The following is a 56,850-nucleotide window of genomic DNA, read 5'->3' as shown; positions in this document are numbered from 1 at the left end:
AGAAAGGGGGGCTACTAGCTACTTCGCACTTTGCTACGGTGAACCTCGGTTGGGGGGCATGCATTCATAGCTTAGGATTCCCTTCGTGTTGACACAAGGGAGGAGGGGGGCTGCTAGCTACTTCGCACTTTGATAGGTGAGCCTCGGTTGAGGGGGAGGGGGCATGCATTCATAGCTTAGGATTCCCGTCATGCCGACACGAGGGGGTGGGGGCAAGCAATACCGTGCACTTTGTGAGAGAGGTGCCACATCGAAGTTGCATTTGGTATTTGAAATCAAACCACCCTTTTGATACATAAATTTGGTCCACATGCAAGTGTGTTCGTGTTCTGACCCTCTCGCACGTCATTTTTTGCCAAATTTGTGAACATTAGACAAGTCAGATGACGCAACAGACATGGTTCACTCAAACTAACCCTGTGCCATGCCGGTGCACATGTCACGCACACATCCGCACAGTACATTGGGCTCCATGAGGCTCCCCCTCTCAAAAATATCTGCCCGCCTCGAGGGTTTTTCTATTTCATAACACACCGTTGTTATCTCTTGACCGTGTGCGATGTTTCTTGTTCCCAATCCCGCCTGCATCCCTAGAAAATATCTGCCCGCCTCGAGGGTTTTTCTGTTTCATAACACACGGTTGTTATCTCCGGACCGTGCGATGCACTATCATCAAAAATTTCAATAGCCCGGCATTTCACTCCCGCCTTTGACTCCCGCGTAGTAAAATTTTCAGTACCCACGTCATTTCCTCAAACACCCCACCCCCTCCACACACACACACACACACACACACACACCCCAAAACCTCCTCGGGCGTGCGCGCACACACACACACCCTCCCTTGCTCGAAACCCTAGCAAAGTCCCCGCCGCCACCGCCGCAAGGCCTCCATTGTCAACATATGCCGGTTTGCCCGTGCAGCTTACCCACCGATCTCCATACCCAGGCGGCCCTGAGTTTCTTAGATGACGCCTGCCAAACGCCCCTTTTCCCACAGATCCCCGTCCCCATCCCCATCCCCCACTCCAGAGCGTCGCAACCTAGGCCCGGCTATGCTTCCCGTGGAGCTCGAGGAGCGACTGGCCCAAAAGAGGTGTATAGCCGTCTCTTCTCCCGACGTCGCTGAGGAAGCTGGCGACCATTACTGGCGGCAGGCACTCAAGTAGCGGACTAGAGTATGCGGGCATGGCTCGTCCGCTGGCTACGGCGTCAAGGTCATCGACAGCGACGCCCTGAGGTGGGTTGTGTCACGGGTTAAGTGGCCCACCCCCAACCCCTCGGGTTCAACCGCCGTCGATCTCATTGATGGCCCCGCCGCTGATCTCCTCTATATCACGCTCCTCGTCCAATAGGTCCAAAGCGTCTTGCCGTGATGTCTCATTGTCCGCTTCAACATAAGCTACCACACGAGGCGAATCATGCCGGATATCACTAGGGAGAACTGCCTCTGCTCCGTAGACCATGAAAAATGGCGTGTATCCTGTGGATTGGTTTGGCGTAGTATTGATACTCCATAGCACAGATGGTAGCTCTTCAACCCAACATCCTGGTGTTCTTTGCAATGGGACCACAAGCCGGGGTTTGATGCATCGCAAGATCTCTTGATTAGCTCGTTCTGCCTGTCCATTGGACTGGGGGTGCGCTACTGACGATACGTCAAGTCGGATGTGCTCATGTTCACAGAACTCCTTCATAGCGCCCTTGGATAAATTGGTACCATTGTCAGTAATGATACTGTGTGGAAAGCCAAACTGGGAAATCACCTTTTTGATGAACTGCACCGCTGTTGCTGCATCACACTTGCTGACAGGCTCCGCTTCAACCCACTTGGTAAATTTGTCGACTGCCACCAAAAGGTGGGTTGTCTTATCCTTGGATCTTTTAAAAGGTCCGACCATATCCAGCCCCCAAGTTGCAAACGGCCACGTTATTGGGATCATCCTCAATTCTTGAGCTGGCACATGAGCACGCCTTGAAAATTTCTGACATCCATCACACCATTTAACCAAGTCCTCCGCATCAGCATGCGCTGTCAACCAGTAGAACCCGTGACGAAACGCCTTTGCCACCAGAGACTTTGAACCGGCGTGGTGTCCACAATCCCCTTCATGGATTTCTCTTAAGATTTCACAGCCTTCCTCAGGAGAAACACAACGTTGAAACGCCCCTGATACACTGCAATGATGCAATTCCCCATTGATAATCGTCATAGACTTGGATCGCCGGACTATCTGCCTGGCTAGAATCTCATCCTCTGGTAACTCCCCCCGGTTCATGTACGCAAGATAAGGAACTGTCCAATCCGGAATAACATGCAGGGCTGCCACCAATTGAGCCTCCGGATCAGGAATAGCCAAATCCGCTTCACCTGGGAGCTTGACTGACGGGTTGTGCAATACGTCCAGAAAGACATTAGGCGGGACCGGTTTGCGTTGAGAGCCCAACCGGCTTAAAGCGTCCGCCGCTTCATTCTTCCGACGGTCCACATGATCCACTTGATAACCCTTGAAGCAACCCGCAATATTATCCACTTCCCGACGATATGCAGCCATGAGCGGGTCCTTAGAATCCCAAGTGCCAGACACCTGTTGAGCCACGAGGTCTGAGTCACCGAAGCACTTAACCCGGCTTAAATTCATCTCTTTAGCCATCCGGAGACCATGGAGCAAGGCTTCGTACTCAGCTGCATTATTAGTACAAGGGAACATTAAGCGGAGAACATAACAAAACTTATCACCTCGTGGGGAAGTTAATACGACTCCAGCCCCCGAGCCTTCCAATTGCCAATATGTGTGATCCGGCTTCTCCTCTGGTGCTTGTAACTCCATCCAGTCATTGATGAAATCAACAAGTGCTTGAGACTTCACCGCCGTGCGAGGTACATACTTTAGTCCGTGTGGCCCAAGCTCTATAGCCCACTTGGCAATCCGGCCAGTCGCCTCCCGGTTCTGTATGATATCACCCAGGGGAGCTGAACTGACCACTGTGATGGGGTGCCCTTGAAAATACTGCTTCAACTTACGACTGGCCATGAAGACACCATAGACCAGCTTCTGCCAATGCGGATACCTTTGCTTGGATTCAATAAGCACCTCGCTGATATAATAAACCAGCCGCTGAACCGGATATTCCTTGCCTCCCTCCTTGCGTTCCACCACAATAGTCACGCTAACTGCCCGAGCATTGGCTGCTACATATAATAATAGTGGCTCCTTGTCGACCGGAGCTGCAAGAACAGGCGGATTGGCTAATTGCCGCTTCAAGTCCTCAAATGCTTCATCAGCAGCCGGACTCCAGACGAAATGGTCTGTCTTCCTCAGCATTTGGTACAAAGGGATGGCCTTCTCTCCGAGGCGGCTGATAAACCGGCTTAGTGCGGCAATTCGGCCCGCCAAACGCTGAACATCATTGATGCACTTCGGTTTAGCCAGGGAGGTAATAGCCGTAATCTTCTCCGGATTAGCCTCAATTCCTCTATTAGACACCAGGAAACCCAGTAACTTGCCTGCCGGAACACCAAAGACACACTTGGCCGGATTAAGCATCATCTTGTAAACCCGCAAGTTGTCAAAGGTTTCCTTCAAGTCATCCACCAGCGTCTCCTTCTGCCTTGACTTTACTACAATATCATCCACATAGGCATGCACATTGCGGTCGATCTGTTTATGCAGGCAATTCTATACACACCGTTGATAGGTGGCTTGGGCACTCTTGAGCCCGAAGGGCATAGATACATAGCAGAAGACTCCAAAGGGAGTAATAAATGCTGTCTTCTCCTGGTCCTTAACCGCCATTTTGATCTGATGATATCCAGAGTATGCATCCAAAAAACTCAAACGCTCACAACCCGCCGTGGCATCAATGATCTGGTCAATGCGGGGGAGGGCAAAAGGATCCGCTGGACAAGCCCTGTTAAGATCCGTGTAATCCACACACATACGCCAAGTGCCATTTTTCTTAAGAACTAGCACCGAATTAGCAAGCCACTCTGGATGGAACACTTCAATGATAAAGCCAGCTGCTAAAAGCCTGGCCACTTCCTCTCCAATGGCTTTGCGCCTTTCTTCGTTAAACCGGCGAAGGAATTGTTTCACCGGTTTATACTTCGGATCCACATTAAGAGTGTGCTCAGCGAGTTCCCTCGGTACACCTGGCATGTCGGACGGTTTCCATGTAAAAATGTCCCGATTCTCACGGATGAACTCGATGAGCGCGCTTTCCTATTTGGGGTCCAAATTGGCACTGACAGTGAACTGCTTGGACGAATCGCCGGGCACGAAGTCAACAAGCTTGGTCTCAGCTGCCGATTTGAACTTCAGATCCGAATCATGCTTTGTAGTTGGTTTCTTCAAAGGGGTCATATCTGTCGGATCAACATTGTCCTTATAGTACTTCAACTCCTCCATGGCACAGACCGATTCTGCATAAGCCGCATCACCTTCCTCACATTCTAAAGCGACCTTACGGCTCCCATGAACCGTTATTATCCCCTTGTAACCCGGCATCTTGAGCTGCAAGTAGATATAACAAGGCCGCGCCATGAACTTGGCATAAGCCGGCCGCCCAAACAAGGCGTGATACGGGCTCCGGATCTTCACCACCTCAAAGGTTAGTTTTTCCGACCAGGAATCGTGTTCGTCCCCAAAAGCCACATCCAGGGCTATCTTACCAACAGGATATGCAGATTTGCCAGGCACCACACCATGGAACACCGTATTAGACGGTCTGAGATCCTTGTCTGTTAGGCCCATGCGGCGGAATGTCTCATAGTATAGTATGTTAATACTGCTCCCTCCATCCATGAGTACCTTGGTGAATTTATAACCCCCCACCTGAGGGTCTACCACTAATGCTAGCTGGCCCGGATTATCCACCCGGGGCGGGTGATCCTCTCTGCTCCACACGATAGGCTGCTCCGACCAGCGTAAGTAACGTGGTAAGGCCGGTTCAACAGAATTCACCGCTCGCTTGTGGAGTTTTCGGTCGCGTTTATCCAAGCTAGTTGTGAAAACATGATATTGCCCATTGTTCAACTGTTTTGGCTGGCTCTGATAACCCGACTGCTGCTGCTGGCCATTCTGACTATTCTGGTTGTTGTGACCGCCCTGATTGAGACCTGAACCGGAAGCTCCATCATGGCCCGACCCATGGAAACCGGATCCTGAACCGCCACCTGACCCGTGGTCATACCGGAACGCATTAGAGTTTTTAAACTCCTGCATAATATAACAATCCTTCCAAAGGTGGTTAGCCGGCGCCTCTTTCGTCCCGTGCTTTGGGCAAGGCTGATTCAACAAATAATTCAAACGATCTGCGTTAGGATTGGGAGCCCCATTACGATTTGCCGCTTTACCTCTGCGTCGCTGCCCCCTGTCCTGTGCATTAGTGTTGGCCACAAAGTCCATGCTGCCATCCGCCTTGCGCTTGCCTCCGTTTCCATGACCCGCCGGTTTGTACTGTTGCCCCTTGAAGTTGCTATTCTTCTTTCCCTTCCCTGCTTCATCATCATCAGTCTCGGGATCCTTGGTACTGTCCGAATCAGCGTACTTCACTAAAGCGGCCATGAGAGTTCCCATGTCATTACAGAAACGCTTCATGCGTCCCAATTTCAATTTTAAAGGCTTAAACCGGCAGTTGCCTTCCAGGGTTAAGATCGCAGAGTCAGCATTGATCCTGTCAGACGAGTGCAAAACTTCCGAAACGCGGCGCACCCAATGGGTCGTTGATTCTCCGTCCTCCTGGACACAAGCCGCCAGGTCTACTATGGACTTGGGCTGCTTACATGTGTCCTTGAAATTCTGGATAAATCGGGCCCGCAACTGGGCCCATGAGCTGATAGAATTAGGCGGCAGGCTCGTCAACCAGGTATGAGTCGTGCCCTCAAGCATCATGGTGAAGTATTTTGCACACGCGGCCTCATCCACATCTAGCATCTCCATGGCCATCTCATAACTCTCTACCCACGCTTCGGGAGATAAATCAGCGGTGTAATTCAGCCCCTTGCGCGGACCCTTGAAATCTTTGGGCAGGCGCACATTGCGTAAAGTGGGGATTAAACAAGGCACTCCCAAAGCGGATGCGACCCCTGGTCCGGTGGAGGTGGTAGGACGAACCGGTGTAAGTTGACCCGCATCATTCTGTGCTGCTAACTCGGCCTCCCTTCGTGCCCGGGCCCGGTCCACCACATCCTGAGCATCGCGAATACCACCTGCCGGGTTATTGCCACGGGCCGCTTCATGGCCTCGCGCATTGCTCGATATGGCCAGTTCATCCATGCACCTACTATAGCTCCGGCTTGGACGGGGCGTGGAGTGAATCCGATCACGGCTGTACGAATATGCTTCCTGTTGAATCAGCGCGGTCTGGAGAAGCTCCTTAACCCGGCGTGTCTCTATCGCTTGCGAAGAGTCCTCTTCGACTGGGATAGCCTCTAATCGCGCGGCGGCTGCAACAAGGTTGTCCATAGGATTAGAATAATGACCCGGGGGCGTCTGGACCGGCGGAGGAACCACAATGTTCTGTTGAGGAGGTTCCATCAGGCGGGGTTGGACCGTCGCTCCTGGCCCTGGTGCCTCGATCCGGTTTGCCTCCAAGTATTGCGGCGGATTACTGGGTCCAGCTCCTGGAGTGTGAAAGAGATTTCGGGGGTCAAACCCTAACGGCAGGCGTGATCTGTGCTTCCGCTTCAAGACTTCATGTGATGCGTTCTGGTCAAGCATGAGCTTATAGGCCTGGGCGTCCAAAGCGGCCCGCTCTACGGCCATCCTGTCTTTTTCTGCTGCCAGATCCGCTTTGGCTTGCACGATCTGCTCTCTCACCTTTGCAATCTCTGCATTATGGGCCTCCTGATCCGCCGGATTGGCCTCTGCCATAAGCGCGGCTAGTGCATCAAACAGATCAGATAGAACTTGAACCGGCGGGCGCACAAGGCCTCCTGCCCCTGCTGCCGCTGTCGCTGCTGATCCGGAGAGCATCGCTGCGGCGGTCGAAGAGTGATTCGCCGCCTGTGTGCCGGCCATGAATATTTCAACCCGGTTGACCTGGCCTGGGGGGTCCGGAATACTGTCGCCATCGGAACAGCCCCTAACCTGGTCGTCTTGCAACTGGTATAGTGATTCGGTCTCTCCGGTCGAGGACTTGTCGCCGGAATAGACGACGGTCTCTCTACCGTGTTCTGACTCGTCCTCACGCTCTCCTCCGTGGATGACTCCAACGAAGGCACACTTCACGGCCGGTTTAGCCTGGGTAGATCTCGCACGCTGAGCCGTCTCGACGAGGTCGGTGCAGATGTCCGGCTCAGGCCCAGGCTCACCGATCTTGCCGATGAAAACGTGTATGCCACCAAAGGGGACCCGGTACCCGTACTCAATCGAATCGGCCTTGGGACCCCATCCTGCGTCGTCGATGTAGATCTTGCCACGACGACTCTTGGTCATCTGGCCCACAACATAGCCTTCGAGTCCTTTGAGCTTGCCCTCCAAGATCGTCAAACCATCGTGCGATAGCCCCACGGTGGGCGCCAACTGTCGTGGATTTGTCATGGCAGATGTCCTAGTGAAAGGACTTAGTCGTGGAGCCATCGCTACGGGTTTACTTGAAGGGGTTAAAGCGGACACAAAGACACGAGGGTTTATACTAGTTCGGCCCCTTCGATGAAGGTAAAAGCCTACGTCTAGTTGTGATGAAATTGATGTGGTCTCGATGGCTAGGGAGCAAACAAGCTTCGCCTAGGCTCGAGTTGTGGTTGTCTGTCTTGAACCGCCGTCGGGTCGTCCCCTTATATACACGGGTGACACCCGTCGGTCCATAGAGTCCCAACCGGTTCATACTCGTATCCCGGTTGGTATCTCTCTATTCCTAACTTACAATACAAGTTATACATCAGGCCGGTTTACGGCTACAGGTTCTAAACCGACTATAGGCCTTGGGCCTTCATCTGCTTATACCACTAATGAAGTTAACCCGGCCCAAGTAGGCCGGTTCACGCCTAGTGGTAATATCCCCAACGGAAATTGCTTGAACTTTTCAAACGTTTCAGACTTATGCTTCATCAAGTAAATATACTCGTATCTACTCAAGTCATCTGTGAAGATGAGAAAGTAACGATATCCATCGCGCCCGTCAACGCTCACCGGACCGCACACATCAGTATGTATGATTTCCAACAAGTCATTTGCCCGTTCCATTGTTCTGAAAAACGGGGTCTTAGTCATCTTGCCCATGAGGCATGGTTCGCATTTGTCAAGTGATTCAAAATCAAGTGACTCCAAAAGCCATCAGCATGGAGTTTCTTCATGCGCTTTACACCAATATGACCTAAGTGGCAGTGCCACAAGAAAGTGGTACTATCATTATCAACTCTACATCTTTTGGCATCAATGTTATGAACATGTGTATCATCACTATCGAGATTTAATAAGTATAAACCCCTCACAATGGGTGCATGACCATAAAAGATATTACCCATATAAATAGAACAACCATTATTTTCTGATTTAAATGAGTAACCGTCTCGCATTAAACAAGATCCAGATATAATGTTCATGCAGGCACTAAATATCAATTATTCAGGTTCATCACTAATCCCGATGGTAATCGAAGAGCGAGCGTGCTGACGGCGATCATATCAACCTTGGAACCATTTCCCACGTGCATGATCACTTCATCCTTTGCCAACCTCCTTCTATTCCATAGTTCCTGCTTTGAGTTGCAAATGTGAGCAACCGAACCGGTATCAAATACCCAGGCACTACAACGAGAGTTGGTAAGGTACACATCAATAACATGTATATCATATATACCTTTGTTGACGTTGGCCCCCTTCTTGCCGGCCAGATACTTGGGGCAGTTCTGCTTCCAGTGGCCAGTTACCTTGCAATAGAAGCACTCAGTTTCCGGCTTGGGTCCAGCCTTGGGTTTCTTCACGGGAGGAGCAACTGCTTTGCCACCCTTCTTGAAGTTTCCCTTCTTTCCCTTTCCCTTCTTGAAACTAGTGGTTTTATTCACCATCAACACTTGATGCTCCTTCTGGATGTCTGACTCAGCGACTTTCAACATCGTGAATAGCTCGGAGAATGACTTGTTCATCCATTGCATGTTATAGTTCAACACAAAGCTCTTGTAGCTAGGTGGTAGTGATTGAAGAACTCTGTCAGTGACAACCTCTGGTGGGAGCTCAGTTCCCAACTCAGCCAGACGGTTGTAGTACCCAGACATTCTGAGTATGTGCTCACTAACAGACCCGTTGTCCTCAATCTTGCAGGCATAGAACTTATCAGAGGTCTCATACCTCTCGATCCGGGCATTCTTCTCAAATATAAACTTCAACTCCTGGAACATCTCATATGCTTCATGACGTTCAAAAAGCCTTTGAAGTCCTGGCTCTAAGCCATACAGCATGGCGCACTAAACTATTGAGTAGTCATCAATATGTGACTGCCAGGCGTTCACAACGTCCACAATCGCTGGAGGGGGTGGCGCACCAAGCGGTGCATCAAGGACATAAGACTTACGGGAAGCCGTGAGGATAACCCTCAGATTATGAGCCCAGCCCATAAAGTTACTTCCATCATCTTCCAGCTTAGCTTTCTCTAGGAACGCATTAAAATTCAGGGGAGCTACTGCGCGAGCCATTGATCTACAACATAAGTTTGCAAAGATAACCTAGACTATTGTTCATGATAAATGAGTTCAATTAATCATATTACATAATAACTCCCACTCAAATCAACATCCCTCCGGTTGTCCGAGTGTAACACGATCCAAATTCACCAACGCAAGTCCGGTCATCACGTGAGATGAGGTGGTCTATATGACTTGTGTTCGACCATTCGGTCTCTTGTGTTCCGAGGCCATGTCTGCACATGCTAGGCTCGTCAAGTTTAACCCAAGTGTTCCGCATCTGCAAAACTGGCTGGCACCCATTGTATGCGAACGTAGAGTCTATCACACCCGATCATCACGTGGTGCTTCGAAACGACGAACATTCGCAACGGTGCACACTTGGCGAGAACACAATTTTATCTTGAAATTTTAGTGAGGGATCACCTTATAATTCTACCGTCGTCCTAAGCAAAATAAGATGCATAAAAGGATTAAAATCACATGCAATTCATAAGTGAATGATATGTCCATCAACTTGTGCTTTTGATCTCCATCTCCAAGGCACCGATATGATCTCCATCGTCACCGGCATGACACCATGATCTCCATCATCATGCCGCCATCGGGGTTGCCATGCCAACCATGCTTCTACTACTATTGCTACCGCTTAGCGATAAAGTAAAGCATTACATAGCTCTTAATGATTGACACGCAGGCCATACAATAATTAAAGACAACCCTATGGCTCCTGCCAGTTGCCGTATGCATTGACATGCAAGTCAATATAAATTATTACAAACATGATCATCTCATACATCAAATATATCTCATCATGTCTTTGGCCATATCATATCACAACATACCCTGCAAAAACAAGTTAGACGTCCTCTAATTGTTGTTGCATGTTTTACGTGGCTGCTATGGGTATCTAGCAAGAACGATTCTTACCTATGCAAAGCCACAACGGTGATATGCAAGTTGCTATTTAACCTCCTGCAAGGACCGCCTTTGTCGAATCTGATTCAACTAAGGTGGGAGAGACAGAAACCCGCCAGCCATCTTTATGCAACAAAGTCACATGTCTGTCGGTGGAACCGGTGTCATGTACGTGGACATGTAAAGTTGGCCCGGGCCGCTTCATCCCACAATACTGCCGAATCAAGAAAAGACCAAGGAAGGAAGCAATCTTAATATCAACTCCCACAAACTCCTTTGTGTTCTACTCGTGATGTCATCTACGCATAGACCTAGCTCATGATGCCACTGTTGGGAAACGTTGCATGGGAAACAAAAAATTTCCTACACTCACCAAGATCAATCTACAAGATGACCATCTACGAGAGGGGAGATTGCGTCTACATATCCTTATAGATCTCTAAGCGAAAGCATTAAGAAACGCGGTTGATTTAGTCGAACGTCTTCGCGATCCAATCACGATCCGTCCCGCGAACTCCCGATCCAAGTGCCGAACGGACGGCACCTCCGCGTTCAACACACGTATGGCTTGATGATGCCTTCACCTCCTTGATCCAGCAAGCGATGGTGAAGTAGTAGCTCGACTCCTCCGGTAGCACGACGGCATGGAGGCGGTGGTGGTGGCGGAATCTCAGCAGAGCTTCGCTAAGCACTACGGAGAGGAAGAGGGATGCGAGGGAGAGGAGATGTAGCACCGTTGCATGGAGATGTGCTCTTCGGGGGCGGCTGCCCTCTCTCTATACCTCTCTATATATAGGGGAAGGGAGGAGGGGGTGGCGCCCCTAGGGTTTCTTCTAGGGGGCGGGGCGGCCAGGGCAGATGGGATCTCCCCTAGGGTGACTTGCCCCCAAGCCGGGAGGTGGGAAGCCCTAGGGGAACGCCCCAGCCCTCCTGGTTATGTGAGATGGGGTGAGGGGGCGCTCAGCCCCTTAATGGGCTGGTTTGCTCCCTCCCCTTGGCCATGGGGGCTCCCAACACTTGTCGGGGCCCCCGAAACCCCTTTCGGTGATGCTGGTCATCACCCGGTACCCCTAGAACAATTCCGGACTCCAATACCCTTCGTCCAATATATCGATCTTCACCTCTAGACCATTCCGGAGTTCCTCGTCACATCCGGGATATCATCCGAGACTCCGAACAACCTTCAGTAACCACCATAATGACTCAACTATACTTATATTGTCACCAAACGTTAAGTGTGTATACCCCGCGGGTTCGAGAACTATGCAGACATGTCCAAGACACCTCTATGGTCAATAACCAATAGCGGGACCTAGATGCCCATATTGGTTCCCACATATTCTACGAAGATCTTATCGGTCGAACCTTGATGTCAAGGATTCAGCTAATCCCGTATGTAGTTCCCTTTGTCTATCGGTATGTTACTTACCCGAGATTTGATCTTGTTACCAACAAGTCTCTTTACTTGTTCCGTAATACAAGATCTCGTGGCTAACTCATTAGTCACATTGCTTGCAAGATCATTGTCATACTGTATTACCGAGTGGGCCCTGAGATACCTCTCTGTCATACGGAGTGACAAATCCCAGTCTTGATCCATGCCAACTCAACAGACACCCTCAGAGATACCTGTAGAGCACCTTTATAGTCACCCAATTATGTTGTGACGTTTGGTACACACAAGGTACTCCTCTGGTGTCAGTGAGTTGCATGATCTCATGGTCATAGGAAAATATACTTGACATGCGGAAAACGATAGCAATAAACTTGACACGATCATATGCTATGTTCATAGTTTGGATCTTGTCCATCACATCATTCTTCTAGTGATGTGATTTCTGAAGGAAATATGCCCTAGAGGCAATAACAAAGTTATTATTTATTTCCTTATAAACATGATAAATGTTTATTATTCATGCTAGAATTGTATTTACCGGAAACATAATACATGTGTGAATACATAGACAAACAGAGTGTCACTAGTATGCCTCTACTTGACTAGCTCGTTAATCAAAGATGGTTATGTTTCCTAACCATGAACAATGAGTTGTTATTTGATTAACGAGGTCACATCATTAGTAGAATGATCTGATTGACATGACCCATTCCATTAGCTTAGCACCCGATCGTTTAGTATGTTGCTATTGCTTTCTTCATGACTTATACATGTTCCTATGACTATGAGATTATGCAACTCCCGTTTACCAGAGGAACACTTTGGGTACTACCAAACGTCACAACGTAACTGGGTGATTATAAAGGAGTACTACAGGTGTCTCCAATGGTCGATGTTGGGTTGGCGTATTTCGAGATTAGGATTTGTCACTCCGATTGTCGGAGAGGTATCCCTGGGCCCTCTCGGTAATACACATCACATAAGCCTTGCAAGCATTACAACTAATATGTTAGTTGTGAGATGATGTATTACGGAACGAGTAAAGAGACTTGCCGGTAATGAGAGTGAACTAGGTATTGGATACCGACGATCGAATCTCGGGCAAGTAACATACCGATGACAAAGGGAACAACGTATGTTGTTATGCGGTCTGACCGATAAAGATCTTCGTAGAATATGTAGGAGCCAATATGGGCATCCAGGTCCCGCTATTGGTTATTGACCGGAGACGTGTCTCGGTCATGTCTACATTGTTCTCGAACCCGTAGGGTCCGCACGCTTAAGGTTACGATGACAGTTATATTATGAGTTTATGCATTTTGATGTACCGAAGGTTGTTCGGAGTCCCGGATGTGATCACGGACATGACGAGGAGTCTCGAAATGGTCGAGACATAAAGATTGATATATTGGAAGCCTATGTTTGGATATCGGAAGTGTTCCGGGTGAAATCGGGATTTTACCGGGTTACCGGGAGGTTACCGGAACCCCCCGGGAACCATATGGGCCATAATGGGCCTTAGTGGAAAGGAGAAAGGGGCAGCCCAAGGGGGCTGCGCGCCTCCCCCCTTCCCCTAGTCCTATTAGGACTAGGAGAGGTGGCCGGCCACCCCTCTCCCTCTTTCCCCCTTGGGAATCCTAGTTGGAATAGGATTGGGGGGGGGGGAGTCCTACTCCCGGTAGGAGTAGGACTCCTCCTGCGCCCTCCTCCCTGGCCGGCGCCCCTCTCCCCCCTTGGCTCCTTTATATACTGAGGTAGAGGCACCCCAAAACACACAAGTTGACACAAGTTGATCCACGTGATCTATTCCTTAGCCGTGTGCGGTGCCCCCTGCCACCATATTCCTCGATAATACTGTAGCGGAGTTTAGGCGAAGCCCTGCTGCTGTAGTTCATCAAGATCGTCACCACGCCGTCGTGCTGACGAAACTCTTCCCCGACACTTTGCTGGATCGGAGTCCGGGGATCGTCATCGAGCTGAACGTGTGCACGAACTCGGAGGTGCCGTAGTTTCGGTGCTTGATCGGTTGGATCGAGAAGACATACGACTACTTCCTCTACGTCGTGTCATCGCTTCCGCGGTCGGTCTGTGTTGGGTATGTAGACAATACTCTCCCTTCGTTGCTATGCATCACATGATCTTGCATGTGTGTAGGAAATTTTTTGAAATTACTACGAAACCCAACAGTGGCATCCGAGCCAGGTTATTGATGTTGATGTTATATGCACGAGTAGAACACAAGTGAGTTGTGGACGATACAAGTCATACTGCCTACCAGCATGTCATACTTTGGTTCGGCGGTATTGTTGGACGAGACGACCCAGACCAACCTTACGCGTACGCTTACGCGAGACCGGTTCCCTCGACGTGCTTTGCACAGAGATGGCTTGCGGGCGACTGTCTCTCCAACTTTAGTTGAACCAAGTATGGATACGCCCGGTCCTTGCGAAGGTTAAAACGGAGTCTATTTGACAAACTATCGTTGTGGTTTTGATGCGTAGGTGAGATTGGTTCTTACTTAAGCCCGTAGCAGCCACGTAAAACATGCAACAACAAAGTAGAGGACGTCTAACTTGTTTTTGCAGGGCATGTTGTGATGTGATATGGTCAAGGCATGATGCTGAATTTTATTGTATGAGATGATCATGTTTTGTAACCAAGTTATCGGCAACTGGCAGGAGCCATATGGTTGTCGCTTTATTGTATGCAATGCAATCGCGATGTAATGCTTTACTTTATTACTAAACGGTAGTGATAGTCGTGAAAGCATAAGAATGGCAAGACGACAACGATGCTACGATGGAGATCAAGGTGTCGCGCCGGTGACGATGGTGATCATGACGGTGCTTCGGAGATGGAGATCACAAGCACAAGATGATGATGGCCATATCATATCACTTATATTGATTGCATGTGATGTTTATCTTTTTATGCATCTTATCTTGCTTTGATTGACGATAGCATTATAAGATGATCTCTCACTAAATTATCAAGAAGTGTTCTCCCTGAGTATGCACCGTTGCCAAAGTTCGTCGTGCCCAGACACCACGTGATGATCGGGTGTGATAAGCTCTACGTCCATCTACAACGGGTGCAAGCCAGTTTTTGCACACGCAGAATACTCAGGTTAAACTTGACGAGCCTAGCATATGCAGATATGGCCTCGGAACACGGAGACCGAAAGGTCGAGCGTGAATCATATAGTAGATATGATCAACATAAACGATGTTCACCATTGAAAACTACTCCATCTCACGTGATGATCGGTCATGGTTTAGTTGATTTGGATCACGTAATCACTTAGAAGATTAGAGGGATGTCTATCTAAGTGGGAGTTCTTAAGTAATATGATTAATTGAACTTAAATTTATCATGAACTTAGTACCTGATAGTATCTTGCTTGTTTATGCTGATTGTAGATAGATGGCTCGTGCTGTTGTTCCGTTGAATTTTAATGCGTTCCTTGAGAAAGCAAAGTTGAAAGATGATGGTAGCAATTACACGGACTGGGTCCGTAACTTGAGGATTATCCTCATTGCTGCACAGAAGAATTACGTCCTGGAAGCACCGCTGGGTGCCAGGCCTGCTGCTGGAGCAACGCCAGATGTTATGAACGTCTGGCAGAGCAAAGCTGATGACTACTCGATAGTTCAATGTGCCATGCTTTACGGCTTAGAATCGGGACTTCAACGACGTTTTGAACGTCATGGAGCATATGAGATGTTCCAGGAGTTGAAGTTAATATTTCAAGCAAATGCCCGGATTGAGAGATATGAAGTCTCCAATAAGTTCTATAGCTGCAAGATGGAGGAGAACAGTTCTGTCAGTGAGCATATACTCAAAATGTCTGGGTATAATAATCACTTGATTCAATTGGGAGTTAATCTTCCGGATGATTGCGTCATCGACAGAATTCTCCAATCACTGCCACCAAGCTACAAGAGCTTCGTGATGAACTATAATATGCAAGGGATGAACAAGACTATTCCCGAGCTCTTCGCAATGCTGAAAGCTGCGGAGGTAGAAATCAAGAAGGAGCATCAAGTGTTGATGGTTAACAAAACCAGTAGTTTCAAGAAAAAGGGAAAAGGGAAGAAGAAGGGGAACTTCAAGAAGAACGGCAAGCAAGTTGCTGCTCAAGAGAAGAAACCCAAAGTCTGGACCTAAGCCTAAAACTGAGTGCTTCTACTGCAAGCAGACTGGTCACTGGAAGCGGAACTGCCCCAAGTATTTGGCGGATAAGAAGGATGGCAAGGTGAACAAAGGTATATGTGATATACATGTTATTGATGTGTACCTTACTAGAGCTCGTAGTAGCACCTGGGTATTTGATACTGGTTCTGTTGCTAATATTTGCAACTCAAAACAGGGACTACGGAATAAGCGAGCACTGGCAAAGGACGAGGTGACGATGCGCGTGGGAAACGGTTCCAAAGTCGATGTGATCGCGGTCGGCACACTACCTCTACATCTACCTTCGGGGTTAATATTAGACCTAAATAATTGTTATTTGGTGCCAGCGTTGAGCATGAACATTATATCTGGATCTTGTTTAATGCGAGACGGTTATTCATCTAAATCAGAGAATAATGGTTGTTCTATTTATATGAGTAATATCTTTTATGGTCATGCACCCTTAAAGAGTGGTCTATTCTTATTAGATCTCGATAGTAGTTATACACATATTCATAATGTTGAAACCAAAAGATGCAGAGTTGATAATGAAAGTGCAACTTATTTGTGGCACTGTCGTTTAGGTCATATCGGTGTAAAGCGCATGAAGAAACTCCATACTGATGGACTTTTGGAACCACTTGATTATGAATCGCTTGGTACTTGCGAACCGTGCCTCATGGGTAAGATGACCAAAACACCGTTCTCCGGATCTATGGAGAGAGCAACAGATTTGTTGGAAATCATACATACCGATGTGTGCGGTCCAATGAATATTGAGGCTCATGGCGGATATAGTTATTTTCTCACCTTCACAGATGATTTAAGCAGATATGGGTATGTCTACTTAATGAAACATAAGTCTGAAACATTTGAAAAGTTCAAAGAATTTCAGAGTGAAGTTGAAAATCATCGTAACAAGAAAATAAAGTTTCTACGATCTGATCGTGGAGGAGAATATTTGAGTTACGAGTTTGGTGTACATTTGAAAAACTGTGGAATAGTTTCGCAACTCACGCCACCCGGAACACCACAGCGTAATGGTGTGTCCGAACGTCGTAATCGTACTTTACTAGATATGGTGCGATCTATGATGTCTCTTACCGATTTACCGCTATCATTTTGGGGTTATGCTATAGAGACGGCCGCATTCACGTTAAATAGGGCACCATCAAAATCTGTTGAGACGACGCCTTATGAACTGTGGTTTGGCAAGAAACCAAAGTTGTCGTTTCTTAAAGTTTGGGGCTGCGATGCTTATGTGAAAAAACTTCAACCTGATAAGCTCGAACCCAAATCGGAGAAATGTGTCTTCATAGGATACCCAAAGGAAACTGTTGGGTACACCTTCTATCACAGATCCGAAGGCAAGACATTCGTTGCTAAGAATGGCTCATTTCTAGAGAAGGAGTTTCTCTCGAAAGAAGTGAGTGGGAGGAAAGTAGAACTTGACGAGGTAACTGTACCTGCTCCCTTACTGGAAAGTAGTTCATCACAGAAAACTGTTTCAGTGACACCTACACCAGTTAGTGAGGAAGCCAATGATAATGATCATGAAACTTCAGATCAAGATACTACTGAACCTCGTAGATCAACCAGAGTAAGATCCGCGCCAGAGTGGTACGGTAATCCTGTTCTGGAAGTCATGCTACTAGATCATGATGAACCTACGAACTATGAAGAAGCGATGGTGAGCCCAGATTCCGCAAAGTGGCTTGAAGCCATGAAATCTGAGATGGGATCCATGTATGAGAACAAAGTATGGACTTTGGTTGACTTGCCCGATGATCGGCAAGCAATTGAGAATAAATGGATCTTTAAGAAGAAGACTGACGCTGATGGTAATGTTACTGTCTACAAAGCTCGACTTGTCGCAAAAGGTTTTCGGCAAGTTCAAGGGATTGATTACGATGAGACCTTCTCACCCGTAGCGATGCTTAAGTCCGTCCGAATCATGTTAGCGATTGCCGCATTTTATGATTATGAAATTTGGCAGATGGATGTCAAAACTGCATTCCTGAATGGATTTCTGGAAGAAGAGTTGTATATGATGCAACCGGAAGGTTTTGTCGATCCAAAGGGAGCTAACAAAGTGTGCAAGCTCCAGCGATCCATTTATGGACTGGTGCAAGCCTCTCGGAGTTGGAATAAACGTTTTGATAGTGTGATCAAAGCATTTGGTTTTATACAGACTTTCGGAGAAGCCTGTATTTACAAGAAAGTGAGTGGGAGCTCTGTAGCATTTCTGATATTATATGTGGATGACATATTACTGATTGGAAATGATATAGAATTTCTGGATAGCATAAAGGGATACTTGAATAAAAGTTTTTCAATGAAAGACCTCAGTGAAGCTGCTTACATATTAGGCATTAAGATCTATAGAGATAGATCAAAACGCTTAATTGGACTTTCACAAAGCACATACCTTGACAAAATTTTGAAGAAGTTCAAAATGGATCAAGAGAAGAAAGGGTTCTTGCCTGTGTTACAAGGTGTGAAATTGAGTAAGACTCAATGCCCGACCACTGCAGAAGATAGAGAGAATATGAAAGATGTTCCCTATGCATCAGCCATAGGATCTATCATGTATGCAATGCTGTGTACCAGACCTGATGTATGCCTTGCTATAAGTTTAGCACGGAGGTACCAAAGTAATCCAGGAGTGGATCACTGGACAGCGGTCAAGAACATCCTGAAATACCTGAAAAGGACTAAGGATATGTTTCTCATATATGGAGGTGACAAAGAGCTCATCGTAAAAGGTTACGTTGATGCAAGCTTTGACACTGATCCGGACGATTCTAAATCGCAAACCGGATACGTGTTTACATTAAATGGTGGAGCTGTCAGTTGGTGCAGTTCTAAACAAAGCGTCGTAGCGGGATCTACATGTGAAGCGGAATACATAGCTGCTTCGGAAGCAGCAAATGAAGGAGTCTGGATGAAGGAGTTCATATCCGATCTAGGTGTCATACCTAGTGCATCGGGTCCAATGAAAATCTTTTGTGACAATACTGGTGCAATTGCCTTGGCAAAGGAATCCAGATTTCACAAAAGGACCAAACACATCAAGAGACGCTTCAACTCCATCCGGGATCTAGTCCAGGCGGGAGACATAGAGATTTGCAAGATACATACGGATCTGAATGTTGCAGACCCGTTGACTAAGCCTCTTCCACGAGCAAAACATGATCAGCACCAAGGCTCCATGGGTGTTAGAATCATTACAGTGTAATCTAGATTATTGACTCTAGTGCAAGTGGGAGACTGAAGGAAATATGCCCTAGAGGCAATAACAAAGTTATTATTTATTTCCTTATAATCATGATAAATGTTTATTATTCATGCTAGAATTGTATTTACCGGAAACATAATACATGTGTGAATAAATAGACAAACAGAGTGTCACTAGTATGCCTCTACTTGACTAGCTCGTTAATCAAAGATGGTTATGTTTCCTAACCATGAACAATGAGTTGTTATTTGATTAACGAGGTCACATCATTAGTAGAATGATCTGATTGACATGACCCATTCCATTAGCTTAGCACCCGATCGTTTAGTATGTTGCTATTGCTTTCTTCATGACTTATACATGTTCCTATGACTATGAGATTATGCAACTCCCGTTTACCGGAGGAACACTTTGGGTACTACCAAACGTCACAACGTAACTGGGTGATTATAAAGGAGTACTACAGGTGTCTCCAATGGTCGATGTTGGGTTGGCGTATTTCGAGATTAGGATTTGTCACTCCGATTGTCGGAGAGGTATCTCTGGGCCCTCTCGGTAATACACATCACATAAGCCTTGCAAGCATTACAACTAATATGTTAGTTGGGAGATGATGTATTACGGAACGAGTAAAGAGACTTGCCGGTAACGAGATTGAACTAGGTATTGGATACCGACGATCGAATCTCGGGCAAGTAACATACCGATGACAAAGGGAACAACGTATGTTGTTATGCGGTCTGACCGATAAAGATCTTCGTAGAATATGTAGGAGCCAATATGGGCATCCAGGTCCCGCTATTGGTTATTGACCGGAGACGTGTCTCAGTCATGTCTACATTGTTCTCGAACCCGTAGGGTCCGCACGCTTAAGGTTACGATGACAGTTATATTATGAGTTTATGCATTTTGATGTACCGAAGGTTGTTCGGAGTCCCAGATGTGATCACGGACATGACGAGGAGTCTCGAAATGGTCGAGACATAAATATTGATATATTGGAAGCCTATGTTTGGACATCGGAAGTGTTCCGGGTGAAATCGGGATTTTACCGGGTTACCGGGAGGTTACCGGAACCCCCCGGGAACCATATGGGCCATCATGGGCCTTAGTGGAAAGGAGAAAGGGGCAGCCCAAGGGGGCTGCGCGCCTCCCCCCTTCCCCTAGTCCTATTAGGACTAGGAGAGGTGGCCGGCCACCCCTCTCCCTCTTTCCCCCTTGGGAATCCTAGTTGGAATAGGATTGGGGGGGGGAGTCCTACTCCCGGTAGGAGTAGGACTCCTCCTGCGCCCTCCTCCCTGGCCGGCGCCCCTCTCCCCCCTTGGCTCCTTTATATACTGAGGTAGAGGCACCCCAAAACACACAAGTTGACACAAGTTGATCCACGTGATCTATTCCTTAGCCGTGTGCGGTGCCCCCTGCCACCATATTCCTCGATAATACTGTAGCGGAGTTTAGGCGAAGCCCTGCTGCTGTAGTTCATCAAGATCGTCACCACGCCGTCGTGCTGACGAAACTCTTCCCCGACACTTTGCTGGATCGGAGTCCGGGGATCGTCATCGAGCTGAACGTGTGCACGAACTCGGAGGTGCCGTAGTTTCGGTGCTTGATCGGTTGGATCGAGAAGACGCACGACTACTTCCTCTACGTCGTGTCATCGCTTCCGCAGTCGGTCTGCGTTGGGTACGTAGACAATACTCTCCCCTCGTTGCTATGCATCACATGATCTTGCATGTGCGTAGGAAATTTTTTGAAATTACTACAAAACCCAACAATTCCATCATCAAATGACAACTCATGTCTATGACTAGCATACCATAGCCATCTTTGATCAACGAGCCAGTCCGGTAGAGCCTCATTAGGGACATGTTGTTGTCTATGTACCCACACATGTATTTGAGTTTCCAATCAATACAATTATAGCATGGATAATAAACGATTATCATGAACAAGGAAATATAATAATAACCACTTTATTATTGCCTCTAGGGCATATTTTCAACATTAAAGATAGAAAGTTGGGATGAATTCTTATTAGCGTTTGTCTTAACTACATCATGTAATCATTCTTCAAGCATTACTTCGTTCTTTTCGGACTTAATACACTAGATATATGCCGAATAGCGGTTGATGTGTGAAGTAATAGTAGTAGATGCAGAATCGTTTAGGTCTACTTGTTTTGGAGGTGATGCCTATATACATGATCATTGCCTTGGATATCGTCATAATTATTTGCTCTTCTGTCAATTGCCCAACAGTAATTTGTCTACCCATCGTATTGTTGGGGAACGTAGTAATTTCAAAAAATTTCCTACGCAGAGGCAAGATCATGGTGATGCATAGCAACGAGAGGGGACAGTGTTGTCTATGTACCCTCGTAGACCGTAAGCGGAAGCGTTATGACAACGCAGTTGATGTAGTCGTACGTCTTCACGGCCCGATCGATCCTAGTACCGAACATACGGCACCTCCGCGATCTGCACACATTCAGCTCGGCGACGTCCCACGAACTCACGATCCAGCAAAGTGTCGAGGGAGAGTTTCGTCAACACGACAGCGTGATGACGGTGATGATGAAGTTACCGGCGCAGGGCTTCCCCCAAGCACTACGACGATATGACTGAGGTGGATTATGGTGGAGGGGGGCACCGCACACGACTTGGAACAATTAACTTGTGTGTCCTAGGGTGCCCCCTGCCCCCGTATATAAAGGAGCAAGGGGGAGGCCGGCCAGCCTTGGGGCGCGCAAAAGGAGTGGGAGGCGTCCTCCTCCTAGTGGGAGTAGGACTCCCCCTTTCCTAGTTCCACTAGGAGGGAGGAAGGGGGAAGGAAGGAGAGGGAGAGAGGTAGGAAAGAGGGGGCGCCGCCACCCCCTCCTTGTCCAATTCGGACTCCCAAGGGGGGGCGCGGCCAGCCCTAGGCCCTCTCCTCTCTCTCCCCACAAGGCCCATGTTGGCCCATTAGATCCCCCGGGGGTTCCGATAACCCCCCGGCACTCTAATAAATATCCGGTGACCCCCGGAACTCATCCGGTGTCCGAATATAGTCATCCAATATATCAATCTTTATGTCTTGACCATTTTGAGACTCCTCGTCATGCTCGTGATCACATCTGGGACTCTAAAATATCTTCGGTACATCAAAACACATAAACTCATAATATCGATCGTCACTGAACGTTAAGCGTGCGGAGCCTATGGGTTCGAGAACTATGTAGACATGACCGAGACACGTCTCCGATCAATAACCAATAGCGGAACCTGGATGTTCATATTGGCTCCCTTTGTTCCCTTTGTCATCGGTATGTTGGTCAAACCGCATAATATAACAGTATACGTTGTTCCCTTTGTCATCGGTATGTTACTTGCCCGAGATTCGATCATCGGTATCTCAATACCTAGTTCAATCTCGTTACCGACAAGTCTCTTTACTCATTCCGTAATGCATCATCCCGCAACTAACTCATTAGTCACATTGCTTGCAAGGCTTATAGTGATGTGCATTACCGAGAGGGCCCAGAGATACCTCTCCGACAATCGGAGTGACAAATCCTAATCTCGATCTATGCCAACTCAATAAGTACCATCGGAGACACCTGTAGAGCACCTTTATAATCACCCAGTTATGTTGTGACGTTTGGTAGCACACAAAAGTGTTCCTCCGATATCCGGGAGTTGCATAATCTCATAGTCATAGGAACATGTATAAGTCATGAAGAAAGCAATAGCAATATACTAAACGATCAAGTGCTAAGCTAACGGAATGGGTCAAGTCAATCACATCATTCTCTAATGATGTGATCCCGTTAATCAAATGACAACTCATGTCTATGGTTAGGAAACTTAACCATCTTTGATTCAACGAGCTAGTCAAGTAGAGGCATACTAGTGACACTCTGTTTGTCTATGTATCCACACATGTATCAAGTTTTTGGTTAATAAAATTCTAGCATGAATAATAAACATTTATCATGATATAAGCAAATATAAATAACAACTTTATTATTGCCTCTAGGGCATATTTCCTTCACGTATGCTATTTTTTATGAGAGAAGCCACTAGTGAACACTATGGCCTCCGGGGTCTACTTTTATCGTAAGATCTATTGCTTGGTTTTATACTCAAAAATACCAAAAAAAATTGCTGCATATTTTTATGTTTTTTTATTTGCGTTGGGTGTGAGGGTTAGTGTTTTGTATGTAGGTGTTGTTTACATAGTGTTGCTTGGTTCTCTTACTAGATTGATAATCTTGGTTTCACAACCAAGGGAAATACTTACTCTACTGTGCTGCATCATCCTCTCCTCTTCGAAAAACCAACGAAGATTACAAGTAGCACCCCCAACCGCTCTGGCCACCACATTGACCTGATTAGGAAGGTGGGCTCGACTGCGTGTAGCCGATCGTGTAGGGGTAGGCGCGCTGACGGGGTGGGCAGTGGCGGCGCACGATGGAGCATGGTGAGGCGGGGCGAGGCGTGGCAGGAGGTGGAGATGGGAATGGGAGGCAGGGTTACGCGGGAGGTTGTTTTTCTTGCTTTTCTCTCGGCCGTGCCGGTTCGGGTTGACTTATTATGAGGACTGCGTGTTGAATACCTAAAACAATAGGGATTTTTATGTAAAATTAGCAACGGACGGTCAAAAGCACTAATGACATTATTATTCCTCTCTTTTGTTGGATTAGTGTTAAAAATATCTGATGAACCACAAAAATCCAATGAAACCAGATAGAAACCACTATGAAAAACATCGCAAATTCTTGAGGCATCAACTCCCCCAAGCTTAAGATTTTCTCCTCCTTGGGCAAACAAGAAATCAAGAGAGTGAAATGGAGTTTGGTTGAATGGAAAGAATTTCACCGGGGCGAGAAAATATATCATACCCATCTTCTCTTATCTTGCAAGATCATTCAAGAAAGGATTTGCAATTGAATAGTTGCACCTAAACTTGTTGCCTAACCATGTAGAGTCTCATACCATTAGTTATTTAAAAGATAAAAGGATGTACACATGCAAATATTAATTGTGCTAGTCTTTATTAGAATCAGTCTAACAGCCAAACCATTGTATGTAGAGGCTTTAAAAATGACTGTGGCACTGACTTATAGCCAACAGACGGATGTGCTAGTATTAACCATGATCTCATGACGTCCATGTGTGCAAATGCACCGCAAATGGCCCCTTATTTCCACACAAATCAAGAATGAAGACAACAAAGCGAACCAACCTGTGATTGGATGGTTAGAAGGACAATGGTATCTCCAACCCATCAGGGTTCAAATCCTGATGCTTCTATTTATCTTGAATTTATTTTAGGATTTCCGACGATACGCGTTCAGTGGGAGGAGACGTTCCCGTCAACTACGAGTCACATGTCGGCTAGTCTCTTGGAGACCCTCATAGGGATAGAGTGTGCGTGTGTATGTTTATAGGGGTGAGTGTATGCACGTATATATGAGCGTTTGCGTCTGTACTATGTTAAAAAAAGAAGAAGAATGGAGACAACAAAGTTTGCAGCAATGGGTGTAACAAAAGTTGGGCCCAAAAATGTTGTAACAAAAGACTGCCCCAAAACGAACGGCCCATGAGGTTTAGTCCTCCCTCATAGCCCAACTTCCCTCGTTGAAAGCCAGTCGGATCTCGCGAGTCCCGAGCGAACCCCAGCGAGAGCAAATCCCTAACCCTAACCCTAGCTAGGAGGATGATGGAGGCGGAGGGGGAGGGCTTGCGGTCGATGATGGCGGCGGAGACGGAGATGGCGGAGGAGTGGAAGCTGGCGCGTGAGTCCGAGTGCCGTTTGCGCAATTGCGAGTGCCGCTGGCGTAGTCTCTGCTCCCCCCCGGATCTCCCGCGTGGCCCCCGGGGCGGACTACTCTTCCACCCCCGCCGGTGCCGGCGCCGGCGCCGGCGCCGACCGCCCCGGCTGGTCGCTGCTCGTCGGCCTGAAGGACGGCGTCGTCCTACGGCTCAAACGCCTCCGCGTGGCGCGGTCCGGGCGGATCCTCGGCCGGAGCGACGACGCGCTCGAGGCTTTCCACGACATCAAGACGCGGACTGGTCGCCGGTTCGACGCCAGCGCCGCCCTGGCTCCCGACGGCCGCTCGCTCTGCGTCCTGCGCCAGGAGGACGACGGTGCCGGCAAGCAACCCCATGCCCTGCACCTATCTCTGCAGCAGCCCCAGACAGACACATCTCCGGAGCATCTTCCTTTCCCGCCGGAGATTCAAGCAGGGAGGAGTCGTAACTGCATGCCCATCTCCGCCGCTGGCCACATCTTTGCTCTGTGCCCCATCGTAGAATATGGCGTCAAGTTGAGCCTCCTCATGCGACCCTTGCATCCGCTCCCCGAGGGCGGGGGCGTGGGCCAATGGGAGCAGGTCGGCCAACACAAACACGACAAGGACAAGTACCGGTGGTTGGGCGGCGGGTTCCTCCAGGGCTACGCCGTGCTCCCCGGCCCCATCATCCTCGTCTCCTTGAAGCAAGCCAGCGGCTTCTTGACCTTTGCTCCTTGCTCCGGCTCCCGCGACTGGACCCCGGTGCTCACCGACGAAACAAGGCCGCCGCGAGACTACATCCCTATCGTCGGCCGCGGCGTCTACATGGAGCAAGACAATGCCATCTACATGCTCCGTGGGAACACCATCTATGCCTACAAGCTCAGCTACATACACCAGGATCAGGGTGATGATCAGGGGAGGGGGAGGCTCAGGCTGGATCCGCCCATCACCATCGACTCTGTATGTCCTTACAGTTCATGTCATGGGTGTGGCTTCCTCACCCGTCTCGACGGTCGGCTCATGTGCTCCGTCTGGATCAGCCTGGCACCACGTCAACTATTAGAAGATTGCCGGTGTGACAACCTACATGCCATTGTCACCACCTTCAACCTCCAAGATCCAGCTCAGGGGGGAATAGAGGTGCTGCATTCCTCTTTCCGCCGGGTAGACATGGAGCACAATCGAGAGAACCAGGAATTCTGCTTTCTACAGTAAGCAGCAAACTAGCTAGTTTACTTTTTCCACGCACAGATTATTTGACCATTTATTTATTTGGTCGCCTTGTTTACGTATTTGTTGTCTACTGTCAACTAATCATGGATCAATTAGGGAGTACGAGGACAAGGATTGTCCGGTGCTGCTGCAACACCAAGAAGGGCATGAGAAGGATCTAACCAGCTGTTCCCAGCAACACGTCGACCAACCCTCCAAGATGCTTGATTGTTGCAGGTCTTGCTTGATCTGAATTAATTTAGATTCATGTTTAACCTAGCTTATTACATCTTTCTTAGTGAGTTTCTCTTGGTGAGTGGAGTGATGACATGTTTAATTTGGTTCTTGCTGCAGACGGTTTCTCGAAATGAAAGACTGTCCAAGCTTTTGCTTTTCCTGCGGCACCAAAGGTCACGTTGCCCGCGACTGCTCTCTCCCGTCACAGCAGCCCTTGCCGGCAATGCCTCACCGCACGCTGGTTGGCCGTCCTTCAATGCAACACCGAGTCCCTTTTGAAAGGCGTCCGGTTGCTACAACAAGTATCAATAAAGATCTGTTTATCATCTGCCAAGCTGGGTCTGACCTAGTCATCTACCATACAGGCGTTATGGATGAGACTTCACTGTTGCAAGGAGGAGACGACGGCAAGCCGCTCCAACCGTCGTGTTATGTTGCAGCATATGTTGGTGATGGTGACTATTGGCACTTTTTCCTTCATAGTGGCTCAAAAATACACGCTGTTTCGAGGAATAGAGATGGCATGCTTGAGTTTAGTCTGAACAAGGACCGTACGATGGCTATGGATCGTCTATCTGTACGGCGGCTGCCAAGTGCTGATACTTTTGTTTTGTTTAACACAGTTGGTGGAGAGACCATTGCCCTTACTGATACTCTGAAAGTTTTCCATCAGACAAGGTTCAGTTATGGATCCACCACGTGGCTGCGTTGCAAGACAGATCAGTCGCATGTTCTCCACAGGAAGGTTATGATATCTGGATATGTAGCAGTGAATGACGATTCCTTTATAGTCTGTGATGCTCTCACAGGTTCCTGTCTTTTGTTTGACCTGGGTGCCAAGCAATGGCGTGTTGTCATGCCTTGGGCAGCATTCGCAGAGGACCTGTCAAGAACTTGCCCTACAAAGTGCCATTTAAATGGTAGATGTGTGTTTGTCGATGGCTTTATCTAAACATGCAGAGATGGAGGGCTTGCTGCTTATCAGCTGCTTGATAAAGATCATTCTGTGTATCTCAGCGAGCCCATCCTTTTGCCATTCTCATGGCTTGTGGATGATTGTGTGGGTGAGGACATGTGCTTGGATTATGCTGGCAAAGATGTGGACTCTGGTGCTATTTTGTTTTACGTGGTGCAACTGCAAAGTGAGTATATATAACTCTCTGTCTCTCGATCTCTGATGTCATTTGTGCATGCATTGCATGGTTTTTGTGATCAGTCAGTTCATGGAAGATATCTATAGTGTTGCTGTACTAACATATGTGTACGTACGTATATGCTGCTAGGTGGATATCGTCCGCCCAAGCATGATGTACAGATCACCATTGTCCAGGTTAAGACTAAAGCAACAACCAGCAGCAAGAAAAGGGAACCAGTGCGAGTTACCCCCGTGGACTGTGTCACGCGGTTCATACATCACGAGGAAGCCGTCGATGCCAGATGCTGCTTTGCGCTCTAGCTCCATATTGTTTGTGATGGATGCATGCATGCATGAGTTACGCTATTATTACTTATATGTTCCCAGCATGCAATGTCTGTAACCTCTAACCTTGCTTGCATGGCATCTTTTGGAAGCTGCAACTAGTTGTATATTTTGGTGATGTATAACTTATATTTATCTAGACTATTAGTTGTATTTTGGTTGTGGTGAAACTTATATTTATCTAGACTAGAGGGCCTGTATGTAATGGCTGGTGACCTTGGTTAAATTAATGATCCCAAACATTTGCTACCTGTAGCCAAGTATTAAGGCTTGACAAGAAAACGGTACTAGTGCTTAATTTTGCTCATAAGGTTGAGCTAGCTGTGGAATAACTATTATTTGTTGGAGTAGTTTTTATTATTTATGCCTGGAGAACTTTTTTATTTTCTCTATCTATTGTTGGCAGTCTTTATTGATTATTTTCTTTATTGATCTTTTAGTGCAAGTTCAGTATGTTCAGTTCAGTTCTTTTTGCTGCAGGATCAAATTTGTTTCTCCCATTTTACAGAAACAAAATGTGTCCAAAACTGAAAATTGTTGTCATTTTAACTGAATTTGGTAAACTAAAAACTGAAAACTGATGTTATTTTAATTGAAGATATAATTGCAGTGGCTAGTCCTCGATATTGGTGAGAATCACAGTCTTGTGTGGTTGAAATTCTTCCACAAGTTCAATCATTGGCTTTATAACGTTTTAGTTGTTACAGTACTGTCTCTTGGTTCATGACAACTAAAAGATCAGAATTTAGTAAATTCAGTTTAACTCTGAATATGTACTTTGATGTAAATTTGGACATGACTACAGCCCATCTAAGTTAGACAATATTCTGAAGAAGAGAAACTTAAAAGTGTAAGTTGTTGTGTCCAAATACTCCTGAAGCAAATTTGATGGAAATTACTCCTTTGGTGATAATAAAGACTCAGGTCCAGGGGGATTTGCTTTTGTAATTAACTACTCAAACTCAATTTGTAAAGTGGAGTACTGCATCAGATTGAATTCTCTCACTGACTTTTTCAATGATCATCATCATTGTCAGTTTCAATGATCATCTAACTGAATTTGATTTATTCTTTTTGGTACAATCATCATTCTAAGAAGAAGAAGAAGAAGAAGAAGAAGAAGAAGAAGAAGAAGAAGAAGAAGAAGAAGAAGAAGAATCCACTCTCCGTCAGTTTTGGGTGGTACAGTACAATGGTTTCAGATGATAGAGATTGCTTGGAATATTTTTTCTCTTGGGAAATTGATCCATTGTACTCTACTATATCTGATGATATTTGAATTAAATGGATCGACATGTTTGTTAACTGAAACTGTTCCTAAATCTGACCAAGAGTACAAAAGATGAAAGGAGAGCTTGTTGTGGCCAAATTTCTCTTTTATTTGAATTTTTTTGTTGTGGCCAAAAGAAAATGGATGGATCTACGTAATGTTCAGTAAAGGGGTATAGCAACTTTTCTTCTTCTTTTTTCTCTAGTGTGCCATGTCTTTTCTTCTCCTGTGTAGAATTAATAAATGTTTAGAATTATGTTGTGTATGCCAGTGTTGTGTTAACACTTAACCTGCATCAGTTTTGAGATATCTGTAATTATGCAAGCATGGAATTCAGGTAGCAACAGTAACAGCAACATGGTTATTTGTTATGTTCTCACTGCTCACAAGCTAACAGTAACATCAACATGATTTAGTTTCTGAAGCTAACTGAACTTTCTCAAGCTAGCAGCAACAAGTCATCACACACATAGCTAACTGAATCTTGTCCATGATTTGGCAAAGCAGAATAGAGGTTTCTATGATTATGGACATGAATATTGTCTAGGTTTCTTGAAGTTTGATAGTGTTTGTTTGAAATCTGTAAATTTCAGACACAAGACACTGAATGGAGTATGATTGACAGACATAGAACACTGTAAATTTTAATACTCCAATTAACACTACAATTGACGCTGATGGAGGACTTCATTGACAAACTGAAATTGATACTGCAATTGGCACTGTACCTGCAGCCAACAGCAGCAGCAGAGGCAATCAACAGTCGAGGTGGTTGAGGGCAGAGGCAATCGGCAGTGGAGGGCAGGCGGCAGTGGCATCAGCATGTCTGCGTGGTCGTCTCGCCGCCGGAGAAGATCCGCCTTGCCCTGCATGGCTGCCTGCTGAATTCTTCAAGAGGGGAGCGGCGACCGGGTCGGCAGCGGCGGCTGGGGTTGCCGTGCGGATGAGGAACCGGCGAGCAGGGCCACGGGCCGGACCAGGGACGCGAGCAGGGCCACGAGGAGGAGGCGCCCGTCGAGGTGGTCGCCTTGGAGGAGCAGCCTCACCTGGGCGGCGGGGCAGCTCGCCTCCGTGCGGGCGGCCCATGTTCGCAGCGGCGGAGCAACCGCAGGTGGGCGACGGCTCAAGTGGGCGTCGGTGTAGGTGGTCGCCCGCTCTTTCTACGGTGTCTGCCGGGGGTGGCTACGACGGCCGCCGGCGGTGGCTACGACGGCTGCTTGGTCGAAGGAGGAAGAAGCAAAGGCGAGGGCGTGATTAGCACTAGATTTAAAAGCGGAAGGATTATTTTGTAAAATTTGACATGAACTAAGCTGTGGACAACTTTTTCGGGACGGGGGGAGTATTCGCCAATTTCAGCAATGATACCATCATCTTACTATAAGCTTGGGTGCCTGTGATTTCAGGCACCCCAGCCATTGCCATGCTTTAACAATTGCAATGGAGCCAGCTACCAGCTTTCTGCCCCTAACTCATTTGCCTATGAGACTACCAACAACAGTGGCAGCAGCTCCCCCCACTCTGGAGCTGCCTATTGGTGCGTTGGCAGCATCCACCTCCTCTGTGCAGGGTCAGTCAACACCTAGTTAGGTAAAAGCAGTCCTAAAAACCTGTGGTTTTGCTGACATGGTCCACTTTTAGAGAGTAGTCATGGAGTCAACCTCATCAAGTCATTAAGATTACTTCTTCAAGATAGTCATTCTTGCTAGTAATATAATTCCGCGTTTGTTGCATATGCAAAAGTCGTGTGTTTCAAACTGAAATTTATAGAGGGTTACATAGTGTCAAGGCTATGTAAGGTTTCTTGTTAATGCAAAGTGCTGCTCCACTGCGTTTTTTGAACAAGGTTGAAATGTTCACTGCGTATCACTGTCAGGAGCCCAATCTTACCATATACCCTTACTGTAATGTCTTGGGTGTAAAGGTTGAAAAAGTCAACATTTACAATCTTCTGAATAAGGTTGAAATGTTGCTTCCACTGCGTTTTCTGAATATGGTTGAAATGTTCACCTCCAAGATGTTTTGCTAATTGCATTATGAACTTTATATCATCTTGCTTGTAGCTTCTATATAAATGCGGAAAATGTGGGCAATTTCTATATAATTTTTTTTGTAAAAAATCGAGTATTTCTTTTACGCTCTAGTGATTTTCAAGATTTTCTGCACTCGGCGCAAAAGTTTATGTTTTTGCACAAAATCAAGTTAACTATCATCCAAATCATCCCAAAAGCTTTACTTGGCATAGACACTAATTAAAATATAAAAACACAATCATAACAAAGGCTATAATCCTATATACATAAGAGGTTCACCCCCACTACCTTATTTATCTCAACATGCAAGCTGTCCACTCATCAACCATGCCATCTAAGCAAAAATTGTTTCCATTTACAGCCACATCATCACTATTCCTACAGCTGGCGCCCACACAATTCCCTTAACAAATCATGGGCCTTAAATTTTTCCTTCATACACAATGATCATGTTCACCAGAGTGACCCGTCGTTTCCACAAGACTCAATTATTCATAGTACGTAACCATCCTGGTCACTGAACCGATACGTCGTTCCTTATGATTCATTCATGGCGTGTTTGGTTGCCTGCATGAGGCCCAACCAGGCCCTCGTGGGAAGAAAACAGGCTGTTTGGTTGGCTGCATACACTGTTGGGCCTGCATGGCACGATGTTTAAAGCACTCTTGGGCCTGGCTCCCTCGGAACTCTCGAATCGACAGTTTCTCCAAAGCCAGGCTTGAGCGGTGGACGTGGGCTGCGGTGGCTGCACGCGCGCGGCCACGCTCGAGAAGCCGTGTTGCTTCCCGAAGCGCCGGCAGTTATTAGCCTCACCGCCCTTCACCGCTCCCTCTCCCCACTCTCCCAACTCTCACCGACGGCGGCGGATCGGAGGAGAGCAAGAAGACCACCGGACTCCATCACGGGCAAGCGGATCATTACCTGGCCCGCAGCAATGGCGGTAAGCACTTTTATGTTTGTCATGCACTACTTTTTCGCGTTCGATCCGGCGGTAGATTCGATCCACAGCGGAGAGGGGAATGGGGAATAGAGGTTGATAAGCATTGCAGTTCATACTAGTTCATACGAGTTCATACTAGTCCATGCAAGATCGGAATAGAGGTAGATGCGGATGGAGTAGAAGGGGGATTGGGGGTACACAACAAACATTGGCTAACCGCGGCGGCCGTCACCGGCGTGCGGAGCGACGGGTCGAGTGGCTGGCCTTCATCTTCTTGTCCATCGCCTTGCGGGGCGGCGGGTCGTCGTCGCTCTCGGAGGAGTCGAGGTCGATCTGCGAGGTACGACGGCCTAGCTCCGGCGCCCTCACTAGCATCTGCACCGGTTCTTCCTCCTCCTTAGGCTCCCCATCGATGATCGCCGGCGGCACGATTGTCATCTCCCAGTACACTGCGTCACGACGGTCATTAGGAGCCGAGTAGTTCTTATACTTGGACCACTTCTTCCTCCGTTTGGCGTCATCGGAGACGGCCTGATTCATGGCCCAGCGAATGATGTCGACTGCCATCGCGCCCTTCGCTGGGTTACGAATCAGCGTCTTCAACTCTTGTGCAGTGGCCCTCATGAGCACTGCATCAGATTTCTTCTGCATGTCAAGCATGGAGCCGAAGTTCGAGCACACCTCCATGGTGTTCTCGAACTTGGTGCGGTCACCAGCCAACCATCCGAGGAAGAAGGCCCTCCAGCCAATACCCCAAGGGAAGGGGTTGGCGTTGGAGCTGGAGCTGGAGCTCATGGCGACGGAGAGGAGGAAGGTTGATAATGAGAGAAGAGAGGGGGTGGGTAAGTAGTGGTGGTCAGGGTGAGTAAATATAGGCGCGATGGAGAGGAGGAAGAGTAACAGTCATGCCGTTTTAACTACACGCTCTTCAATAAGCCATGAACTCTGTGCTGTGCCCGACTCCATGAATTGTGTGCAGATCGAGAAGAGCAATGAGATGGGCACGGAGGTGCTCCCGACCGTTGACAACAAGGAAAGCGGTCGGTTCATCCAATGCCCGAGGTTGTGTTGCCACCCACCGCCGAGGAAGAACCAAAGACGCCAACGGTTGGCGACGACGAGCGCATAGAGGAGCCCCCCAGCAGCAAGCGCCGCAACTACGACCACTACCATGAGGAGGGTGGCCCAACTCACTTCTGCAAGATCATCCTTGCACCGAAGCTTGAGTGCAACCCCATGCCCCTGGACTTCACCAAGCACTTCGTTGCGGTGCCGACGTAGTTCAAGCTGAGGAACAACACCGACTGCTCCTGGAGGGCGATGGTGAAGCTGCTGAACGGCAGGGTGAGCCTGGATCAGGGTTGGGCCACCTACGCCGCTGTTCATCAGATCAAGATCGGCTACATGGTGACATTCAAGCTCCTGACTCCCGACACCCTAAAGGTCATCATCTTCGACGAGGATGGCATTGAGGTGGCCAACAAGTGCGGGAAGCACGACGAAGCCTTCGCCGCCAGGGACTAGGGCCGTGGCACCTCCTTCCTAAGTACTATCGAGTATGCTTTATGGTTTATGCGTTGAACTGTTTGAATTATCGTTATGATGTGTGGTACTATGTTATCTGAACTATGCTGTTAAGTAGTTGATGCTCTGTTTATGCTCTGCTCTACTTATGATGTGTGCTACATGGTTGTGCCGAAGTGTGCTGGTAACCTCACCAACTAGCCAAAGAGGTTACCACACACCAGGAGTTGCATACAACCAAACACCATGCCTTGGGTTTGTCCACTAACATGCAGGTAACCAAACACCAGGCAGTGTGGTTCAGCCCATGCATGCAACCAAACAACTTGCAGATGGTGCATTTGAGGCTGCATTTGCATAGCCAGGCTGAGTTGTGAAGGCTATGCAATGCAGCTACTGTAGACTACAACAACCAAACACACCCTCATTTTGTACTTGATGCGTTGCAGCCCTGGTCACCGAAGCAACCCATCTCTTCCTATTCATAACGGATGGCGCATCCCTTTTATAGCTGGAAGAAGAGGCCAGGTGCATCATCATCTATCACTTCCTGACGCATCTCATCTTTCCACCTACTCACTCCGGCGCGAGCGACCTCGATGCCAAGATGGGGTTGGATGTTGCGCCACCGCATCATGCCTGGACGGAATCGTCACATGCCCATAATGTGTCACTGGCTCCCGCATGGGCTTCGCTCGGCCGAGCAACACCAAACGTCCGCATGGGCATCTCTCACCTACGGCTGCCCACCACCCAGCAACCGTTGCGGCGCCACCAAGATCTTGCTGCCGCCCGCCGAGCAGCCCTCTGTACCTCCTTTTCCTCTTGCCTGGAGCCCAGCGAGCCGATCGGTGTGGTGTGAGGTGGGAGAGGAAGAAGATGGCATGCAGTTGGGATCTGCTCGCATGTAACAAACTACTTTCCTTATTGTCTCTTCTGTCTTCTCAACATCACTAGGGCCACTCTAAGCGCATGGAATTTGATTGCAGTGTGCAAACTGACTGCTCCCTATCATTGGCGTCAATGTTCTTGTGTGCAAGCTCAATGGGTAATGCATGACTCTTTCCATAATTCTTTTTATTATCGGATCCAAATTTCAGCTTAATCTAGAATTAGTAACCAAAAACCATCACATATTAGGATTCAATATCTGTTCTGCTGCATTTTATACATATTTATGCATCGGTTTTGTTCAAAGAAGTTCGGATCTATACTTCTAGGAGCAGTCCACTGGTCGATCTCTTTGCATCTACTATTTGTCGATCTCCCAATAGTATGTTAATTAAAGAGGGAAGAATGTCTAAAGTAGAAAATTAATTAAGTTCAGCAAAGGCAACTAAGACTACCCCCTTTGACGCTCAGAATCATTGCCACATGAAAATACTTTTATCAGTTTGCATGAATTAGTTTGTTCTTTTCACTTGACAAGCCTAATTTTTAAGTTTGGTGCATCCAAAGGACCAAACGCTAATCGCTTGATTTTTCTGTGGAGTATTCCTATGCTAAAGTATAAATTACCACTACACCCTCCTCAGTTACATTTATCTTAACTTCAATTTTTAGTTTGCAGGAAAGAATTTGCAGCAGAACCACAATAGGAAGACATGATAGAACAGAGTTTTCTACAGCAGGTAAGTTGTAATCAGTCACATCATTTCAATTATCTCTGATGATCATGGGAACTACCAGGGATAAATGAAAACTGCACAATTTTGTTAACATGCATGATGGATGTATTTACCTTAAGTCATTCTGATTGATGTACCCTGGTGGGCCCTCTGTGCAAGCAAAGTTTCATCTCTATCACAGAACATTCGACATTTATATCCATTGTTATGTTTCATAGCTCTCATCATGTGTTAGTTGTAAAGATGAAATTCAAATGGGGTTAACCAGTAGCTATCTAGCAGTTTATGCTACAGGTCGGAGCTTATTCTAAAAAATATGAATAGCCAAACTTTCATACCCAGGCTTGGCTTTGTAATATGTTGACCAAGGCTGTGATTTAAGGTGTCTAAGCTGCAATTTGCATGGGTCATGCAGTGACATCAAGCAATTCGATGGGAAAAAAGTTAGGGCACATTTTTTTTAGTTTTGAGCTTTATAAATGTCATGTACTAATATCTAATTGTGACTACAAATATGATGAGACGCTATTCCTCAACACCCCCCTTTCTCCTTAAACATGATGTGCATTACCGAGAGGGCCCAGAGATACCTGTCCGATACTCGGAGTGACAAATCCTAATCTCGATCTATGCCAACCCAACAAACACCTTCGGAGACACCTGTAGAGCATTTCTATAATCACCTAGTTACGTTGTGACGTTTGATAGCACACAAGGTATTCCTCCGGTATTCGGGAGTTGCATAATCTCATAGTTAGAGGAACATGTATAAGTCATGAAGAAAGCAATAACGATAAAACTAAACGATCATTATGCTAAGCTAACGGATGGGTCTTGTCCATCACATCATTCTCCTAATGATGTGATCCCATTCATCAAATGACAAACATGTCTATGGTCAGGAAACATAACCATCTTTGATTAACGAGCTAGTCAAGTAGAGGCATACCAGGGACAATCTGTTTTGTCTATGTATTCACACATGTACTAAGTTTCCGGTTAATACAATTCTAGCATGAATAATAAACATTTATCATGGTATAAGGAAATATAAATAACATCTTTATTATTGCCTCTAGGGCATATTTCGTTCAGTCTCCCACTTGCACTAGAGTCAATAATCCAGTTCACATCGCCATGTGATTTACCACTAATAGTTCACAGCACCATGTGATTAGTTCACATCGCCATGGGACTAATACCCAAAGGGTTTTACTGGAGTCAATAATCTAGTTCACATCGCTATGTGATTAACACCCAAAGAGTACTAAGGTGTGATAATATTCTGCTTGTGAGAGAAGCTTAGTCAATGGGTCTGTCACATTCAGAGCCGTATGTATTTTGCAAATTTTCTATGTCTACAATGCTCTGCATTGAGCTACTCTAGCTAATTGCTCCCACTTTCAATATGTATCCAGATTGAGACTCAGAGTCATCCGGATCGGTGTAAAAGCTTGCATCAGCGTAACTCTTTACGACGAACTCTTTATCACCTCCATAACCGAGAAAAATCTCCTTAGTCTTCTAAGGATAATTTTGACCGCTGTCAAGTGATCCACTCCTGGATCAATATCGTACCTCCTTGCCAAACTCATGGCAAGGTACACAATAGGTTTGGTACACAGCATAGTATACTTTATAGAACCTATGGCTGATGCATAGGGAATGACTATCATTCTCTTTCTATTTTCTGTCGTGGTCGTGTTTTGAGTCTTTCTCAACTTTACACCTTGCAATACAGGCAAAAAATCCTTTTTGACTGTTCCATTTTGAACTATCAAAAATCTTGTCAAGGTCTGTACTCATTGAAAAATCTTATCAAGCGTCTTGATCTATCTCTATAGATCTTGATGCCCAATATTTAAGCAGCTTCACTGAGGTCTTTCTTTGAAAAACTCCTTTCAAACACTCCTTTATGCTTTCCAGAAAATTCTACATCATTTCCGATCAACAATATGTCATTCCCATATACTTATCAGAAAGGCTGTAGTGCTCCCACTCACTTTCTTGTAAATACAGGCTTCACCGCAAGTCTGTATAAAATTATATGCTTTGGTCAACTTATCAAAGCGTATATTCTAACTCCGAGATGCTTGCACTAGTCCATAGATGGATCGCTGGAGCTTGCACACTTTGTTAGCACCTTTAGGATTGACAAAACCTTCTGGTTGTATCATATACAACTCTTCTTTAATAAATCCATTAAGGGATGCAGTTTTGATATCCATTTGTCAGATTTCATAAAATGTGACAATTGCTAACATGATTCGGACAGACTTTAAGCATCAATACGAGTGAGAAAATCTCATCATAGTCAACATCTTGAATTTGTCAAAAACCCTTTTCGACAAGTCGAGCTTTGTAGATAGTAACACTACTATCAGCGTCCGTCTTCCTCTTGAAGATCCATTTATTCTCAATGGCTTGCCGATCATCAGGCAAGTCCACCAAAGTCCACACTTTGTTCTCATACATGGATTCTATCTCAGATTTCATGGCCTCAAGCCATCTTTCGAAATCTGGGCTCATCATCGCTTCCTCATAGTTCGTAGGTTCATCATGGTCTAGCAACATGACTTCCAGAACAGGATTACCGTACCACTCTGGTGCGGATCGTACTCTGGTTGACCTATGAGGTTCGGTAGTAACTTGATCTGAAGTTTCATGATCATCATCATTAACTTCCTCACTAATTGGTGTAGGCATTAGTGGAACTGATTTCAATGATGAGCTACTTTCAAATTCGAGAGAAGGTACAATTACCTCATCAAGTTCTACTTTCCTCCCACTCACTTCTTTCGAGAGAAACTCCTTCTCTAAAAGGATCCACTCTTAGCAACAAAGATCTTGCCTTCGGATCAGTGATAGAAGGTGTACCCAACAACTTCTTTTGGGTATCTTATGAAAATGCACTTCTCCGATTTGGGTTTGAGCTTATCAGGATGAAACTTTTTCACATAAGCATCGCAACCCCGAACTTTAAGAAATGACAGCTTAGGTTTCTTGCTAAACCACAGTTCATACGGTGTCGTCTCAACAGATTTTTAGACGGTGCCCTATTTAATCGTGAATGCAGCTGTCTCTAATGCATAACCACAAAACGATAGTGGTAAATCGATAAGAGACATCATAGATCGTACCATATCTAATAAAGTAGGATTACGACGTTCGGACACACCATTACGCTGTGGTGTTCCAGGTGGCGTGAGTTGTGAAACTATTCCACATTGTTTCAAATGAAGGCCAAACTCGTAACTCAAATATTCGCCTCCGCGATCAGATTGTAGAAACTTCATTTTCTTGTTACGATGATTCTCAACTTCACTTTGAAATTCTTTAAACTTTTCAAATGTTTCAGACTTGTGTTTCATTAAGTAGATATACTCATATCTGCTCAAATCATCTGTGAAGGTCAGAAAATAACTATACCCGCCGCGAGCCTCAACACTCATCGAACTGCATACGTCAATATGTATTATTTCCAATAAGTCAGTTGCTTGCTCCATTGTTCCGGAGAACGGACTCTTAGCCATCTTGCCCATGAGGCATGGTTCGCAAGTATCAAGTGATTCCAAAAGCCCATCAGCATGGAGTTTCTTCATGCGCTTAACACCAATATGACCTAAACGGCAGTGCCACAAATATGTTGCACTATCATTATCGACTTTGCATCTTTTGGCTTCAATATTATGAATATGTGTATCACTACAATCGAGATTCAATAAACCATTCACCTTGGGTGTATGACCATAGAAGGTTTTATTCATGTAAACCGAATAAGAATTATTATTTGACTTAAATAAATAACCTTGTTGCAATAAACATGATCCAATCATATTATGCTCAACGCAAACACCAAATAACATTTATTTTAGGTTCAACACTAATCCCGAAGGTAAAGCGAGTGTGCGATGGTGATCTTATCAATCTTGGAATCACTTTCAACACACATCGTCACCTTGCCCTCAACTAGTCTCTGTTCATTTTATAACTCCTGTTTCAAGTTACTAATCATAGCAACTGAACCAGTATCAAATACCCAGGGGCTACTATGAATACTAGTAAAGTACACATCAATAATATGTATATCATATATATTTTTGTTCACTTTGCCATCCTTCTTATCCGCCAAGTATTTGGGGCAGTTCTGCTTCCAGTGACCATTTCCTTTGCAGTAGAAGCACTCAGTTTCAGGCTTGGGCCTAACTTTGGGCTTCTTCATTGGAGTGGCAACATGCTTGTCATTCTTCTTGAAGTTCCCTTTCTTTCCCTTGCCCTTTTACTTGAAACTAGTGGTCTTGTCAACCATCAACACTTGATGCTTTTCTTGATTTCTACCTTCGCCAATTTCAGCATCGCGAAGAGCTCGGGGAATCATTTTCGTCATATCCCTTGCATATTATAGTTCATCACGAAGTTCTAGTAACTTGGTGATAGTGACTAGAGAACTCTTTCAATCACTATCTTATCTGGAAGATTAACTCCCACTTGATTCAAGCGATTGTAGTACTCAGACATTCTGAGCACTTGCTCACTGGTTGAGCTATTCTCCCCCATCTTGTAGGCGAAGATACTTGTCAAAGGTCTCATACCTCTCGATTCGAGCATGAGTCTGAAATACCAATTTCAACTCTTGGAACATCTCATATGCTCCATGGCGTTTCAAAATATTTTTGAAGTCCCGGTTTTAAGCCGTAAAGCATGGTGCACTAAACTATCAAGTAGTCATCATACCGAGCTTGTCAAACATTCATAACGTCTGCATTTGCTCTTGCAATGCTTCTATTACCTAGCGGTGCATCAAGGACATAATTCTTCTATGCAGCAATGAGGATAATCCTCAGATCACGGACCTAGTCTACATCATTGCTACTATCAACTTTCAACTTAGTTTTCTCTAGGAACATATGATAAATAAAACGAGGAAGCTATACGCGAGCAATTGATCTACAACATAGATATGCAAAATACTATCAGGTACTAAGTTCATGATAAATTAAAGTTCAATTAATCATATTACTTAAGAACTCCCACTTAGATAGACATCCCTCTAGTCATCTAAATGATCACGTGATCCAAATCAACTAAACCATGTTCGATCATCACGTGAGATGGAGTAGTTTTCAATGGTGAACATCACTATGTTGATCATATCTACTAGATGATTCACGCTTGACCTTTCGATCTCAGTGTTCCGAGGCCATATCTGCATATACTAGGCTCGTCAAGTTTAACCCGAGTATTCTGCGTGTGCAAAACTGGCTTGCACCCGTTCTATGTGAACATAGAGCTTATCACACCCGATCATCACGTGGTGTCTCAGCACGAAGAACTGTCGCAACGGTCCATACTCTAGGAGAACACTTATACCTTGAAATTTTAGTAAGGGATCATCTCATAATGCTACCGTTGTACTAAGCAAAATAAGATGCATAAAGAATAAACATCACATCCAATCAAAATATGTGACATGATATGGCCATCATCATCTTGTGCCTTTGATTTCCATCTTCAAAGTACCGTCATGATCTCCATCATCACCGGCATGACACCATGATCTCTATCATCTTGATCTTTATCAACATGTCGTCACATGGTCGTCTCGCCAACTATTGCTTTTGCAACTATTGCTATCGCATAGCGATAAAGTAAAGCAATTATATGGCGCTTGCATCTTATGCAATAAAGAGACAACCATAAGGCTCCTACCAGTTGCCGATAACTTTAACAAAACATGATCATCTCATACAACAATTTATATCTCATCACGTCTTGACCATATCACATCACAACATGCCCTACAAAAACAAGTTAGACGTCCTCTACTTTGTTGTTGCAAGTTTTACGTGGCTGCTATGGGCTTATAGCAAGAACCGTTCTTACCTACGCATCAAAACCACAACGATTTTTCGTCAAGTGTGCTGTTTTAATCTTCAACAAGGACCGGGCATAGTCAAACTCGATTCAACTAAAGCTGGAGAAACAGACACCCACTAGCCACCTGTGTGCAAAGCACGTCGGTAGAACCAGTCTCATGAACACGGTCATGTAATGTCGGTCTGGGCCGCTTCATCCAACAATACCGCCGAATCAAAGTAAGACATGCTGGTAAGAAGTATGGCTATTATCACCCACAACTCATTGTGTTCTACTTGTGCATATAACATCTATGCATAGACCTGGCTCGGATGCCACTGTTGGGGAACGCAGTATTTCAAAAAAATGTACCTACGATCACACAAGATCTATCTAGGAGATGCATAGCAACGAGTGGGGAGAGTGTGTCCATGTACCCTCGTAGACCGAAAGCTGAAGTGTTTAGTAACGCGGTTGATGTAGTCGAACATCTTTGCGATCCAACCGATCCAAGCAATGAACGCACGGTACCTCCGCGATCAGCACACGTTCAGCTCGATGACGTCCCTTGAAATCTTGATCTAGTTGAGGCCAAGGGAGAGTTTCGTCAGCACGACGGCGTGGTGACGGTGATGATGAAGTTCACCAGTGCAGGGCTTCGCCTAAGCACTACGACGATATGACCGAGGTGTGTAACTGTGGAGGGGGGCACTGCACACGGCTAAAAGATCAACTTGTGTGTCTATGAGGTGCCCCCCTCCCCGTATATAAAGGAGGGGAGGAGGAGGAGGGCCGGCCACAAGGGGCGCGCCCAAGGGGGGATTCCTACTCCTAGTAGGAGTAGGTTTCCCCCTTTCCTAGTCCAAGTAGGAGAAGAAGGAAGGAGAAGGAGAGGGAGAAGGAAAGAGGGGGGCGCCGCCCCCTCCCTAGTCCAATTCGGACCAGCCCATGGGTGGGGGGGCGGCCTCCCCTTGTGGCCCTTCTCTCCTTTCCACTAAGGCCCAATACTTCCCCCGGCGAATCCTGTAACTCTCCGGTACTCCGAAAAATACCTGAACCACTCAGAACCTTTCCGATATCCGAATATAGCCTTCCAATTTATCGATATTTACGTCTTGACCATTTCAAGACTCCTCGTCATGTCCGTGATCTCATCCAGGACTCCGAACAAACTTCGGTCATCAAATCACATAACTCATGATACAAACCGTCATCGAACGTTAAGCGTGCGGACCCTATGGGTTCGAGAACTATGTAGACATGACTGAGACACATCTCCGGTCAATAACCAATAGCGGAACCTGGATGCTCATATTGGCTCCTACATATTTACGAAGATCTTTATCGGTCAAACTGCATAACAACATACGTTGTTTCCTTTGTCATCGGTATGTTACTTGCCCGAGATTCGATTGTCGGTATCCTCATACCTAGTTCAATCTCGTTATCGGCAAGTCTTTTTACTCGTTTCATAATGCATCATACCGCAACTAACTCATTAGTCACATTGCTTGCAAGGCTTATAGTGATGTGCATTGCCGAGAGGGCCCAGAGATACCTCTCCGATACTCGGAGTGACAAATCCTAATCTCAATCTATGCCAACCCAACAAACACCTTCCGAGACACCTGTAGAGCATCTTTATAATCACCCAGTTATGTTGTGACGTTTGATAGCACAAAAGGTGTTCCTCCGATGTTCGGGAGTTGCATAATCTCATAGTCAGAGGAACATGTATAAGTCATGAAGAAAGCAATAGCAATAAACTAAACGATCATTATGCTAAGCTAACAGATGGGTCCTATCTATCACATCATTATCCTAATGATGTGATCCCGTTCATCTAATGACAACACATGTCTATGGTCAGGAAACATAACTATCTTTGATTAACGAGCTAGTCAAGTAGAGGCATACCAGGGACAGTCTGTTTTGTCTATGTATTCACACATGTACTAAGTTTCCGGTTAATACAATTCTAGCATGAATAATAAACATTTATCATGATATAAGGAAACATAAATTACAACTTTATTATTGCCTCTAGGGCATATTCACTTCAGATGTTTAGCAAGTTCAACTATCAGTCTACGCCGAGTTCAGGTACATTGTCGTGGACGGCCAAGTTCAGGGATGCCTCTGTGCCTAAGGCAAGTTGACGCACTTTAACCAGTTCTTTGTAATAGTCCTATTTATTGCTTTGATCTTGTACAGCAAGCTGAGAACATATCTATTGATCTGACATGTTAATTAGGGATTTAGTTTTCTCTCGTTCTTCTAGGGGAATTAACCTTGGGCGGTGGGTAGCACATAAAATGCATGCCCGCCATATGTTCTCTATATTGCTGCAGTAGGATTTTAGATTTTTCGTCCTACCTTGGATGCGCTGAATACGTGACATGTTGTGAAATAGTTAAGTACGGAATTCTAAGACTGTATGATCTATTAACAACATGAATTGCATTTTTTTCATCCTTACTGGATGTTGAGCATGTCTAGATTATATTTGGCATTAGCACCGTCGACGTGTATGGAAAATCCTCTTTTTTCTCAATTATGGTTAATGCTATTGTATGATACATAGAAATTGAGATATGAGGGTACTCTTGCTATATACACATGGTATGACTATTATGAAAAAGTTAAAATTATAGAAGCAGATAAGTTCATGGGTTCACCGGTGGAAGTTTGAGGAATAAAAAGATCAAAGAAAAGGAGAGTTCAGAAAATGGTAGTACTGTCTACTGTTGGCTGATGTCTCCTGTTGCCTGAAGCCCCTGCTGCTTGCTAGCTACTTGTTGTGCGTGTATGTTTGTGTGCTGCTGCTGTTTGTTGCTGCAGCAGGGTGATGTGAGAGAGATAGATATATAGCAAATGGAATGATCTTCCACATTGACTAACTCGTGACATACTTGGTTCAGTTTCTAAATTTAGTCTAGTTCAATTCGAATTTTAATTCAGTTCAAAGACTGTTGCTATTTATCTCCTTAATGTTCAGTTTTGTGTTCTGTTGTTTGCCCCAATTGATCCTTGTGTTAATGTTTGTATATGTTGTGCACTTCTGATCCCATAGTGAAGTGAAAAATGACAAGCGAGCTAAGTACTAGTTCAGAAAGTTTGCAAGTTTGAACACATAAACCTAAAAAAGTTCATTGAAAAAGTTTGGTTTGCCTGTTCCGTGAAAATATCTTGCTAAAGAAATATCTCTTATGCACTTATTTATTCCGCGCCCTGCCGCCACCTGCCATCCCGCGCACCGCCCGCGTCCCATTGCCGCCCGGCCACCCCGCACCCCGCTGCTGCCTGAGCCTCCTGCTAGCTATGCGCCCCGCCACTTCAGCGTGTAGGCCGTTCAACTCCGACACCCCAGGCCGTTCACGTCCGCCACGAGTGCCGGTTCAATGCCGCCCCGACAACCCAGCGCACGTGGAGAACTACAAAAGAGGTTCAGTTTCTGAACTTTTGAACGCCAAGAGGTTTAGTTCGGAACTTGGTATGGTGGGTGTACTACTGATAATCTCAAACTTGTTCCTCTTAACTTCAGTAAAAGAATTTCTGGAATAGATAAATGTGTGTATGCAAAGTGTTGTGTGATGGGATGTGGCCTGTGGTTGGGTTAATTAGCTAGAGATCTCAATTAGCTATGCCGGGGCAGATCCTTTGTGTCTGTACACTTTAGGCCAAGAAGAGAAGCAAACATGCTGCTCATCATTTGCCATCATCCATCTCTACTCAAATTATGTTCATCTTTTTCAGTTCATCTTTGAAATTTTGGTCCATTTTCTGTTGGCAGGATGCGTAAAAAAATCGAAGGCAGCAACTCAAAAATAGATGAATGTTGGAAGTAAGATGTATAAGGCTGAGAGGAAATGGCATCTTGAGGTCCATTACCCTTCAACTTATAGACATATATGCTTAGTTATTGTTATGTAACATAGAGTTACCCTGGATGTAAGTGCTCCTTCTCTTGTGTATTTCAGTTCAACAATTGGTGGTTCTTTAGGTCACTTTAGCGTGCATTTTCAGTACATCTTCCAGGTGAAGGAGCTTCCCTTCAGTTAATTTTGTTTATGTAGAAAAAAGATTGTGTCAAAAAATTGAAGGCATCAGTTCAAAAGGGTATAAGGCTGAGAGGAAGTGGTCTCAGATCACAAAATTTCCACTGAGAAAAAATAGCCACAAACAGGTTGAGTTCACTACACAGAATCTGTTAGTTCAAAAGAGAAACAAGCTGATTGTTTAAACCCGATGAATTCACAAAGGAAAAAAATGGGAATTAAAAGAAAACTTGTAGAAAGTTTGTTGCATGCAATTCTGAATGTTCGAAGTCAGGAAACCGATAAGTTCAGATAAAATTAAAAAAATTGAAGGCTCACCCTACTATATTCCACAACATTCTAACGCTTCTCACAATTTTTATCTGGTTGGGTCTTCTTTTGAGAAAACATCAGCTAACACTCTCATTTGGAATTTCTGTGTGTATAAGTGAAGGGACACTCCATACCACAACCAGAAACTACGATGGAGCGCTCTGGCGATTGCCCTGGCGACCCGCCCCCGCCCGTGGCCTCGCCCACGGTGGCCGGCGCGCCCGACGTCCCATCCAGCCCCGCTGAGGGAGTCCCGGATTAGGGGCTGTCCGGATAGCCGAACTATCACCTTTGGCCGGACTCCTGGACTATGAAGATACAAGATTGAAGACTTCGTCCCGTGTCCGGATGGGACTATCCTTGGCGTGGAAGGCAAGCTTGGCGATACGGATATGTAGATCTCCTACCATTGTAACCGACTCTGTGTAACCCTAACCCTCTTCGGTGCCTATATAAACCGGAGGGTTTTAGTCCATAGGACGAACAACAATCATACCATAGGCTAGCTTCTAGGGTTTAGCCTCTTTGATCTCGTGGTAGATCTACTCTTGTACTGCCCATATCATCAATATCAATCAAGTAGGAGTAGGGTTTTACCTCCATCGAGAGGGCCCGAACCTGGGTAAAAACATCGTGTCCCTTCTCCTGTTACCATCCACCTAGATGCACAGTTCGGGACCCCCTACCCGAGATCCGCCAGTTTTGACACCGACGTTGTTGTTTTCACTGAGAGTTCCTCTGTGCTGTCGCCATCAGGAAGGATGGCTCATCCCGTCTTTAAAGACGGCACTGTTGCTAAAGGAGCTTTGGCTATCGGCCAAACTCTCCAGCTAGGCGGTTTCCTTATGACCGCCTGTCCAGCCGCCGCGCCGACGATGACTTCTTGGGTCATCGAAGGCAATCTTCACGTTAGCTCGGAACTCGCTGAGCAGTTAGATCCGATGGTGATCTCTTCCTTAAACGAGCTCTTGGATCGCATCGCCGCCCTGGGAGTCGCTATAGACTATGATCAGATTGGGCCTAAACCCGATCTGAGAGAGTTTAACTCTCCCCAGGTTACCCACCACGTCGCTGTGGTAGAGGAACAATACGGCGACCCTTCTTCTATCTTAAGGACTAGCTATGTCCGGATTCCTGATCCCTCCATGCCGGATTCCCGTGGAGGGGAGGATGCTTCTCAAGCCCTGAACCTAAAGTCAGGCAGCGGGCTAGATTCATTGGACAATATCCAAGAACCCAAGCTTCCAAGTTCGGAAACTACTTGGCCCCTGAGTCTTAAAGTGGACGGGGTTCCAAATTTAATTCCACCCACCCACCCAAACATAAGCGATCTATCCCAAATCCAGCAAGAGCCCGCATAAACAGTACACCATTACTGGGGCAGATTCCTCCTGGTTATGAACAGGATAAAGGACTGCCGCGAGGAGGACACAATTTCATTCTTCTGCAATAATTGCACGGACAAGAGAATCCTCAACGCCGTAAGACATCGTGAAATTACACGCTTCGCTGACTTAGCGTCCATAGTACGAAAGTTCTGTGTGATGGAAAGCGCCTGGAAAACCGAAATCAAATTTTGGGACAATCCGGCCCTAAATACAACCCCAGTCCGAAATAAAAGGGTGCATTATCGCCAGGCACCTGGGTTAAACACCAAAAAGCAAAAACCCTCTATAGGGCATGGAATCGTACTTGAAGGATGGCTCCATGGACCCTGCAAAATTCATAGTACAGAGGGTGCCACTCCAACTCATAGCCTTAGAGCGTGTTGGATACTACGGCAGGTGGCCAAAAGTGGCGAAGAGCTTCTAAATCCAGAGCACCAGCCCAAGGATACCAGTACGATATTAACAGTCTTCGAGACTTCCACATCAAATAATATGCGGAAATAAACACTCCGCAGCCTTGCCGAAGTCTACCAAGTAGCAACAATAAACCCATGGAGTGACACGGCTATTACCTTTAATGCTAGTGACGAACCTAAATTCCGAACAGCCCAAGCACCAGCTGCATTGGTCCTCAGTCCAATAGTGGACGGCTTTCACCTTACCAAGGTACTCATGGACGGTGGGAGCGGATTGAACCTCATTTACGAGGAAAACCTCCAAAAAATGGAAATAGACTGGAGCCGCATTGAGCGAAGCAGCACAACCTTTAGAGGAATAATCCCCAGTCGGGAAGCATGCTGTACTGGAAAAATCACACTGGATGTGGTGTTCGGCACGCCGGATAATTACAGGTCCGAGGAGGTCACGTTCCAGGTGGCCCCGTTCAGCAGCGGATATCACACTCTATTAGGACGAGAGGCATTCACAATTTTCCAAGCTATACCCCATTACGGGTACATGAAGCTCAAAATGCCCGGGCCCAACAGAATCATCACTCTTGCTAGTGACCCGGACATAGCACTCCGCACCGAAAACAAGATAGTCGCACTGGCCCTTGAGGCACTATCCGAAGCCCTAGCAGCCGAGGAACTCTCTGCGCTGCGCTCCACGGTGAATAGGGACGATGTGATACTCAATAAGAGATCCAAGTCCACCTCCATTAAACCAGCGGACGAAATAGTCAAATTCCAAGTCCATCCAACGGACCCGACAAAAACGGCCTCCATCGGGGCACAATTAAACCCTGATGTAGACGCCGCACTACAAGAATTCCTACGCGAAAATTGGGACATTTTTGCCTGGCACCCTTCAGACATGCCAGGAACCCCACGCCGGCTGGCCGAGCACAGCCTAAAGATCCTAAAAGGATTCAAGCCGGTCAAACAGGCTCTTCGGCGTTTCTCCAAACCCAAGAGATAGGCCATGGTAGAGGAGCTAGCCAAATTATTGGAGGCCGGATTCATCAGAGATATAAAACATCCGGACTGGCTAGCAAACCTGGTGATGGTACCAAAGAAGGACAAATCCTGGCGTCGACTTTAAGGACCTCAACAAGGCTTGCCCAAAGGATCCCTTCCCCCTCCCCCGCATCGATCAAATTAGATGCTACCGCAGGACACGATTCATTGTGTTTCCTCGACGCATACTTCGGCTACCACCAAATTAAGATGGCAGAGCCCGTCCAGGCCGCAACGACATTCATCACCCCATATGGCCCATTCTGCTTCAACACAATGCCCTTTGGGCTCAAAAACGCCGGCGCAACATATCAGCGCATGATTCAGACATGTCTGGCAAACCAGATCGGCAAAACAGTGGAGGCATACGTAGACGATGTGGTCGTCAAATCCAAGCACGTCGAAACTCTAGTAGACGATTTGAGGCTCACGTTCGATAATCTCCGAACATATGACATTAAGCTTAACCCGGAAAAACGTGTTTTCGGCGTACCAGCCGGAAAGCTCTTGGGCTTCATTGTATCCGGTAGAGGAATTGAAGCAAACACAGCCAAGATCCGAGCTGTTTCACAATTGGATATGCCAAAGGACCTCAAACAAATACAAAAATTGACGGGATGCGTGGCGGCTTTAAGCCTCTTTATCTCCCGTTTAGGAGAAAAGACATTACCCCTTTATCGCCTCCTCCGACGCACTGAACACTTCGAGTGGATGGATGCCACCACAGTCGGACTCGAAGAAATAAAAGCCATATTGGCAACAAACCCGGTCCTGGCCGCGCCCAACATGGGCGAACCAATGCTATTATATATCGCGGCAACTCATCAAGTGGTGAGCGCGGTGCTCGTTGTCGAACGAGAAACGGACGGACACAAGTTCCCCCTTCAAAAACCAGTTTACTACGTGTCCACCGTCCTGACTCCATGCAAGTCACGGTACCCGCATTATCAAAATATATCGTACGCGGTGTTCATGGCATCCTGGAAGCTACGACACTACTTTCAAGAGTGTTCAATAACAGTAGCCTCCGAAGTATCTCTTAATGACATTATAAACAACCGCGACGCGACGGGCTGGATTGCCAAATGGGCCACTGAGCTCCTCCCGTTCGACATAACCTATAAGCCACGACGAGCTATTAAGTCGCAAGTTTTGGCCGACTTTGTCGCCGAATGGACTAAAGCCGAACTCCCTAAAGAGTACGGTGCATATTCCAACTGGATCATGCACTTCGACGGCTCCAAAATGTTGTCTGGTCTGGGGGCTGGCGTCGTTCTGACATCCCCAATCGGAGATACGGTTCAATACGTGCTCCAGATAATGTATACGGACTCCAACAACGCAGCCGAATATGAGGCCCTTCTACATGGCCTCCAGATGGCAGTCTCCATGGGCATTCAACACCTAGAGGTGCGCGGGGATTCAAACCTCGTGATATCCCAAATAAATGGAGACTTCGATGCCAAGGATCCGAAAATGGCAGCTTATCGCAACGCCGTCCTAAAAATGTCAGCTCGGTTTGAGGGGCTCGAATTTCACTATATAGCCCGGGATAACAACCAGGCAGCAGACGTATTGGCATGCATTGGCGCAAAGCGTGATGCCGTCCCTCCCAACATCTTCCTAGAGAGGCTGTTCAAGCCATCCGTACTATGGGAGGGGGAATTCGGAAATACAAACCCGGATCCAACCGCACTGCCCGACACCGAACAATCTGACACAATGGGTGGTTCTACCAACGAAGTAACTCCTCAGCCCACGTAATAATGGCAGTAATTGCCCCGTGGACGGAACCATTCCTAGCCTACCTAACCAGGCAGGAACTTCCCGAGGACCAAAACGAGGCCCGCTGCATAGTGCGGCGATCTAAAGACTATAAGGTCCATGAGGGAGAGCTTTACAAGAAAAGCACAACCGGAGTCCTTCAAAGGTGTATCACTGAAGAGGAGGGGCGGAACCTTCTGGCTGAAATTCATGCCGGACTCGGCGGGCACCACGCCGCAGCCTGGGCCCTTGTACGCAAGACCTTCCGTACATGATTTTATTGGCCGATGGCCCGGGCAGATGCTCAGGACTTAGTCCAACGATGCGTCGGTTGCCAGCTCTTTGCTAATCAAAGCCACATGCCACCCACTGCCCTCAAGACTATACCCATAACCTGGACCTTCGCGGTCTGGGGGCTTGACATGGTTGGACCCCTTAAAGGAGGAACCCACAAGAAAAAATACCTACTGGTCATGGTGGATAAATTCACCAAATGGATAGAGGCCAAACATGTTAAGACGGCCGAATCCGGACCGGTGATAGACTTCATATCAGGGGTCGTACACCGTTACGGCGTCCCCCATAGCATCATCACTGACAACAGCACGAACTTTACGGCCGATGAGGTTAAACTCTGGTGCAAAAACATGGGCATCAAGCTCGACTATGCTTCAGTCTATCACCCTCAAACTAACGGTCAATTCGAGCGAGCAAATGGTCTAATCATGAGCGGCATCAAACCCAGATTAGTGCAGTCCCTCAAGAAATCTAACACACACTGGGTAGAGGAGCTCGACTCCATACTCTGGGGGCTGCGGACCACTCCGAATCGCACCACCGGATTTACACCATTCTTTATGGTATACGGCGCAGAGGTAGTTCTGCCCTGTGACATATTTCATGACTCACCTCCCGTGCGCATGTACGAAGAAAGAGAAGCCGAGCTCGATCGGCTGGACAGTTTGGACGCATTGGAGGAGGAGCGTGACGTGGCAAAAGCCCGTTCCACATTCTATCAACAGCAAGCTCGAAGATATCAAAGCAGAGAAGTATGGGCCAAAACTTACAACGTTGGCGAGTTAGTTCTATGCCTATCGGACAAGAAAAAGGACAAACTCAAGCCCAAATGGGAAGATCCCTTTATCATCGACCAAGTCCTGACCGGTGGAGCGTACCGTCTGCGAGATGCATCGAATAACCGACTCGAGCCGAATCCATGGAACACAGCCCGTCTCCGAAGATTCTACGCCTAGCGCTGGATTCTGAGTTCGTCTCCTTCCTCCGTCTATATTTTACATATTAGCTGTCTTCTGTTTCTGTCCTTCTCCCTCCTTTCCTACTACAGCCTTTGAAAGCTTGTTTGCACATTGTTCGCGCACACTTGACGCGCTATCCGCGCTCATTATACCTGGGGGCTTCTTTAATAGAAGTTATTTATACGGGCTTCATGCCCAACACATGTCACACTTCCACATGTACCTTTTATTCACCATTATATGCATCGATATGACTTAAGTTTTGGCCAAGATGGGTTGCCTAGCTCCTGTGCTTACCCCTACGTTCCTGATTGTTCGGCTAGGCGGTAAAGGGAGCACCTCTGCGATTGTTACTACCGGGTCAGCCGGATGTGTACCTCAGACTTGTTGAAGCCAAAAGCTAGCGTTCTTAAGGTAATATTCGGTCGGTGAACTAAAAGATGAATTCTTATCTATTTATTTATCTGCCCCCAGATGTTTTTCTGCTTTTTCGCAGTCCGGACATGCACTTTAGGGCATGCCTCCCAGGGAAAGGAACCCCTAACGGAACTATTCTCCCTGGAAGATGTTTCTTACTAACCATGTAATATAACATAACTAGTTGGGCACTTGTCTGATAAAGCACTAATGACCCCTACGCCTGGTCTCCAGGCATGCCCCGGTTCTTATATAACCGCGAGGGTATTCGGACACACTCCAGACTATTGGGTCCCGAGGTTGAAGCGAAAAGGTCCGCTATGACAAACGATCTACAATCCGGCTAGAAGGCATTTTACATGTCATCTTAAATTACATAGTTAACTTGACTGGGCATATTCCTCTTCAATGCCATCCAACAGGTTGTCTAGTTTACAGTCCTGTTGGGAATACTTTGCGGCCAATTCTACTTGGCCGTACACTAAGCTCACAGGGATCTCCTTCCCATTGGGCCCCGCAGGTCCGACCTCGGCCATGTGGTTTGGGTCAGCCTTCATATACCGCGTCTTCACCATGGCCCAGGCCTCCCTAGCGCCTTGATGGCAGGCCGATATCTTCCATAAGCGGAAGCACTGCCGCGCTCCCTGAAGCCTCTCCGCAAGCTCTCCAAGGCCTTCGGGCAGGGAGACAGACGGCCACAAGGCCTGGGCGACGCCTTTCATCACCTGCCGAACTCGTTCGTGCAGTTGCAAGAGCGCGGGAAGAAGGTCACCTGTAGAACCGGGCATTTCCTCTGTAGGACGGCCTGTGAGCATACCTACAGACATAACTCTGTTAGTCGACTTCCTCGTCGAACTCTTTTTCAAAGTTTGTTCGAGCACTTACTAGAAATGCCGCGTCGAAGCAGCCGATTCTCCTTAACGGAGTTAGATAGCTGGGCACGAACATCCTTTAGTTCCTCACCCAGCTGGGTGTTGGCATCTTGGAGATTAATTTTCTCTTGCCTCACCCTTGTCAGCACATTCTCACCGGCCTTTAACCGGCGCAAGAGTTGTTGCTTGTCCGGATCTATCCCGACGCCATCTGCAATATTATTGTCAGACTCATAAACATGCCGCACTTCACAAATTACTCATCTTTTGAAGCATATATTACCAGAGGGAGTCTCTTTGGCTTCCCCCGCTGCGGCTAGTGCGGCCTCAAGTTGGGCTTTGCACTCCTCCAGCTCCTGGGACAGTTGGGTATTCTTTTCCATAAGATCCTGCACAATAAATGATCCTTAAATCAGTTATTCTAACTATTTCAAGTCTCAGGGGCTACTGGCATATATAACTGTCAAATTTTCTCACCCGTATGTCTTTTACATACTGCTCCGTGGCTCTGGCTAGACCATTTTGAGCGGCACGGAGGTGCGCATATCCCGAATTGAAGGCATCCAATGCCTCTAGGGAGAAACATGCGTCACGAAGAACTGTCCGGCGACACATATGATTCATGGCACTCTCCACCTCGGAATTGGTGGCAGATAACCTGTCGGCGTCCTCTGTCGGAGGGGCATCCGACGCACGCCTCGTGTTCGCCTCCGCTTCTAGACCTGGCTTTAGAGCCTGGCGAGCGGAGGATTGATTGGCAACCTCTCCGGATATAGTCTGGCGAGCGCTCTTCTTCCTGAAAAAGCACGAGCGTTAGTATGCCTCCCGGGAATAAAACCTGGGAGCAAGATGACACACCATACCGTTACATCGGCGTTTCAATCTGGACTGCACTTCTTTTTGGCCTATTGGGCCTTGCTGTCCCTTGTTGACTGGCCGTCGCAGGCTCGGCCTTCCGCCTCAAGGACTTCCCCTGCGAAACACCATTGGTATACGGTGATCAAAAACACGCACGGATGGGTCATTTTCAAAGTATTGGGACTTCAGTCTCAGTTACCTGCGAGGCGGGAAGTATTCCGGGGTAATCGGCCGTAATGGCGACCAAGGCATTATCGATACTCAGTTGGTGGAATACCCCGTCGATCAGCTCCATCGATATGTCCGGATCCTCTTGGGAGGTCGGATCGAGGAACCGTTCCGGATCCTCAGGTTGTGGAGGCGGGCTGCTTATATCCTTTACGGCCCGGCGCAGTTCCTGCGCCGAAATCACAAAATGAGATACTTGACTATGGGAGTATGGATCGGATAGGCAAAAATAAATGTCTGCTTACCCAGCTTGGAGGATTATTCATAGAAAATCCGCCCTGCGGATTGACGCGGAGAAATTCCTCCTCTTCTCCCTTGTACAATGCGGACAAGATCTTCATCAGACCGGCGACCGATCCCGGCCCCTTACGGCCGCAGCGGGTGGCATCATCCTGCCCGTTGAAATCCCACATGGGGTGGCCTCTATACTGGAGCGGCTGCACCCCCCGCATAATGCATGTGGCCATGACCCCAATCATGGTCAGTCCGGAATGAGCTAACAGCCTAATTCGGCTCATCAGGTAAAGGACGTCCCTTTCATTTTCCTTCAGAGTGCTCCGTGGGCGCCAGCTTAGGCGTTTCTTCAAAGGAGCATTATTGAACTCAGGGAGGACGATCTGAATAGGGTCCGGCAGGGGGGCATCTTCTATGTAAAACCATTCCGAAGGCCAGTTTTCGGACGCCTTCTTCGGGGTTCCGGATAGATATCCGGTCCTGGCGATGCGCCATAGTTCGGCTCCGCCCACTTGATATATTGACCCCTCTTGAGAACGGGGCACAAGGCAGAACAGCTTCTTCCACAACGCAAAATGAGCCCCGATGCCCAAAAACAGCTCGCAAAGGGCCACGAAGCCCGCAATATGCAAAATGGAGGGAGGCATAAGGTTGTGCAACTGGAGTCCGTAGAACTCCAGGAGCCCCCGGAGAAATGGATGAATTGGAAATCCGAGCCCTCTTATCAAATAAGAGACAAGGCATACCCGCTCTCCTTTGGAGGGGCTGGGGACGCTCTCCGCTTGCTTTCCGCCCTTATAGGTGGCGAGTCCGGCTCGAACCGGAACCATGAAGGCTGGGGGAAGAAATCCCTTGGTTTGGAGCGTCACTAACTCACTGTACGGGACGGAGCATCTCTCCCAATCTCCAGGTCGAGGGCTGGGAGGGCGAGAGGAGGAGCCGCGTCGACTGTCCATGATGGAGTGGATTTCTGTCAGATGCGCTCTGATGAATGCTCGCGAAGGGAGGATGGTGTGATTCGGATCTAGATCCTCGTCTCTTTTATAGGCAGCACATTTGCGCAACTAGGGGGGTAAATGTGAAAATACCCTGACTTTTCGCATTCGTTCAACACGTGGAAGACGACCATTATTGGGCGTGGAAGCCGAGGAGCGCAATATTCGCAGGAAGCCGAACGCTATTCAACAGGTACACATGATTTGGAGAAGAACCCGCCTTGCAATGCCGAAGACAATCTATGCACCGGACTCATCGCCATTGAAGCCTGGTTCGGGGGCTACTGAGGGAGTCCCGGATTAGGGGGTGTCCGGATAGCTGAACTATCACCTTTGGCCGGACTCCTGGACTATGAAGATGCAAGATTGAAGACTTTGTCCCATGTCTGGATGGGACTTTCCTTGGCGTGGAAGGCAAGCTTGGCGATACGGATATGTAGATCTCCTACCATTGTAACCGACTCTGTGTAACCCTAACCCTCTTCGGTGCCTATATAAACCGGAGGGTTTTAGTCGGTAGGATGAATAACAATCATATCATAGGCTAGCTTCTAGGGTTTAGCCTCTTTGATCTCGTGGTAGATCTACTCTTGTACTACCCATATCATCAATATCAATCAAGCAAGAGTAGGGTTTTACCTCCATCGAGAGGGCCCGAACCTGGGTAAAAACATCGTGTCCCTTGTCTCCTGTTACCATCCGCCTAGACGCATAGTTCGGGACCCCCTTCCCGAGATCCGCCTGTTTTGATACCGACACCCGCCGTCTCCTCGCCCCCTCCACCGGCACCGGAGTCCCCTTCCTCCCCCCGGCCACTGCGCCCATGTCCGCTCCGTCGCGGATCCCATGGGCCGATCTCGCCGAAGACGACGCCGGATCCCCCCTCGCCTGCGCCTCCGCTGCCCGTCCAGCCCGCCCCACCCCGGCTCCTCGGCGAGCCGCGCCGCCCTGCGTGGCCGGCAGCTCAGCCTCTCCCGTGCGAGGCTCTGCTGCTAGCTTGCGGCGGCCGCTGCGCTCTGCCCGGCGCCCGGGCCGCAAGTCGCCGGCTTGCAGGGTCGCGGTGTCCGGCGACGCCGCCCGCGCACTTGGGGCATTGTTGGCCGCTCGGAGGTGGGCACGGCCAGTGCCTCTTGGCGTCGCTCTGCGGCGGTGTCCCCCCGCTCGCCGGCGATGCGCCCGCGGGCTGCTCGCCGTGCTCAATCCATGGCCGCTCCGCCCGCGCGCTCTTCCCCCTTTCGCCCCTTCATCGCGACATTTGGTTCGTCCTCTCTCGCCCTTCGTCTGTCTCAGCCTCCCAGCGGGACCTAGCCTGCCCCCTCCCGCATCCACGTGCCGGCGGCGGTGGCGGCAGCGGTGGTCTCCAGTGGAGGGGAAACTCTTGCGGCAACCACCGCGTGCCCCCCTGGGCTCTGTCGTGCGTGGGCTTGGCCTGCTGGGCCCGTGCTCTGCCCAACGGCCCGGTTCCCTTGCTGGGCCTCCTCCCCCTCACATGGGCTGGCCTGGCCAGGGCAGGCCTCTGTGGTGCCCTAGGCCGAGTGCAGCCTCCTCTGGCATTTGGCCCCCTTACGGGCTCCCACTCGCCTCAGTCTCCCTCTCCGCCGCCACTTCTGGCATTGATCCCTCCTCCCCGCAAGCGACGCCCGCTACTTCCCCCCTCATCGGTCGCTTCACCCCCTTGCCCCCGCACCCTTCTTCCCCCCTCCTCCCTC

General features: G+C 47.4%; 1 protein-coding gene across 1 annotated transcript; it reads left to right on the top strand.

The window, feature by feature from the left end:
* Positions 1-24,984: 24,984 nt before the first annotated feature.
* On the top strand, positions 24,985-28,437 carry LOC119307377. The gene is made up of 4 exons (XM_037583453.1): positions 24,985-26,336; positions 26,455-26,574; positions 26,692-27,716; positions 27,858-28,437. Exons 1-3 carry the CDS (start codon positions 25,594-25,596, stop codon positions 27,524-27,526), a joined length of 1,698 nt encoding a protein of 565 aa, XP_037439350.1. The 5' UTR covers positions 24,985-25,593; the 3' UTR covers positions 27,527-27,716; positions 27,858-28,437.
* Positions 28,438-56,850: the final 28,413 nt, after the last annotated feature.

The sequence above is a fragment of the Triticum dicoccoides genome, chromosome 5B (assembly GCF_002162155.2).
Source record: "Triticum dicoccoides isolate Atlit2015 ecotype Zavitan chromosome 5B, WEW_v2.0, whole genome shotgun sequence".
In the NCBI taxonomy this organism is placed as follows: Eukaryota; Viridiplantae; Streptophyta; class Magnoliopsida; order Poales; family Poaceae; genus Triticum; species Triticum dicoccoides.
The sequence above is the reverse complement of the archived record's forward strand: the minus strand, read 5'-3'. Positions and strand labels throughout refer to the sequence as shown.

Excerpts from the sequence above, each read along its gene's own strand:
- LOC119307377 (XM_037583453.1), top strand. The coding sequence starts at position 25,594 with ATGCCCATCTCCGCCGCTGGCCACATCTTTGCTCTGTGCCCCATCGTA. Across the intron at positions 26,337-26,454 it reads CAGGAATTCTGCTTTCTACA|GGAGTACGAGGACAAGGATT; the intron begins GTAAGCAGCAAA and ends TGGATCAATTAG. Across the intron at positions 26,575-26,691 it reads AAGATGCTTGATTGTTGCAG|ACGGTTTCTCGAAATGAAAG; the intron begins GTCTTGCTTGAT and ends TTCTTGCTGCAG.